This window comes from Pongo pygmaeus, chromosome 8 (genome assembly GCF_028885625.2).
Source record: "Pongo pygmaeus isolate AG05252 chromosome 8, NHGRI_mPonPyg2-v2.0_pri, whole genome shotgun sequence".
Taxonomy (NCBI): Eukaryota; Metazoa; Chordata; class Mammalia; order Primates; family Hominidae; genus Pongo; species Pongo pygmaeus.
Genome location: NC_072381.2, coordinates 130,215,436 through 130,287,524, shown reverse-complemented (window position 1 = coordinate 130,287,524; position 72,089 = coordinate 130,215,436). Strand labels below are relative to the sequence as shown.

The following is a 72,089-nucleotide window of genomic DNA, read 5'->3' as shown; positions in this document are numbered from 1 at the left end:
GTTGTGCCACTGCATTCCAACCTGGGTGACAGAGGGAGACCCTGTCTCAAAAAAAAATAAAAAAGATTGTACTAGATTTGCCGTGTAAGAAGAATCAGGACATTATTTTATTTATTTATTTATTTATTTATTTATTTATTTATTTATTTATTTATTTTGAGATGGAGTCTCGCTCTGTCGCCCAGGCTGGAGTGCAGTGGTGCTAGAGGCTCACTGAACTTCTGCCTCCCGGGTTCACACCATTCTCCTGCCTTAGCCTCCCGAGTAGCTGGGATTAGGGATTACAGGTGTCCGCCACCACACCCAGCTAATTTTTTTTGTATTTTTAGTAGAGACGGGGTTTCACCGTGTTAGCCAGGATGGTCTCGATCTCCTGACCTCATGATCCGCCTGCCTTGGCCTCCCAAAGTGCCGCGCCCAACCTATTTATTTCTGTATTAAGCAAATTAAAAGTAATAGTAGAATTTCTGGGTTGAAATGATGGATTGAACATATCCATCTAACTTCACTTCCTCCTGAAATCCCACTAACCCTACAAGAAACAGATTAATCAACAAACACAATTAGAAACCAACAAAGACAGAGAGAACAAGAGAGGAAAACAACAGCCACATTCTGAAAACTAGAAAGCCAGTGAGCTGAGGGGAACTGGTTTAGAAGACCCAAGAAAGGCAGTTTCTACACCAGCAGAGAGAAGAGCTGAGAGCCAACTTGGTTTATGCTGCAGAACCTCAAAAAAGTACAGGAGCTGGCAATACCAGGGCCTCTGGCACTGGAGGAGAAAGGGAATGGACTAAAATCAGGGCTGCTGGAAGCTATTAGTCATCAACTGGATTCCTAGATGCCCTCCTAGTACATGTGGCTGGGTGACAGCTCCACCCCAGGCCCACCTCTGTAAAACAGAATGTCTGAATTGGGGGATGCCGGGCATGGCTGAATATGCGGCCTCCATACCAAGTGCACATGAATATTTCATTCAAATCCCGCATAGCCTCCTACTGGGCTCCTAGAAGGCTAGCAGCCAGACTGTTACTCTCCAAGAATAAACTGGAAGACTATTTCCTGGGGAATTTGGCTAGCCGTGAGGAAGTATCTGAAGTTATTGACAACAGGAGTTCCCTAATAAGTGGGTAACCTGATCATGCCAAGAAGGAGCACAAAGTCAGCAAGTCCCACTCGTATGCACAGAGCTTCCAATATGTTTTTTTAGCCTCTATGTCTTAATTGGAAATAGATAAACAAGAATTATTGAAAATTTGAGAAAACTGATCTGAGGAAACCAAAAGAAAGAGGATAAAAGTAATTTAGAGGAAACAGAGACTATGTAGAGAAAGAAAACTAAATTTAAAAAACAAAGATTGGCCGGGTGTAGTGGCTCACGCCTGTAATCCCAGCACTTTGGGAGGCTGAGGCAGGTGGATCACCTGAGGTCGGGAGTTCGAGGCCAGCCTGACCAACATGGAGAAACCCCATCTCTACTAAAAATACAAAAAATTAGCCAGGTGTGGTGGTGCATGCCTGTAATCCCAGCTACTAGGGAGTCTGAGGCAGGAAAATTGCTTGAACCTGGGAGGCAGAGGTTGCAGAGAGCCAATATTGTGCCACTATACTCCAGCCTGGGCGACAGAGTGAGACCCTGTCTCAAACAAAATAAAATAAAATAAAATAAATAAAATAAAATAAAATAAACAACAAAGATCAATGATATCAGATTATATCACATCCAGGAAACAAGAATAGGATGCTATAAAAAGTAACATTCAGGGCCGGGCACAGTGGCTCACGCCTGTAATCCCAGCACTTTGGGAGGCCGAGGCGGGTGGATCACGAGGTCAGGAGATCAAGACCATCCTGGCTAACATGGTGAAACCCTGTCTCTACTGAAAATACAAACAAATTAGCCAGGTGTGGCAGCCCTTGCCTGTAGTCAGTCAGCTACTCAGGAGGCTGAGGCAGGAGAATTGCTTGAATCCGGGAGGCAGAGGCTGCAGTGAACCAAGATCGTGCCACTGCACTCCTGCCTGGTGACAGAGCAAGATGCTGTCTCAAAAAAAAAAAAAAGAAAGAAAAGAAAAAAGAAAAAGTCATATTCAGAGAGCAAAATCTCTTGAAAACATGAGTACAGAAAAACAAACAAACAAAAAACCAAGCCTCAACACAATCCTAGAACTGCAATAAGGCAAGAAAAAGAAATAGAAAGCATAAAGATCAGAAAGGGGCCGGGTGCGGTGGCTCATGCCTGTAATCCCAGCACTTTGGGAAGCCGAGGCAGGTGGATCACGAGGTCAGGAGTTCAAGACCACTCTGGCCAAGATGGTGAAACCCCGTCTCTACTAAAAATACAAAAATTAGCTAGGTCTGGTCACGGATGCCTGTAATCCCAGCTACTTGGGAGGCTGAGGCAGAGAATTGCTTGAACCTAGGAGGCAGAGGTTGCAGTGAGCTGAGATCATGTCACTGTACTCCAGCCGGGGTGACAGAGCAAGACTCCATCTAAAAAAACAAAAAAACAAAAAAAAACAGAAAGGACTAAGTAAAACTGTATTTGTGTATGATATAATTATTCACATAGAAAATAATAAGAATCTGCAAAAGCTGACTAGAATAAGTTAAACATGAATAGAGGGCCAGTGTACAAAAATAATTGTATTTCCATACAGTAGCAGCAAATATATTTTTTAAAAGTTAAATACCATAAAAAGGGCAAAAGATCTGAATAAACACCTCATCAAAGACTGTATATGGATAGAAAATAAGCATATGAAAAGGTGCTCAACATCATACATTAGAGAATTACAAATTAGAATAACAATGAGGACCAGGACCGGTGGCTCACACCTGTAGTCCCAGCACTTTGGGAGGCTAAGGTGGATGAATCACTTGAGCTCAGGAGTTCAAGACCAACCTGGACAACATGGTGGAACCCCTTCTCTGCCAAAAATACAAAAAATTATCCAGGCATGGTGGCCCATACCTGTAGTCCCAGCTACTCAGGAGGCTGAGGCGGGAGCATCACCTGAGCCCAGAGAGGTCAAGGCTGCAGTGAGCAATGATCATGCCACTGCACTCCAGCCTGGGTGACAGAATGAGACCGTGTCTCAAAAAGCAAAACAAAACAAAAAACCAATGAGACACCACCACACACTTATTAGAATGGCTAAAATCCAAAACACTGACAGTACCAGATACTGGCAAGGATGTGAAACAAGAACTCTCATTCGGCCTGGCGCGGTGGCTCACGCCTGTAATCCCAGCACTTTGGGAGGCCGAGGCAGGTGGATCATGAGGTCAGGAGATTGAGACCATCCTGGCTAACATGGTGAAACCCCATCTCTACTAAAAACACAAAAAATTAACTGGGTGTGGTGGCAGGCGCCTGTAGTCCCAGTTACTCAGGAGGCTGAGGCAGGAGAATCACTTAAACCTGGGAGGCAGCGGTTGCAGAGGTGCAGTGAGCCGAGATTGCACCACTGCACTCCAGCCTGGGCGACAGAGCAAGTCTCGTCTTCAAAAAATAAAAAAAGAACTCTCATTCATTGTTGGTGAGAATGTAAAATGGTACCACCTCATTGGAAGACAGTTTGGCAGTTTCTTACAAAACTAACCATACTTTTACCATACAATCCAGCAATCACACATTTATCCAAGTAAGTTAAAGATTTATGTCTACACAAAAACCCGCAGATGGATGTTTATATCAGCTTCATTCATAATTGCCACATTGAAAGCAAGCAAGATGACCTTCAACGACTGGATGGATAAGTAAACTATGGTACATCCAGACAATGGAATAGTATTCAGACCTAAAAAGTAAATAAGTTGTCAAGCCATGAAAAGACCTGGAGGAACTTCAATACATATTGCTAAGTGAAAGAAGCCAACTGAAAGGCCATACAATGTATGAGTCCATCTATGCAACATTCTGGAAAAGGCAAAACCATGGACATGAAAAAACCATGGATAAGGTCACTGGTTTCCAGGTGTTGGGGAGAAGGTTGATTCAGGCCAAGTCCCAGCTTTGTTGACAGGGACTGGGCCCCAGACCAGGACCTGTAGCGTCTTCTGGAATCCTGAGGCCTCAGCCTCCCACCTGGGAGAGGGATCCAGGAGTGTATCTGGCTGCGCAGGAGGAGCCTCTTGAGTCAGCGTTAGAAGCCATGAGGCAGCCGGGTCCCTGATGGGCACGCACTAGGGACTGGGCAGGCAGGATTCCAACCTGAGCCCCTCTGCTGTGCATCTTGGGCAAACTCTTAACCTCTCTAAGCCTCATCCATAGAGTGGAGGCTTTTTTTATTGAGGTAAAAATTACAAACAGTAAAATGCATATGCTTTGTAGGACAATTCAATTAGTTTTGACAAAGTATAACCAAGCCCAAATCAAGATCTAGAGCATTCCATCACTGCAGTGAATTCTCTCAGACAAGTCTCTGTCTCTCCATCCACTAGGCACTAATCATCTATTGCCAGAGATTAATTTTGCCTTCTTGGACTTCCTACAAATGAAATCGTATGATATGTATTCTTCTCTGTGTTGCTTCCTTCTATGTAATGTTTCTGAGATTCATGGGTATCACTGCATATATCAGTGCTTCATTCTTTTTTTTACACTTAAAAAATTTTTTTTTTTTAGAAATGAGGTCTTGCTCTGTTGCCCAGACTGGAGTCCAGTGGCACAATCATAGCTCACTGCAGCCTTGAACTCCTGGGCTCCAGTGATCCTCCCACCTCAGCCTCCTGAGTAGCTGGGACTGCAGGCCCATGCCACCATGCCCCACTAATTTTTTAATTTTTTGCAGAAATGGGGTCTCCCTGTGTTGCCCAGGCTGGTCTTGAATTCCTGGGCTCAAATGATCTGCCCATCTTGGCTTCCCATGAAAGGGCAAGCCACCACACATGGCCCTTTCATTCCTTTTAATTCATATCCATCATTGTATGTGCAGTGGCGCCATGTCAGCTCACTGCAACCTCCACCTCCCAGGTTCAAGCAATTCTCCTGTCTCAGCCACCTGAGTAGCTGGGACTACAGGTGCACACCACCACACCCAGCTAATTTTTTTGTATTTTTAGTAGAGACAGGGTTTTGCTCTGTTGGCCAGGCTAGTCTCGAACTCCTGACCTTCAATGATCCACCTGCCTCGGCCTCCAAAAGTGCTGGGATTACAGGCATGAGCCACCGCGCCCAGCCCAATTTCTTTATCGCTTTACCTGTTTATGGGCAGGTGGGTGGTTTCTAGTTGGTGGTGATTATGATAAAGGTGCTAAGAACATTTTTGTATAACTTTTTGTAGACGGGTATTTCCATTTCTGTTGGGTAAATACTTACGCGATGGCCACAGAAACACACCAGTCATGTCTCCCTCAAGAGAACCTGCCACTGGGGTCCCAGGTGGCCAACAGCCAGCACTCACTGCCCCTTGGGATGCACTTCTCTTAGCTCCTCCCCACCCATGACTGGGGAGGGTGGGAGCTAGTTCTGGCCCATTCCTGCAGGACACAGGACTCCCTACTGGGCTCTGGGCTCAGGGCCCCATCAGCCTAGCTGAGACTTTCTCAGAGCTGCACTGAGAACTGAGGCTCGCTCTTTTCTCTTTCTTTTCTCCTTTCTTTTTCTTCCTTTCTCCTTTTTCTTCTTTCCTTTCTTTTCTTTTTCTTCCTTTCTCCTTTTTCTTCTTTCCTTTCTTTTCTCTTTCTTTCCTTTCTCTTTTTGTCTTTTCTTTCTTTCCCACCCACCCTCCTTCTTTTTCTTTCTTTCTTCTTTCCCTTCCTTCCTTCTTTTCTTTTTCTTTCTTTCTTTCTTACCTTCTTTCTTTCTTTTTCTTTTTTCTTTCTTTTTCCTTCCTTCCTTCCTTTCTTTCTTTTTTTCCTCTTTCTTTTTTTGAGTCAGAGTCTTCTCTGTCACCCAGGCTGAAGTGCAGTGTGGCACGATCTCGGCTCACTGCAACTTCCACCTCCCAGGTTCAAGAGATTCTCCTGTCTCAGCCTCCCAAGTAGCTGGGACTGCAGGCGTCCCCCACCATACTTAGCTAATTTTTTGTATTTTTGGTAGAGATGGGGTTTCACCATCTTGGCCAGGCTGATCTCAAACTCCTGACCTCAAGTGATCTGCCTGCCTTGGCCTCCCAAAGTGGTGCTGGGATTACAGCCATGAGCCACCGTGCCCGGTCTTTCTTTTTTTAAAAAACAGAGTCTCCCTCTGTTGTCCAGGCTGGAGTGCGCTGGCATGATCTTGACTCACTGCAACCTCTGCTCCCCAGGTTCAAGTCATCCTTCTGCCTCAGCCACCCAAGAGTAGCTGGGATTACAGGTGTCCACAACCACACCCAGCTAATTTGTGTATTTTTAGTAAAGAAGAGGTTTCACTATGTTGGCCAGGCTGGTCTGCAACTCCTGGGACCTGAGGCTTTTTCTATCCAAACCTCCTTCCTTCCCTGCTCCTTGCACAGAGGTGAGACCTGTATTGCCACCCGAGGGACCTCCCTGCTCCTCCCGCTTCCTCTCCTTATCCTTCACAGGCATTTCCTCCACAGCTGTCTTACGTGTCTAATCCTGTCCTGGTGTCTTCTTGGAAGACTCACACTGACACCACCCAGGGGTGCAATGGTGGGCTCATGCATGGCCCACATTTTGGGGAGGACAAGCCAGTGAGGCGGTGAGCAGGAAGCACCCTGCACGGAGGCAGCCCCCTACGTGGCGTGGTCAGCTGGGATTCTTGTCGGACAGCGGAGGAGGTGGGTCTGCAATGCTGCTTTGCAGGCTGGAGCTGGGGAGGAGATCCTCTCTTGGGCACCCAATGCTTCAGGCAGGAAGGTACAGGAAATCCCTGACACATGGCAGCCCTCAGGTTCTCCTGGCCCCAGAGCAGCAGTTTCAGAGCAGGAAAGGGCCTCAGAGGAGTCTCTGGAACATGGGGAAACTGAGCCCAAGGTGATGGTGCTGTGCTTGAGGTCAGCAGGCACTTGAGCCCATGGGTGCCTCAATGGCTTTGACTGACATAGGGACAGAAATAACACCTCAATGGCATTGCCTGCCTGAGTTTAAGGAGGCCCTGCAGGTGTGTGCACTCTGCTAGCTGCATTCAGCTCCATACCACACCCAACCTGCCTACCCAATGCACCACCCACATTCACCAGTCTGTGGCTTTAAAGACTCAGGTGAGGCCTGGCATGGTGGCTCATGCCTGTAATCCCAGCACTTTGGGAGGCCGAGGTGGGTGAATCACCTGAGGTTAGAAGTTGGAGACCAGCCTGGCCAACATGGTGAAACCCCATCTCTACTAAAAATACAAAAACTGGCCAGGCATGGTGGTAGACCCCTGTACTTCCAGCTACCTGGGAGGCCGAGGCAGAAGAATCACTTGAACCTGGGAGGCGGAGGTCACAGTGAGCCAAGATCATGCCACTGCACTCCAGTCTGGGCAACAGAGTGAGACTCTGTCTCAAGAAAGGAAAGAAAGAATGAAAGAAAGAAAGAGAGAGAGAGAAAAGACTCAGGTGAGCCATTCCCTAACAGGCAGGTGAAGGTGCAGGCCATCATCTGCTGACTGCAAGGCTCTGAGATTCTCTGAGCTGCCGCAGGGGGCAGAAAGGGAAAGTTGAAGGGGCTTCCGGAGGAAAGTTAGGGTCAGAGGCATTTGCTTTCAAGACTGAAGCAATTGCAAGAGTGTGGCAGGCAAAGGGGCAAAGTCTGAGGGGATTCAGTGGGAGAAAGTTCGAGAATCAAAAAAAAAAAAAAAAGGAGGAAAAGAAGGAAGGGAAGAAGAAAGGAAGGAAGGAAAAGGGTGGAAGGAAGTTAAAAATAGACAAATCTCCTTGCTCTTTATAGGTCATAAACACTTTCCCACACACTAGCTTTTTCTTTTTCTTTTTCTTTCTTTTTTTTTTTTTTTTTTTAAGACAGAGTCTCTCTCTGTTGCCCAGGCTGGAGTGCAGTGGTGCCATCTTGGCTCACTGCAACCTCCGCCTCCCAGGTTCAAGCAATTCTCCTGCCTCAGCCTCCCATGTAGCTGGGACTACAGGTGCCTGCCACCATGCATGGCTAATTTTTGTATTTTTAGTAGAGACAGGGTTTCATCATGTTGGTCAGGCTGGTCTCCAACTCCTGACCTCAGGTGATCTGCCCACCTCAGCCTCCCAAAGTGCTAGGATTACAGGCATGAGCCACCTCGCCCAGCTTCTTTTTTTTTTTATTCAAATATTTATTGAGCAGCTAAGGAGATACAAAGGTGATTTAAAACATGGTCAGAGGTGAGGCAAATGCACAAGTAATAGAAAGCAAAGGGCAAGATTCACTGAATCACAGCAGTGAGAGAAAGTGCATTAGGGAACCAAGAGTGAGATTATTTCCAGCCTGAAGAGGCATGGGTGGCAAATCAGAAAAGGGGATTGAGATTAAAATAGAAGACTACGGTCTGGATTGTTGATGACACTCAGTATGGGCTATATTTGTCTCTCCTTTTCCTTTCTCCCTATCTTTGGGCTTAATTTATCAGTAGTGCCCAGGACTGTTCAGTGCTTTTTCTATACTTGCTTGCATTTTTGCTTTGATATCTTCTACAGAACTAGGTCTTTGGTATTTTAGGAGTTTTTTCCTGTTTTTTTGAAGGATTCTTGTCTTTTTGATCTTGGCGTTGATGGTTTTGAGTCTTTTCCATTCTGATTTGACTTTTGTGCATTTTTGGCTGAAGTATCTCATATAGATTTCTTCACTGGTGCGTTTTCTTCAGTTTCCTCATCATCAAAATCATCATGATCTTTTTCATCATCATCATCACCATCTTCATCTTCATCATCATCATCTTCATCTTCATCATCATCTTCATCTTCATCATCATCTTCATCATCATCTTCATCTTCATCATCATCTTCATCATCATCATCTTCATCAGCAGCAAGTTTTACTTGTTTCTGTGGAAACTTGCTACCACCTCCAGGGGCAGATTGCTTTCCAGATATACTTAAGAGTTTCACACCCTCCTCCTCTTCATCTTCTGACTCTGCATCTTCCTCCACAGCTACTAAGTGCTGTCCACTAATATGCACTGGCCCAGAGCCATACTACAACCGTAAGACCACTGGTGGTGTGATTTCAAAGCCCCCAAGGGAAACCGTTGACTAAACAGACATTTTCAAAGTTGCCAGTGTTATTTCAATTGGACCGCCTTCTAATTCACTGCCTCTGCTTCAACAATGTGCAATCATCCTTTGCACCAGCCCATGAACTGACTGTTTTTAAAGATAACTGGTGCTTATTTTCATCATTATCCACCTTAAAGTGATCATCTTTGTTGGCCTTAAGTTCACAACTGAAAAGATAGTTCTGGGGCCTCAGAGGACTCATGTGCATGTCCATCAAATCTTCCATCGGGTGGCGGCATACACTTAGGTGGTAGAGAAGGTGAATGGAGATAAACGACCACTGCTCAAGAGAACAGCTGTGCAGGATGGAATCACACCAGCTTTCTTTCTTTCTTTCTTTTTTTTTTTTTTTGAGACAGGGTCTGGTTCTGTCACCCAGGCTGGAGTGCAGTGACTTGATCTTGGCTTACTGCAAACTCTGCCTCCCAGGTTCAAGCAATTATCATGCCTCAGCCTCCCAATAACTGGAATTATAGGCGTGCACCACCACATCTGGCTAATTCTTGTATTTTTAGTAGAGACAGCATTTTACCAAGTTGGTCAAGCTGGTCTCAAACTCCTAGCCTAAAGTGATCTGCCCACCTCATTAGGCAGGCAGATCAGGTCCTGCTGGCTGGCCTTTGAAGTCCTGCTTTTAACTTAGCCTCATGTCTGGGATGGGGCCAAGTGAGGAGACCTCATGAGGCTAAACTAATCAATGCCCTGAAATGACATTTCTCTTATCAGTGGGTCTTCCCCCTGGCTGCACTTCAGAATCCCTGGGGAGCTTCAGCAAATACCATGGCCAGGGCCCATCCCCAGGGCTTCTGGAGCAGGGCTGGGGCCAGTGGTAGGGTTCAAGAGCTCTGCAGGTGATTTTAATGAGCAGCCAGGGTTGAGATGGCCTCTGTGTGGCTGGCACATGGGAGGAGGTTGGCCAAGCCCACCGGAAGGATTCAGAGCAAGGATGTAGCTGAGTGACAACTACCTGACCAAGAGGCAGAAGATGGCAGCCACATGTCCATGTCCACAGACACGCTGATGTGCCCCGGGTCTTGCCTCTGACGCTTCCCATCCACACAGTGGGCACCTTCCGGAGCAATCTTTTCCAGGGTCATAGGAAGAAGGAAGGCACGCAGGCGACAACCCCATTTTGGAAGGAATGAGATGTTCGGGGTACTTGTGACTGTTGGCCACGATGTCAAAGACTGAACCAGGTCCCTGCACACCTTTCAGAAAGCAGTAAAACGTCCCTATTAGGGGGTACCTGGGCACGAGGACGGGAGAGTGTGCTGCTCTGGGGAAGCAGCCATTTTCCTGCTGGGTTCACCTTGCACCCCCAAGGGTGGCCCCATTACTTTGACTGAGTGATGGAGTGACTATGGCCACAGGCTTCTGGGCCAGGCCCTCCAAGTTCCAGTCCTGGCTCCATGCTTCAAGTCCCAACCTAAATGCATGCTAGATACTTTGTCCGTCAGTTTCTTTAGCCATAAACAAAATCTAATAGCAGTAGTTTTAGATTTAGATTTAGATTTAGATTTAGATTTAGATTTAGATTTAGAACAGTAGGCTGTTCTGGGGAATAAACAAGATACTGGTGTGAGGAAGACTGACCCTTCATAAGGGCTTGACAAATGTTAGCTATGGTTCTAAGCCTGGACGGACCATCCCAGGATAACCAGATCTGTCATCATTACAACATGCCAGGAGTTGAAGTGGGCAAAAAACATCAGGTCAGACATGCTGGCGGGCCAAGGGCTTTGCAGCTTTCCACCAGACACTCAGACCGTCAGAGCTGGGGGCTTGGCAGCCTGCTGGCCAGGAGTTCCCAAACCTGGCTGTGCTTAAAAGAGAGACCAGGAGCTTAAAAGGCAGCAGACCAAAAAGCTCTCCAGGTCATCCTGATGGGTGGCCAGGTTTGTGGACAGCTGAGCTGCTCCAGCTCCCTTACCAAACGGCGGTGGTGGGGAGGTGGAGGCACAGGGAGAAGTGATCTGTCCAAGTTCCTGAAGTCAGTCGGTGGCCATGCTGGGCCCAGCACTTGCCCCGTGACCCTCAAAGCCCCACCGTCTACCCTTCACTCAAGGGCTTCCTACAGCCATGAGGACACAAGAGAACGCCTTGTGTCCTTGGAAGCATTTTTGTAATCTAAAAGGTAGAAGAGTGCATTTCCTGCCTACATAGTTAAACACTTGCCTTTAGAAGAAAGGCTGGGGCCGGGCACAATGGCTGGCTGGGCGCAGTGGCTCATGCCTGTAATTCCAACATTTTAGGAGGCTGAGGCCAGCAGACTACTTGAGGTCAGGAGTTCGAGGCCAGCCTGGCTGACATGGGGAAACCCCATCTCTGCTAAAAATACAAAAATTAGCCAGGCATGGTGGTACGTGCCTGCAATCCCAGCTGCTCGGGAGGCTGAGGCAGGAGAATCACATGAACCTGGGAGGCAGAGGTTGCAGTGAGCCGAGATCAGGCCACTGCACTTCTGGATGACAGAACAATATTCTGTCTCAAAAAATAAAGAAAGAAAAGAAAAGAAAGTCAACTTCATGAAGTGCCATTTTAGCTGAATCTGAATAGAAGCCTTAACCTTGTGGACAGAGAACGCCATGGCTGGGAGGCTGGGTTGAGACCTTTACATTTGGAGGATTGTTTCCTGCAAATCAGGAAGAGGTGAGCTCAGCTGTCCGTTTTAGAATCCACTCTTTTCAGGAGGAGGGTAAATACCAGTCTGCTGTTTGGAAATGGAGCTTGGGTGTCAAATGACAGTCATTTCTCTTTAATGGCAGACATTTGTTAATGATTATATAAGTGTCCAGAGGTGAGGCTGCAACAGCCCGGACATCATTGATTTCCTAGAAATATATTTGTACCAAGGACCAGATGGCATTTGGACTGCAAGAAACACCGAGGCTCAGACAAGCAGGTCTTTGCTCCTGCCTCTCTCTCCTCCTGTTGGCCCAGCTGGCAGTGCCAGGAAGGGGCCCCTGTCTGCTGACTCCTGCACTGGTGGTCTCCTCCCCTGCAAGGGAGGGGTAGAGGAAGGGTTCATGGGACACACACAGGCCTCAGGGTCAGTCAGCTTCGGGATGATTCCTGGCTGGGTCACTTCCTCCCAAGTGGCCTTTGGCCAAGTGGGCCTCACTGTCATCGCCAGAGAGCGTGGATAATGCCACCTAAGTGATGGAAGGAAGGTGTCCGCCCAGAGCCTGGCAGGCAGTGGGTGTGCCCTGAGTGACAGCAGCTATGGTACCAGGCCTGGACTCCTCCCTGGCCTGACCTGTTTTGGGGCTGAGATGCTGGCTCACTGCCACGTTGCGCTCTAAAAAAGGAATGTAGTCTCGGGTCCTAGGCAGGGCAGGAAACAGAGACTGTCATTCCCAGCCCACGGACTCCTTGCAGACCTCAGTCTCCCCGTGTAAGATGAGGACCAGACGGAGGGTCTCTGGAGCTCTTCCAGCCTCAACAGGCTACACATTTGAATGACTAGAGGCTTAGACTAGCCATCTCAACTCTGGCTGCTCGTTAAAATCACCTGCTGAGGCCGGGCTCAGTGGCTCACGCCTGTAATCTCAGCACTTTGGGAGGCCGAGGAGGGCGGATCACCTGAGGTCAGGAGTTTGAGACCAGCCTGGTCAAAATGGCGAAACCCTGTCTCTACTAATAATACAAAAATTATTCGGGCGTGGTGCTGGGCGCTGGTAATCCCAGCCACTCGGGAAGCTAAGGCAGGAGAATCGCTTGAACCCAGGAGGTGGAGGTTGTAGTGAGCCGAGATCGTGCCACTGTACTCCAGCCTGGATGACAGTGAGGCTTCGTCTCAAAAAATAAATAAAATTACCTGCTGAGCTCTTGAACCCCACCAGTGGCCCCAGCTCTGCTCCAGAAGCCCCGGGGATGGGCCCTGGCTGTGGTATTTGCTGAAGCTCCCCCGTGATTCCGAAGTGCAGCCAGGGGGAAGATCCACTGATAAGAGAAATGTCGTTTCAGGGCATTGATTAGTTTAGCCTCATGAGGCCTCCTCACTTGACCCCATCCCAGCTATGGGGCTAAGTTAAAAGCAGGACTTCAAACGCCAGCCAGCAGGACCTGCTTTGCTGCCCTGGCTGGGAAGAAAACAGGTTGGAGGAGGCAGGAGACTTGCCTGGAATCTGTTAGGGGAAGAGGTCAAGCATAACCTGGGCGGTGGGCCTGGTAGGGCTTCCTTGCACATGACCAGAGGGTCCTACTCCCAAGCACACCCACCCTGGCCTGGGAAGGGCAGCTCGCTCCAGGAGGGAATCCACGGTTCTTCCCACCTTTCCCCAGTCCTCTTTTCCAACAGCTGGGCCAGCCAGACGGCAGCCTCTGACCCCTTCTAGGTCTTTGGTAGTCTGCAAAATGCTAAGGATTGAGACCCCAGTGGTCTTTCCTTCTTTTTTTCTTTTTCTTTTTTTTTTTTTTTTTTTGGAGATGAAGTCTCGCTATGTTGCTCAGGCTAGGCTTGAACTCCTAGGCTCAAGTGATCCTCTTGCCTCAGCCTCTCAATTAGGTGGGATTACAGGTGTAAGCCACCAGGCCCAGTGAGGCCCAATTACTTTAACAACATCATTACCATCCGTTTCTTCAGGGCTGGCTCAGTATCCAGCCAGCACTGACTACTCTACATACATTAGCCAAGGCCAGGGGCCGTAGCTCCCACCTGTAATCCCAGCACTTTGGGAGGCCAAGGCGGGAGGATTGCTGGAGCCCAGGTGTCTGAGACCTGCCTGGGCAACATGGTGAATACCCGTCTCTATTTCATAAAGAAATAAGCAGCTGGGTGCAGTGTCTCACACCTGTAATCCCAGGACTTTGGGAGGCTGAGGTGGAAGGATCACTTGAGCCCAGGAGTTTCTGACCAGCCTGGGCAACATGATGCAACCCCATCTCTATAAAACATTTTAAAAGGCTGGGCACAGTGGCTCACACCTGTCATCCCCGCACTTTGGGAAGCCGAGGCAGAAGGATTGCTTGAGCCCAGGTGTCTGAGACCAGCCTGGGCAACATAGTGAGACCTCATCTCTACGAGTAATAAAAAAAATTAGCCCAGCATGGTGGTGCCTGCCTGTAGTTCCAGCTACTCAGGAGGAAGAGGGGAAAATCACTTCAGCCTGGGAGATCAACGCTGCAGTGAGCTGAGATTGCACCACTGCACTCCAGCCTAGGTGACAGAGTGAGACCCTGTCTCTTAAGTAAATAAGTAAAATAAATAAATAAAATCAGCTGGGCATAGTGGTGCGCACCTGTTGTCCCAGCTACTCGGGAGTCTGAGGTGGGAAGATGGCTTGAGCCCAGGAGGTTGAGGTTGCAGTGAGCCATGTTCATACCACTGCACTCCAGCCTGGGTGACAGAACAAGGCCCTATCTCAAAACAAAAAACAACAACAAAAAAAAAACAGTAAAAGAAAGAACTGAAAGAAAGAAAGAAACTTGATAACTAGCTCAAATCTCACCGAGAGTAAATTTGCCAAGCCAGAATTCACTCCTAGTGTCCTAGTGTGACAGGCCCAATTGTCCATGCCCCTTCTGCCAAACCACCCTGCTTCTGCTCCCAGTGTGGGTCTGAGTCTACCACTGCCTAAAAGTGCAACCTTGTTGGTGCACGTGAAGCTGGGGTTCAAGCTCTTCACAGCTAGTTCTTTCAGCTATGACCCACTTGCAGCAAAGCCCCATTCAAGAGCTCATCAAGAATTCTACTTCCAGTTGTGATGCAGTGGCTTTGAGCATGCCAATTTTCCCACTGAAAACAACTAGAAAAACCAGATAAACACACACACACGCACAATCTGTTTGAAAGTATTTAATAACTCCTGAGACAGCTAGAACTTAAAATAATAGTAAATACTTGATTTTTCCAAAGAAGGCAAAAAAAAAAAAAAAGAGAAAAAAGAAATAAAACAGGTAAGATAAATAGAAAATAAATATTATTAAGGCCGGGTGTGGTGGCTCATACCTGTAATCCCAGCACTTTGGGAGGCCAAGGTGGGAGGATCACCTGAGGTCAGGAGTTGAGACCAGCCTGGTCAAAATGGCAAAACCCCGTCTCTACTAAAAATACAAAAATTAGCCAGGTGTGGTGGCACACACCTGTAATCCCAGCTACTCGGGAGGCTGAGGCAGGAGAATCGTTTGAACCTGGGAGGTGGAGGTTGCAGTGAGCCAAAATCACGTGCCATTGCACTCCAGCCTGAGCGACGAGTGAAACTTCATCTCAAAAAAAAAAAAAAAAAAGTAAAAAGTAAGTAAATATTAAAACACTCTATTTAAACACAAACATATCATCATATAAATGTAAATAGGCTAAACACTCCATTAAAATAACTTATGTTTTTAGTGGTTTGAAGTAGAATGGTACATTCTTAGGACTGAAGCCCATAAAATCTTCCATCTAAGACTGTATTGTTGATTTTAAAAAGGGATTGAAAAGTTACTGACTATTCTGAACAATAGTGAAATAACAGGTCGAAAAAGGACATGTAGAGAACGACCTCAAAAAAGGTGAACACAAGGCTGAAAGCTGCCTCACATCCACACCACAGGGACACACTAAAGGCAAGAAGGAGACCATAAAAGCAGCCAGAGAGAATGAATGGATCATGTTACAAATGGTAGACTGGCAGCAGCCTTATGAAGACAGAGGGGAGTAGGCTAATGCCTTCCAGAGGGGAGAAAATCACTCAGAATTGTAAATCCAGAAAAAGTATTTTTCTTTTCTTTTTTTTTTTTGAGACAGAGTTTCACTCTTGTTGCCCAGGCTGGAGTGCAATGGCGTGATCTCAGCTCACCGCAACCTCCGCCTCCCGGGTCCTGGTTCAAGCAGTTCTCCTGCCTCAGCCTCCTGGGTAGCTGGGATTAAAGGCATGCGCCACCACACCCAGCTAATTTTTGTATTTTTAGTAGAGATGGGGTTTCACCATGTTGGCCAGGCTGGTCTCGAACTCCTGACTTCATGATCTGCCCGCCTTGGCCTCCCAAAGTGCTGGGATTACAGGCATGAGCCACTGCGCCCAGCCAGAAGCATTATTTTCCAAGGTGAAAATGAAAATAAAATTATTCAGAGAAACAAACCCGGGAGACATTACCACCAACAGAGATTCACTAGCGAAACTTCTGGGGCCGGGCACGGTGGCTCATAACTGTAATCTCATCACTTTGGGAGGCCAAGGTAGGCAGATCACTCGAGGCCAGCCTGGCCAACATGGCAAAAACCCATCTCTACAAAAAATACAGAAATTAGTATTAGTTGTGGCACATGCCTGTAATCTCAGCTACTTGGGAGGCTAAAGCACGAGAATCACTTGAACCCAAGAGGCGGAGGTTGCAGTGAGCCAAGGTTGTGCCATTGCACTCCAGCCTGGGTGACAGAGTGAGACCCTGTCTCCAAAAAAAGAAAACTTCTGGCTGGGCGCAGTGGCTCTCGTCTATAATCCCAGCACTTTGGGAGGCAGAGGTAAGAAAATTGCTTGAGCCCAGGAGTTCGAGACTTGCCTGGGCAACATAGGGAGACCCCATCTCTACAAAAAATACAAAAATTAGCTGGGCATGGTGGTGTGTGCCCATGGTCCTGGTAACTCCAGAGGCTGGGATGGGAGGATCACTTGAGCCCAAGAGGTTGAGGCTGCAGTGAGCCATGATCTTGCCATTGCACTACAGCCTGGGCGACAGAACGAGACCCTGACTCAAAAAAAAAATGCTTCTAAAGGATGTACATTAGGAAGAGGAATGTGATCACGGCAGAAAGAGCTGAGATGCCATAGCAGGAGGCAGTAAAGAACTGACAGACGTGACCCTCTGCAGCTCCAGGAACTGCCTCTCTAGTGATGGCAGCTTTAGTGCCAACTGTTCAGCCTTGCCTCACCTGTGAGGTTGACTTCCATGAGCAGGTTTTCATTATGAACCAACTGCTCTCATAAGGACACTGCTTTCTAAAGCAATGATTCTTAAAGTGTGGTTCAGAGATTCCTTGGAGTCCCTGAGACATTTTCAGGGGGTTCATGATGTCCAAACTGCTTTAATAATAATATTAAATTGGCTGGGTGCAGTGGCTCACACCTGTAATCCCAGGACTTTGGGAGGCTGAGGCGGTGGATCACCTGAGATCAGGAGTTCAAGACCAGCCTGGCCAACATGGTGAAACCCTGTCTCTACTAAAAATACAAAAATTAGCTGGGCGTGGTGGCACACACCTGTAATCCCAGCTACTCTACTCAGGGACCCAAGATTGCGCCACTGCACTCCAGCCTGGGTGACAGAGCAAGATTCTGTCTCAAAAAAAAAAAAGAAAATAATAATAACATTCTTAAATTGTTACTTACCTCTTTATACTCTTATTCTTTCCTGAGTGTATGGTGGAGTTTTTGAGGGGCTACAGATTGAATGTAGAAGCTAATATGAAAATCTGTCTTCTATTAAGCCATATATTAAGGAGATTTATGAAAGTGTAAAATAATACTACTGTTCTCACTAAGTGTTTTTGTTTTAGAAAATGTAGTTACTTGGCTGGGCGCGGTGGCTCACACTTATAATTCCAGCACTTTGGGAGGCCAAGGTGGGCAGATCCCTGGAGGTCAGGAGTTTGAGACCAGCCTGACCAACATGGTGAAACCCCGTTTCTACTAGAAATACAAAAATTAGTGGATGTGACGGTGGGTACATGTAATCCCTGCTACTCAGGAGGCTGAGGAACAAGAATCACTTGAACCCAGGAGGTGGAGGTTGCAGTGAGCAGAGATCACGCCCAGCACTCCAGCCTGGGCAATGGAGTGAGACTCTGTCTCAAAAAAGGAAAGAAAATGTACTTTTCACTTAAAAAATGTTATTTGTGAGAGAAATTTAGAAGCTCAAAGAAATTTTAAAAATCTGAATACATATTCTTCAAAGCTACCCCCTCAAAACTAGGAAAAGAATATGAAAGTCTGTTAGTTTGATGAATGACTAGGGAAGTTTTGTGTTCTACTGTGGGAAAACTTTTTCACAGTTGCTGGCAGATTATATTAAGTTTTTATTTTTATTGTTCTCGAATAGCAGCTCTCAAATTTTTTGGTCCTAGGACCACTTTAGACTCTTAAAATTTTTGAGGACTCAAAATTTAGGGCTTTTGTTATGTGGATTATATTTATCAATGACTCCTATTAAAAATGAAAATTAAGGACATTTTTATTTTATTTTATTTTATTTTCTTAAAAAAGTAGAGATGGAATCTTGCCATATTGCCCAGGCTGGTCTCAAACTAATTGACTCAAGCACTCTTCCCACGCTGCCTCCCAAAGTGCAGGGTTTTACAGGCGTGAGCCACCGCGCCTGGACACAAAATTGAATAAATTTTAAATTTTCATCAGTTCATTCTAAAATAACAATAAACTCACTAATGTGAATACAAATAACATTTTTTTTTTTTTGAGACGGAGTCTCACTCTGTCGCCTAGGCTGGAGTACAGTGGCACGATCTCGGCTCACTGCAAGCTCTGCCTCCCGGATTCACACCATTCTCCTGCCTCAGCCTCCCGAGTAGCTGGGACTACAGGCACCCGCCACCATGCCCAGCTAATTTTTTTTTTTTTTTTGTATTTTTAGTAGAGATGGGGTCTCACCATGTTAGCCAGGATGGTCTTGATCTCTTGACCTCATGATCCGCCTGCCTCGGCCTCCCAAAGTGCTGGGATTACAGGTGTGAGCCACCGCGCCTGGCCTCAATTTCTCTCTCTTTAAAAATGTTAGACACCATGCCCTGAAAAAGCTTAACAGCCCTCAACTGATCCATCCATAACCTGTCTACCATAACACAGCTCAGCATTCTTTAAAGGAATACAACAGAATACAATACTCAAAAACACAAAATGTACAATGTCCAGTACCTAGTTAGAAACTACCAGGCATGCAGAGAAATAGAAATATGTGGCCCATAACTAGGAGAAAAATCAGTCATCAGAAATAGACCCGGTCAGGCATGGTGGCTCATGTCTGTAATCCCAGCAGTTTGGGAGGCTGATATGGGCAGATCTCTTGAGCTCAGGAGTTCAAGACCAATCTGGGAAACATAGCGAAACCCCATCTCTACAAAAAAAATATAAAAATTAGCTGGGGGTGGTGGTACATGCCTATAGTCCCAACTACTTGGGAGGCTGAGGTGGGAGGATTGCAGGGAGGTTCAAGGCTGCAGTGAGCCGAGATTGCACCACTGCACTCCAGCCTGGATGGCAGAGTGAGACACTGCCCTGTCTCAAAAAAAAAAAAAAAAAAAAAAAGAGGAAGAGAAAAAGACCTAAAAGGACAGATTATTAAATTAGTATGCAAGGATAAACAGCTATTAGAAATGTGTTCAGCCAGGTGCCGTGGCTCACGCCTGTAATCCCAGCACTTTGGGAGGCCGAGGTGGGTGGATCACGAGGTCAGGAGATCAAGACCATCCTGGCTAACACGGTGAAACCCCGTCTCTACTAAAAATACAAAAAATTAGCTGGGCATGGTGGTGGGCGCCTGTAGTCCCAGCTACTCGGGAGGCTGAGGCAGGAGAATGGCATGAACCCGAGAGGCGGAAGTTGCAGTGAGCCGAGATCGTGCCACTGCACTCCAGCCTGGGCGACAGAGTGAGACTCCATCTCAAAAAAAAAAAAAAAAAAAAAAAGAAAGAAAGAAATGTGTTCAATATGCTAAAGTATTTAAAGAAAAGAGGGGCCCAATGGAGAGAGAAATTGAAGATCTGAAAGAAACCCTCATGGAAGTTCTAGAGATGAAAATTACAACATCTGAAATAAAATGTTACTGAATAGGTTTAACAGCAAATAAAATATGACACAGGAAAAGATCAGTAAAGCGGAAGATGTAGCTACTACAAAAACTATCCAAATTGAAACACACAAAGAAAAAAAGACTGAAAGAAAGAGAAGAGAACCTTGTGATTTGTGGGATAAAACTCTATAGCTTAACATTTGTTTAACTGGAGGAGTCTCAGGAAAGGAGGGGAGAGGGCAGAAAAACTATCTGAAGAAATAACGATGGAACATTTTCCAGATTTGATGAAAAATTACCAACCCACAAATCCAGAAAATCTCTACAAGCTTCAAGCAAGATAGAAACAGGGAAAATGACACCAAAGCATATTATAATCCACTTATGAAAACCAGTGGTAAGAAAGGAGGTTCTAGAAACAGCCAGAGTTGGCCAGGCACGGTGGCTCACGCCTGTAATCCTAGCACATTGGGAGGCTGAGGCGGGCAGATTGCCTGAGCTCAGGAGTTCGAGACCAGCCTGGGGAACATGGTGAAACCCCGTCTCTACTAAAAAAAGATACAAAATAATTAGCCAGGTGTGGCGGCGTGTGCCTGTAATCCCAGCTACTTGGGAGGCTGAGGTAGGAGAATTGCTTGAACACGGAGGCGGAGGTGGTAGTGAGCTGAGATGGCGCCACCACACTCCAGCCTGGGCGACAGAGCAAGTCTCCGTCTCCATAAAAAAAATAAATAAATAATAATAATAATAAAAGGAAACAGCCAGAGCTTTTTTTATTTAAAAAGCACATTAGGAATAGAGGAACAAAGATAAGAATGGTGGTAGACTTTCATCAGAAACTTTCTAGGCCAGGAGATAACGGAAAAATATCTCCAAAGTACTGAAACAAAAAAGTCGTCAAACTACATTTCTATGTACAGTGGAAATGTCTTTTTTTTTTTTAATATCTTTTTTTAGGCCGGGTGTGATGGCTCATGCCTGTAATCCCAGCACTTTGGGAGGCTGAGGCAGGCAGATCACCTGAGGTCAGGAGTTCGAGACCAGCCTGGCCAACATGGTGAAACACTGTCTCTACTAAAAATACAAAAATTAGCCAGGTGTGGTGGCGAAACTGTAGTTCCAGCTGAGGCAGGAGAATAGCTTGAACTGAGGAGGTGGAGGTTGCAGTGAGCTGAGATCGCGTCATTGCATTCCAGCCTGGGCAACAAGAGCGAAACTCCATCTCAAAAAAAGAAAGAAACAGCAAGAAAATATCTTTTTTTAAATGAAGGAAACATAAAGGCCCTTCTCAAAGGAAAAAAATAAAAAGCCAGGCAAGGTGGCATGCACCTGTAATCACAGCTACTCAGGAGGCTGAGGCAGGAGGATTGCTTGAGCCCAGGGACATGAATCAACCTGGGCAACATGGTGAGACCTCATCTCTAAAAGAAAAGAAAGAAAGCCAAGGGAATTGATCACTAGCAGAACTGATCTGCAAGAAATGTTAAAAGCAATTTTTCAGGCAGAAAGAAAATGATACACAATGGAAATGCAAATCTACGCAAAAAATAGAAAGTGCCAGAAAGAGTTAATATTTGAGCAAATACAAAATTTGTGGTGTTCAGATAAAGCTGTATTTAGAAAGACATTTATAGTATTAAAGGCATATGTTAGAAAACAATAAAGGCTTTATCCATTACAAGAAACTAGGAAAAGGTTAACAGTAAGTAAAATTCAAGTAAAATAGAAGAAAGAAAATAATAAACATATAAGCAGAAATTAATGAAATAAGAAATGTGGTTGGGGGTGGCGGCTCATCCCTGTAATCCCAGCACCTTGGGGGACTGAGCCGGAAGGATCACTTGAGCTCAGGAGTTCCAGACCAGCCTGGGCAACATAGGGAGACTTCTCTACCAAATGAAAAAAGATTACCTAGGCCAGATGGCACGAGCCTGTAGTTCCAGCTAGTGGGGAGGCTGAGGTGGGAGGCTCGCTTGAGCCCAGGAGGCTGAGGCTGCAGCGAGCCACGATCACCCCACTGCACTCCAGCCTGGGCAACAGCATGAAAACCTGTCTCAAAAAAGAAAAGTGTGCAGTTGAGGGCTGGGCATGGTTGTTCACACCTGTAATCCTAGCACTTTGGGAGGAAAATCACTTAGGCCCAAGAGTTGGAGACCAGCCTGGGCAACATAGCTAGACCCCATCTCTACCAACAAAAAAAAAAAAAAGAAAGAAAAGAAAGGAAAACAACTTAGCCAGATGTGGTGGTGAGTCCCTATGGTCCTAGCTACTCGCAAGGCTATGGCAGGAGGATTGCTTGATCCTAGAAGTTTGAGGTTGCAGTGAGCCATGATCAGGTCTCTCTCTCTCTCTCTCTCTCTCACACACACACACACACACACACAACACACACACACACACACCAGGTACATATGGCTTTACCAGATAATTATTTCAAACAGTTTAAGAAAAAATAACCCCAACGTTACACAAACTCTTCCAGAGAATGGTAATAGATGGAACACTGGCCAGCTGATTTTACAAAGCCAATATAACCTTGATTTTAAAATCTGATAAGGATGTTATAAAAAAGGAAAATTACAGGTGAATCTTTCATGAACATGGATGTAAAGTCCCTTAACAAAATATTAGCAAATGAAATCCAGTGAAATATGAAAAGGTGAATACCTCTAACAAGAAACTTAGTTTATTCTATAAATGAAAGATTATTTTAACATTTAAAAATCAATATAATTTACCACATTTAACTCAAAAAGGGGGAAACATTATATGTGTTTGATAACATTTCATATTCATTTATAGTAATAAAAAGAAACTTACCAGAAAACAAGGAATAAGGCTGGGTGCAGTGGTTCACGCCTGTAATCCCAGCACTTTGGGAGGTTGAGGTGGGTGGATGGCTTAAGCCCAGGAGTTAGAGACAAGCCTGGGCAACATGGCAAGACCCATCTCTACACAAAATACAAAAATTAGCCGGGCATGGTGTCACGTGCCTGTAGTCCCAGCTACTCAGGAGGCTGAGATGGGAAGATGGCTTGAGCCTGGGAGATGGAGGCTGCAGCGATTGCACCACTGCACTCCAGCCTGAGCGACAAGAGTGAGACCCTACCTTAAAAAAAAATGGAAAAAGGAAGAGAGAAAGGAAAGCAAAAGGAATAAAAGATTATAGAAAGTTAAGGAAACATCCTCAGTCTGATAGAATATCTGCCAAAAAAGAAATCTAGAGGAAATATCTTTGTATGTATGTATGTATGTATGTATGTATTTATGTATTTATTTGAGACAGTCTTGTTCTGTTGCCCAGGCTGGACGGTAGTGGCAGGATCTTGGCTCACTGCAACATCTGCCTCCAAGGTTCAAGCGATTCTCATGCCTCAGCCTCCTGAGTAAACTGGGATTACAGGCATGCGCCACCATACCCGGCTAATTTTTGTGTGTGTGTATTTTGTAGAGATGGGGTTTCACCACATTGCCCAGGCTGGTCTCAAACTCCTGAGCTCAAGCAATCCACCTGCCTCGGCCTCCGGAAGTGCTGGGATTACAGGTGTGAGCCACCGCACCTGGTCAGGAATCATCTTCTTGAATGTGAAATATTGAAAGCTTTCTCTGAGATCAAGTTTGAGACTAATACTTTTGTTTGTTTGTTTGTCTGTTTTTTGAGATGGAGTTTCACTCTTGTTGCCCAGGCTGGAGTGCAACGGCATCTCTACTAAAAATACAAAATTAACTGGGCGTGGTGGCAGGCGCCTGTAATTCCAGCTACTTTGGAGGCTGAGGCAGGAGAATCGCTTGAACCCGGCAGGCGGAGGTTGCAGTGAGCCGAGATCGCACCACTGCACTCCAGCCTGGGGAACAAGAGCAAGACTTCGTCTCAAAACACACACATGCACACACACACACATGGACAGCTAGTTCATGGATTAGAAGACTCAATATGGTAAAGATGTCAATTCTTCCCGAGTATATAGATCCAATGCAATATTTAAAAAATCTCAGCAAGATTATTTGGGGGCATGCAGAAGTTAACAAGCTAATTCTGACACATATATAGAAATGCAAACAGCCAAGAGTGACCAAGAGCAAAGCTCCAGGATTCATACTACCAGACATTAATGTTATTGCTAGCCTACATTAAGATAAATAGGCCTCGGCTAGGCGCGGTGGCTCACAACTGTAATCCCAGCACTTTGGGAGGCTGAGGCAGGCGGATCACCTGAGGTCAGCAGTTTGAGACCAGCCTGGCCAACATGGCAAAACCCCGACTCTACTAAAAATACAAACATTAGCTGGGCGTGGTAGCAGGCGCCTGTAATCCCAGCTACTCGAGAGGCTGAGGCATGAGAATAGCTTGAACCCAGGAGGTGGAGGTTGCAGTGAACCGGATCGGGCCACTGCACTCCAGCCTGGGAGATAGAGGAAGACTCTGTCTCAAAAAGAAAAAACAAACAAACAAACAAAACAAAACAAAACAAAGCTCAGAAACAGATCTGTGTTTGATTTGATTTATGACAAATGTAATAATTCAGGGCAGTGGGAAAGGATAATTTTTAACAACTGAGACTGAATCATCCAGACATGCTTTTTTTTTGAGAGAGGGTCTCACTCTGTCACCTAGGCTGGAGTGCAGTGGCTATTCATAGGCACAATGAGAGCACACTGCAGCCTCGTCCTCCTGGGCTCAAGCATTCCTCCCGCTTCCACCTCCCAAGTAGCTGGGACTAGAGGTGCATGCCACCATGCCTGGCTAATTATTTTTTTATTTGTAGGGATGGGGTTTCCCCATGTTGCCCAGACTGTCCGAATATTCATAGGGAAAAAGTAAATGTTGGCCTTTAGATTACAAAACGTATAAAAAATTTGGCCATTCCTTCATACCATATACAACAATAAAAATGTGAAAAGTTAAAACAATAAATCTTGAAAAAAAAACAAAACAAACTCAAAGTTTCATGGCCTTGGATAGGTAAAGATTTATTAAACAAGATACAAAAAGAGCCATAAAGGAAAACAATTGGTAAATTATGTTAGATTGTAATTGTGAATTTCTGTTCAGCAAAAATCATCTTTAAGAGAGTAAAACTGCCTGGAGAGGTGGCTCACACATGTAATTTCAACACTTCAGGACGCTGAGGTAGAAGGATTGCTTGAGTCCAGGAATTTGAGACCAGCCTGGGCAACATAGCACAACCTTGCCTCTATTGAGAATTTTAAAAAATTAGCCGGGAGTGGTGGTGTGAGCCTGCGGTCCCAGCTGCATGAGACAATCACTTGAGCCTGGGAGGTGGAGGCTGCAGTAAGCTATGATTGCACCACTGCACTCCAGCCTGGGTGACAGAGCAAGACCCTCTGTTTCAAAAAAAAAAAAAAAAGAGTAAAAAGACAAGCTATTAAATGGGAGGAAGAAGATAGTTGGTATATATACATATGTATGTATACCAACACATATATATACATTCACATGCATATATATCTTAAACCTCGTATCTGGAATATATATGAAGTCTGAAAATCAATAAGAAAAAGTCAGACAACATGACAAAAAAACAGGTGCAGGACCAAATAAGCTCATCAGTCTCTGGGGCAATGCAACTGCAAATCACAGTGATCTGCAGGCTGAGCAGAATGGCTAAAATGTTTCAAACTGGCAATACCAAATGTGGTTGAAGATGGGGTTCCTGGAATGCCCATACTTTGATGTGGGAGTGTGACTTGGTGGGACAACTTTGGGAAACTGTTGGCTTCTACTAAAGCTGAACACTGGCAGCCTTTCTGACCAGCAATTCACTCTTAGCTATCTATATACCCCAAATAAATGCAGACATCTGACATACATTTACCAAAACACACGATGGGAATGTTCACACCTGCATTATTTGCACCCTCCTTTCAAAAGTCTCAAATGTCCATCAGCAGTTGACCATTGGGTACTCAACAACCTGAATGAATCATACGAGCATCATGTTGGGTGAAAGAAGCAGGAAAGTCTATAACCAGACAAAATCAATTTTTTTTTTTTTGAGACGGAGTTTTGCTCTTGTTGCCCAGGCTGGAGTGCAATGGCGTGATCTCAGCTCACCACAACCTCCGCCTCCCGGGTTAAAGCGATTCCCCTGCCTCGGCCTCCCAAGTAGCTGGGACTACAGGCATGCACCACCATGCCTGGCTAATTTTATTTTTTTTGTATTTTAGTAGAGATGGTGTTTCACCATGTTGGCCAGGATGGTCTCGATCTCCTGACCTCAGGTGATCCACCTACCTCGGCCTCCCAAAGTGCTGGGATTACTGGCATGAACCACCATGCCTGGCCTGTATTTTATTTTTATTTTTTTTTGAGAGTTGGAGTGGCACTCTGTCTCCCAGGCTGGAGTGCAAGGGCGCGATCTTGACTCACTGCAACCTCCACCTCCAGGTTCAAGCAATTCTCATGCCTCAGCCTCCCAAGCAGCTGGGATTACAGGCACGCACCACCACACCCAGCTAATTTTTGTATTTTTAGTAGAGACGGGGTTTCGCCATGTTGGTCAGGCTGGTCTCGAACTCCTGACCTCAGGTGATCCACCCGCCTTAGCCTCCCAAAGTGTTGGGCTTACAGGAATGAGCCACCACGCCCGGCCAATGTTTTGTTTCTTAATGTTCATGCCAGTTACATAGGTATGTTCACTTTGTGAAAATCTGACAAGCTATACATTTACTGGTTTGTGTCCTTTTTTGTATATATTTTACACCTTAATAAAAATTTACTCGAACAAAAGAGAAGGGCAGTGAAGGGGTGGGAAGAGAGGGAGGGTTGGAGAACAGAGAGAAAGAGTGAAGGAGGGAGAGAAGATGCTAACAAAACGGGGCTGCACATGAGTCCCACCTGGTCTCCAGGTGCCTGGAGCACCTTCTCCCAGCGTCTGCTCAGGCACAGTGCACTCAGGCCGGGTCGGCAGCAGATGGCTAGAGCAAGGTGCCAGGGTCTCTCTCGCCATCCTCTTTCTCCTGAGGGCTTGGATGTCACTCAGCCTCGCCCATAACTCTGTTCCCACTCTCCCTGGGTGGGTGGAGTTTTGAATGCCAGCCTCCGGATGAAGAAGGGGATTAATTTGATCCTCCACCTGGGTACCTCTGAGCAGGCAGGCCGAGGAATGAGCAGGTGGAAGGTGTGGATCAGCTGCAGAAATGAGGTTGACTTCTGCTTGATGCAGCCTTCCCTGTCACGGCCTGAGCAGGGGGAGGAGTGTGCTTGTCAGGACAAGGGTCACCGAGATTGCAGCTGCCCCAGGCGAGGTCCCCTTATGCTTCCCGCTCTGGCCTGCCTGCATCCAAGGTGCCAGGACACTGTGAAGAGCGTCCCAGGCTGGGCTGAGGACAGCCACGCTTCCTGAGCAGGATGCCAAGCCCCGTGGGGCCCAGAGCAAATGCTCCAGCCTGTCCTTTGTTTATTTCAATCTGGGACAAATGTTGCCGGAGAGGATCTCTACTATCCTTTCCTGTGCTGACATTCTCCAAGCCCGTCATGGTCTGGAGCAGACACAGCTGTAAGAGGAGGCAGGAGGCCTGGGCTCTGGGTCTTTCAGCGGCCTTGTGACCTTGGGCCCATCACCATGCTACTCTTGCCTCAGTTGTTCCCTCTTTGTGAAATGAGGGGTCAGCATCCTATGTCATCCAATTTGGTAACCATTAGCCATATGGCATGCAGCTTCTTAAATCTAGATTTAAATGAATTAAAATTGAATGAAATTTAAAACTTAAGCCAGGTGCAGTGACTCACATCTGTAATGCCAGAACTTTGAGAGGTGGCGGTAGATCGGAAGGGGGGGGTGGATCGCTTGAGGCCAGGAGTTCAAGGGCAACCTGGGCAACAAAGTGAGACCTTGTTTTTTCTTTGTTTGTTTTTGAGACGGAGTCTTGCTCTGTCGCCCAGGTTGGAGTGCAATGGCTCGATCTTGGCTCACCACAACCTCTGCCTCCCGGGTTCAAGCCATTCTCCTCCTGAGTAGTTGGGATTGCAGGCGCACGCCACCACACCTTGCCAATTTTTCTGTTTTTAGTAGAGACGGGGTTTTACCATGTTGGTCAGGCTGGTCTCGAATTCCCGATCTCATGATCCACCCGCCTCGGCCTCCCAAAGTGCTGGGATAACAGGCGTGAACCACTGCGCCTGGCCCCAAGACCCCCGTTTTTACAAAACAGGGTCTCTCCCCCAGGCTGAAGTGCAGTGGCACCATCTCAGCTCACTGCAACCTCCACCTCCTGGGTTCAAGCAATTCTCCCTGACTCAGCCTCCCAAGTAGCTGGGATTACAGGCGTCCGCCAGCATGCCTGGCTAACTTTTGTAGTTTTAGTAGAGACGAGGTTTCACCATGTTGGCCAGGCTGGTCTCGAACTCCTAACCTCAGGCAGTCCACCCACCTTGGCCTCCCAAAGTGCTGGGATTACAGGCGTGAGCCACCACACCCGGCCAAAATTTTTTTTTTTTAAATTAGCCACTCATGGTGGCACATGCCTGTAGTTCCAGCTGCATAGGAGGCTAAGGTGGGAGGATCATTTGAACCCAGGAGGTCGAGGCTGCATGGAGCCATGATTGCACTATTGTACTCCAACCTGAGTGACAGCAAGATGCTGCCTCAAAAAAACCTCAATTCTTTCACCTTGCTAGCTGCATTTCAAGTGCTCAGTAGCAACGTGTGACTGACTAGTGGCTCCTGTACTAAATAGTGCAGTTCCTCTTTTTTTTTTTTTTTGAGACAGAATCTCCCTTTGTCACCCAGGCTGGAATGCTGTGGTGTGATCTCTGCTTACTGCAACCTCCGCCTCCCAGATTCAAGCAATTCTCCTGCCCCAGCCTCCTGAGTAGCTGGGATTACAGGCGCTTGCCACCACGCCCAGCTAATTTTTTATATTTTTGGTAGAGATGGGGTTTCACCATGTTGGCCAGGTTGGTCTCGAACTCCTGACCACAAGTATTCCGCCCGCCTCGGCATCCCAAAGTGCTGGGATTACAGGCATGAGCCACCACACCCGACCATGTGGTTATATGACCTTTTAAAATTTTTCTGGGCTGGGCACAGTGGCTCATGCCTGTAGTCCTAGCAGTTTGGGAGGCCGAGGCGGGTGGATCACCTGAGGTCAGGAGTTCGAGACCAGTCTGGCCAACATGGCGAAACCCCGTCTCTATCAAAAATACAAAAATTAGCTGGGTGTGGTGGCAGGTGCCTGTAGTCCCAGCTACTCAGGAGGCTGAGGCAGGAGAATCACTTGAACCCAGGGGGCGGAGGTTGCAGTGAGCCAAGATCACGCCACTTCACTCCAGCCTGGGTGAAAGAGCGAAACTCCGTTGCAAAAAAATAAAATAAAATTTTTCTGAGCAAAGTTTGCCCAAAGCCCAATCTAATCAACAGATAAAATGAGGAAGAGGTGGCCTGATCCCCCCGTGTTTCCCACAATGATCCCCAGGCTCCTTCATGGGGCCCCACCTGAAAAGAAGGTCTGAGCATAGCAGTCCTAAGCTTACACCACCAGTTGACCTCTGGTCTACAAAACGACGCCTCTTGGAAGAAGACTTAGTTCAAGACAACAGTAGCCACAACTTATCAGAGTTTATTGTCTTCCAGGCTTGTTTTAAAGCTTCTACACTCTAACTCACATAATCCTCCAATACCCTAGGAAAAATGTGTTACCATCCATCCATATTTACTGTACCTATAGATGAGGCTCAGAAAGGTTGAGTAACTTGCCCAGGGCACACAGTTATGGAAATGGCAGGGCTGGAATTCAAGCCCCAGGTGAGTCTGACTCCAAAGCCCACTGTTGTAAGCTACTTCCCAGGCCTGGGATGGGGGGCCAGGAATCTCCTGAGGTCACCACACCAGAATGCGGGTCTCCATCACCACTGGACAGAGAGTGAGTGTGTACAGACAGTCTTGGTGTTTCCCTGGGACAGAGGTGTGCTTGGGGAAAGGGGGCTCAGGAGAGAAGCCAGGGCTGAATGGGCAGGGAATCAATTCTTCCAGCTGGACCAAAGCTGATGGCCTGGGGAAGTGGTGGGGAGCAGAGATAGTCCCTCTGCTCTGAAAGCAAAGAGGATGGGAAGGCCGCTCTTACAGAACACTCCGTGGCAGGAGGGATGGCCCCCATTACTTGGAGGACACACTGGCTTAAGGCATTTTGAGGAGGCCAGCTCTGGTTTCCTCGCCTCCTGCCACACCCTCCCAGTGGATTTCTCCCCTGTGGTTCTTCTTTAAGCCACAGTTGCTGTTCATCCAGGAGTGTTCATTTCTTCTCATCTATAAAGCCTGTAAGTGATTACATTCAACATAGAGTTTTACTGGCCTGGATGGCCCAGGATGTTACAAGGCTTTGCCAATGTCTCCTGGGGGAAAAGCAAGCTATTATAGCAGGCTGGGCGGCGTCCTACAAAACCACCATTCCCTAAATACCATTTGATTTGGATCCTTGGATTCAGTTTACACAGAGGTCAGGTGACCAACCATCTAGAGGAGTTTCCAGGACCTGGAGATGTCAATGTTAAAACCAGGAGGATCCTGGCAAACCAAGACAGTTGGTCACCCTCATGAGTGGCTACTGTCCAAGAAACTCATCCTTACTTTCAAAATGCTGCTGGTCCCATGCACTTCATCACTGGAGGGCATTTTTAGAAATGTAAAATTATGTAAAATTCCAAACATACAAAATGGTTGAAAAACTAGGACACAGACATTCACGTCCCCATGAGCTACATTCAACAATCTAACCTGTGCCATGATTGTCCTTCTCTGTACCTGTGTGTTTTTTGAGCCATTTGAATGTGAGCTTTGGACATCATGACTCTTCACCCTTAAACACACAGCCTGTGTTTCTTAAAAATCAGGAGATTTTCGGCTGGGTGTGGTGCCTCACACCTGTAATCCCAACAATTTGGGAGGCCGAGGCAGGTGGATCATGAAGTCAGGAGGTTGAGACCATCCTGGCCAACATAGTGAAACCCTGTCTCTACCAATAATACAAAAATTAGCAGGGCATGGTGGTGTGTGCCTGTAATCCCAGCTACTCAGGAGGCTGAGGCAGGAGAACCACTTGAACCAGGGAGTCAGAGGTTGCAGTGAGCCAAGATGGTGCCATTGCACTCCAGCCTGTCGCGAGACTCTGTCTAAAAAAAAAAAAAAAAAAAATCAAGAGAATCTCTCACATATCCATACCACTATTATGCCTAAGAAAACTCACAATCATTTCCCCAAAGGTCCCATGTTTTTTCCAGTTTTTTCGAAGTTGATGCCAATTCAGGGCGCTGTTTCTTTCTTTTTATTTAAAAAAAAATTTTTTTTTTGAGATGGAGTTTTGCTCTTGTTGCCCAGGCTGGGGTGCAGGGGCGCGATCTCAGCTCACTGCAACCTCCGCTGCCTGGGTTCAAGTGATTCTCCTGCCTCAGCCTCCACAGTAGCTGGGGTTACAGGCACCCGCCACCATGCCCAGCTAATTTTTTTTTTTTGTATTTTTAGTAGAGATGGGGTTTCACCGTGTTGGCCAGGCTGGTCTCGAACTCCTGACTTCAAATGATCCACCCATCTCGGCCTCCCAAAATGCTGGGATTACAGGCACGAGCCACCGTGCCTCGCCCAAGCTTGCTTTAAAAGAAGATAGCAGGCCAGGCACAGTGGCTCAAGCCTGTAATTCCAACACTTTGGGAGGCTGAGACGGGAGGATCACTTGAGGCTATGAGTTCAAGACCAGTGTGGGCAACATAATGAGTCCCCATCTCTTCAAAAAAACTTAGCTGGGCATGGTGGCACATGCCTGTGGTTCTCAGGAGGCTGAAACAGGAGGATTGCTTGAGCCCAGGAATTTGAGACTGCAGTGAGCTATGACGGCACTACTGCACTGTAGCCTGGGTAATAGAGCAAAACCCTGTCTCAAAAACAAAATAAAACAAAACAAATAAATAAATTAAAAATTAAAAGAGGATAGCAATAACTTTTTAACAGAAAGGGGGTTGATTAAATAAGGGTGTCAAATAGTTGATAATCCTTGAAAGTGAGGAAGGAAAAAAATTGTGGTTCTTTTACTATCTCACTTTTGTATGTCTTAAAACTTTCGTATACAAAATTTAAAAATGGGCATGTGGCTGGGCATGATGGCTTATGCCTGTAATCCCAGCACTTTGGGAGGCCAAGGCGGGTGGATCACCTGAGGTCAGGAGTTCGAGACTAGCCTGACCAACATGGTGAAACCCCGTCTCTACTAAAAATACAAAAATCAGCTGGGCATGGTGGCGGGCGCCTGTAATCCCAGCTACTCGGGAGGAGGCTGAGGCAGGAGAATTGCTTGACTCCGGGCAGCGGAGGTTGTTGCAGTGAGCAGAGATCACGCCACTGCACTCCAGCCTGAGCAACATAGTGAGACTCCGTCTCAAAACAACAACAACACCACCACCACCAAAAAAACAGGATCATGACAGATTGAGAAGATGAAGAACTCTTTAAGGAGTCAAGTTGTACAAAATGCATCTCCTAACTTCCCATCTTATGTGTATGCCAGGGATTTACCCTGTGCTTAGTATTTCCAGAAAGCAGTTACTTACTGTTCCCCAATTCCACTCACATAGACATACCTTGAAACTATGGACAAAGTCTTTTTTGTTTGTTTTTAAGATGGAGTCTTGCTCTGTCACCCAGGCTGGAGTGCAGTGGCGCAATCTCAGCTCATTGCAACCTCCACCTCTCGGACTCAAGTGATTCTCCTGCCTCAGCCTCCTGAGTAGCTGGGATTACAGGCGAGCACCACCACGCCCGGCTAATTTTTTGTATTGTTAGTAGAGACAGGGTTTCACCATGTTGGCCAGGCTGGTCTTGAACTCCTGACCTCAGGTGATCCACCCACCTCAGCCTCCCAAAGTGCTGGGATTACAGGAGTGAGCCACGTTGCCTGGCCCCGGACAAGGTCTTTTGGATGATACACATTCTAGCACAGATAAATCATGCTTCAAATCAGTTGAGACCGAATGGCCCCCACCCCTACTAAGCAGAGCCCACAATTGATTGGCCACAATGAATGTCCCAAACAAGTACAGATTTACTTTGCAATAAAACACCTCCCAGACTTGTTTGTATGTGGACTGGACTAACAAGGGTCTACATCTCCTAATACTTAATACAACCTAAGTAAACACCTGGCAGGAAAGGCATTGTCCAGCATTACAGCAAGCATGACACAAGAATCTTTCAAACAGGCCGGGTGCGGTGGCTCATGCCTGTAATCCTGGCACTCTGGGAGGCCGAGGCGGGCAGATCACCTGAGGTCAGGAGTTCAAGACCAGCCTGGCCAATATGGTGAAACACCGTCTCTACTAAAAATACAAAAATTAGCTGGGTGTGGTGGCACACACCTGTAGTCCCAGCTACTCAGGAGGCTGAGGCAGGGGAATCTCTTGAACCTGGGAGGTGGACATTGCAGTGAGCTGAGATTACAGCACTGCCCTCCAGCCTGGGCGATGGAGCAAAACTCCATCTCAAAAAAAAAAAAAAAAAAAAAAAAAACTTCCAAAGAGAGTATCTGCGAGATCAAGGAAAGCTGCCTTACATTTTAAGACTCAAAACATCCACGTTATAGTAGACACACTTTTGCCTTAAGAAAAATATAAATAATTGCTCCAGTTTTGAATTACCTTCAGTCTCTGAAGTTATTTCTTAAGTGCTTCTTGGAAATTTAGGAAATGGATTCTGAACTAAGTAAAGTCGAACAGGCTCCAGATTTATTAGAAAAAAAAATCAGTGTCAAGGCAAAACAAAATGTGATTTTTATCTGGAAATGAGATAAAGGTTGACTGAAGGGAAGAGACGAGCATCAACAAGGTTGATCTTATACTGGCCACAGATCTGAAAAATTCAAGCGTGGTAAAGAAACCCAGAGAATCGAGAATGTTTCTAGAATCCCCTCTAAGGTGGTGTGCATGAAATAACTCATGTAGTCAGTGACCACCATTTCTGAAGTCTTTTATTATACAAACACTTACTGCAGAAAAATTATAAAATGCAAACAAATCAAAGAGAGAAAAATTATCCATCTTGCCATATCCTGGTACAACATTGTTAACATTTACGTGAATATCCTTCCAGATTGTTTTCTATCAAGAACAATACTAATATTTTTCCCCCATAAAAATCAGATCAAACATACTGTTTGGACACCTGGGTTTCTTCATTTGGTATCTTCCATGTCAAGAAATCTTTTTTTTTTTTTTTTTTGAGACAGTCTCGCTCCGTCAACCAGGCTGGAGGGCAGTGGTGCGATCTCAGCTCACTGCAACCTCTGCCTCCTAGGTTCAAACAATTCTCGTGCCTCAGCCTCCCCGGTAGCTGGGATTACAGGCGTGCATCACCACACCTGGCTAATTTTTGTATTTTTAGTAGAGATGAGGTTTCACCATGTTGACCAAGCTGGTCTCGAACTCCCTACCTCAGGTGATCCACCCGCCTTGGCCACCCAAAGTGCTGTGATTATAGGCGTGAGCCACCCCAAGTGGCCTTGCTTTGTTTGAATAGAGACAGGGTTTCACCATGTTTTCCAGGCTGGTTTTGAACTCCTGAGCTCAAGCGATCCACCTGCCTCAGCCTCCCAAAGTGCTGGGATTACAAGTCTGAGCCACTGGCCAACCCATCTTTTTTATTTCCACCTTAATATTGTTAATGGCTGCAAACACTATTTCTTCTGGAGTGTATCAAAATTTAACCATTCCCCTACATTAGCATTAATGTCACTTCCAGGTTTTTGCTATTAGAAATATGCTGCAATGAGCTTTCTTTTGTTAAGCACTACATTCTGGACCACATGTCACATCTGGCATCCAGAGGGACATTTGCTTGCAGATGTTACAAAGCCTCACTGCTAGAAGGTAGTCCTCCTCCCACCTCTAGGGATCAGAAGAACCCCAGAGTAACCCAGTTTGGAGGTACTCTATGTCCTGACTCGCCTTATTTAGGACATTACAAAAATCGCTGTATAAAAGTAAGACAGCTGAGCTAACTCCCAGAACTTTTCCAAAATCTGTTTGTCATAAAGTTGAAAAGTAAACATTTTCCATTATTTATCGGCACCACATTTACGAATCCATTTGCCTTCAGGCTTCCTGCCTGTCTCGTGGAATTCAGGTTTGTTATGGGAAACGATGAAGCAGAGCCTAATGAAAAAAGGAAGATCTTTCAGTAACTGAAATGAAACCTACAGCCAAGCCAAGTCAGATTCAGAACACAGTTAATAACCATTAGTTAGTTCCACTGTATTCTTATTTTACATCATCCCAGATTATTTTTATCTCCTTAAAACATAGGCTTGTAAGACAATTTAAATATTTTTGTTAAAGCAGTTATGGTCAATGCCCCACTGTGTCTGCAATTAAAAAAAAATGTATCCTGAATATTTGGGGATGAGATTTCTGCTTTGATTTTACTCCAGAAAAACCAATTACAACATGTAATCGGGCATTTCCAGACTTTGAAGTAAGTAAAAAGAATCCAGTCTCCTTTTCTCCAAATTCTTAGAGATGTTGAGTAGGATCCTAAAAGGCTGTAATTCACACGTTAAAACCCTGCTGAAAACACTCTCCCCTTGCATTTTGGAAGAGAGACGTCACTCAGCGGGAATGGCTCCCTCAGAATCCAGAATACACCTATTAGCCAGCCGACCCTTGTTCTAAAGTGATCCCACAATTCCTAAGATGCTCTCAGGCAGCAAGTTCTACAGCATCTCGACTGTTAGGGAATCCAGGCTGAGGAGTCACTTTAAATAAGATCAGTTCCTCTGTGGAAGATGCCTTTTGGGGACCTTTCCAAGATTCAATTTTATACGCAGTTGATACTTAGTTCTGTAGGTAACATGAAATCAACAGAAACATTTTGGAAACAGAAACTCCTGAAAATCACAGAAACATTTTAGCAAGTTGTGTTCCTGGATGTCTCCTGAAACCAGCTTGACAAAAACTTTGTACGAAGATGAGTTTTAATGCCCTTTAAAAAGCTCTTTTCAGTCCATGATGAACTGCCAGAATGAGTACACTGAGGCAGGGCCTTGTCCGGTGCTGAGACAGACATTAAAACAATGGTACCATGATTAAATAAGTTTTTTATTGTCACATTTAACTGCTTTGTCAGATATACATTGTAGATTTCAGTATGGCATCAAAATAAAAATATTTTCCTGAATGTCAAAATCTGAACAGAGGAGATGGTAACGGCACTTAAAAAAAAATTAATTCACACTGGCGCTGAAGCTGCGTAGTAGGTAGCTGACAACAACTGGAACACATTTGCAGATAAAGTGGTCTGCAGCGTTTTAAATCAAATGGCAGTGGTGTAAGGCCAATGAAACCAGGAGAGTAGTTAAAAGACAGACCCCCATAGAGTGGCGATCCAAAGAACGGCAGTTCTAGCATTTCATTTTCGGTCTATATGATACTGTCTAATTTAGTATTGGAACTGGAGCTCAGTGAGTAAATGTGTATCCTATAAACTGAAACTACTTTTTCAGAACCCAGATTTTAAGCCTCTCCAACAACTTCCTTATTCTTACAGGTTTTAACTAGTTCAAAGGAAAGGCAGTTAAACTCCAAGTATTAACCTCATGGCTGTCCTTGTCATAAATGGTGGGTCTTGCTGTTTCCAAACCAGAAGCCCAACATGCTCCTGAATGTCTTAGTGGTTTCACACATTGTGGGCAAAACTAGAAAACAAGTAGTCATTAAATAAAAATGTAAGTGCATCCCAAGAGAGTCTCCACACATACTGCAATTATTCCCCAAATGGCAACTCAAAATAAAATAAGTATGGTTATTCAGCTTGACAATGAATCTTTATTCACCAAGATTCCCAAACAGTTTACTATTAAATGTCTTTCCTCCACAAATAAAACTAACACTAGATTTGTCAGAAGATCTAAATGAGTTATATCTCCTCTGTATGAACTCAGCTAAACCTACCGTGTCTGGAATCTGTTCATTATAAAACTCACTCCTGTTCTCCACTGCTGTGTGTCCTCTAAGATTCCAGAACAGAGACCATAAATGTGCCAGTGCAACACAGTAGTCACTGTAATCCATCAAGAAAAAAATAATTAATTTCTTTTATGACGTATTTATTTGGATGATTACTTACTGGTAATTAGTATCTCTACTTTTTTTTTTAAAGGCAACCATTTTAAGTGATAATACATATCAAGCTAGTAGAAAAAAGTTGGAAGCCCTCTCTTTTATCTCACAAAGTCATGCAGACAAGAGAAGGTATATCTGATTTGTTCCAATCAGGCTTCTTGGAATTATCAAAATTTCTTTTCTGGCAAAGATGAATTTGGCTCATCATAGAAAGAAGTTCTTTGAAGGCTGCTGCTAAACTTGTTTCCCTTTGAAAAAGTAAATTTCAAGGCATGATAGTGCAAGAGGTAAGTTTTTGATTTATAGAACATTTATAGACTAATTGTGCTTAGTCTCTAATTTCCAATTTATTTTAAAGAACAGAAACTACGCTGATAAGTTTCACTGTGCCTAAATTTACCAGTACATCCATGAATCGCACCAGAATTAGGACAATTTGATTATCTTAATGATTCTGTCATGAAACTTGCACACTGTATCCAAAGGTAAAGAGCAGCGGATGGAGGCTCCCACAAGTTCTGTGCACAAGGACTCTCTTCTCGGGAGTCAAGGTATCTGAGAAAGCAGTTCTCCCCTCCAGATTAAGTTCTCAAAAACCCTCTCCGTAAGCAATGAAGAAAAACAGTGCTAGGTGGAGAGTTTCTTTTATTTAGTTAAATCTGGGAGGTCTGAGTGTTCCTGGGGTCCTCGTCGGGATGTGTCATGGGTCGAGAATCCTTCGAATGTGAGTATTCACTATTAGAAGGCTCTGTAGGGTCAATCAAATTTTCATAATCACTGTCGTCTGAATCCTCACCACTGTCTCCAGCTGCTCTTTGGGGAGGAGGAAGGTCAGCCCCACTTCCAGGATACTTCAGTCCGGCACTGGTGGAAGCATAATTGGAAGAGCCCACAGCTTGAGGTCGAGGCATAAAGACACTCCTTTCCATGCGAGAGTGGCTCAAAGTACTTTCTTGATTGTTTGGGTGAAAATCAGAATAGGGGGGAGGAGGATCCGAGGCCTCTACATCTCCAAGTGTACTTCTACCTTCAGCTGCAAACCCAGAAGACGGCATCCGAGGACTGAACACTGGGTCCAAGCTTTCAGACGGCATCTGTCTGCTTAACACTGCCTGCTGCAATCCTGGATGAAAACAAAGAATATTCTAACACTTTCTAGATTCTCACAGCTTTTCATCTCAATGTATAACATGGCCAACCTGAATGTTCTGGAAAATAGCAGTGAGGCAATGAAGTTGACTGTCACTATTAATTATTTTACAATTGCATAGTACTTGATAATTTACAAGATATTTCCCTACACATTAATTCATTTAAGGCCATGACAAATTTCTGAAGTGTTATCATTATCGTTATTATTACTGTTTCCATTACAGATGCAAAGAAACTAGAGTTCTGAAAGGTGAGGTGATGTGACTAAGGGGACAGCTGGAAGTGGGCCTGAGACTCAGAATGCAGGCTCTGTCGCTCCACATCCTGTGCTGGTTCCCTGGCGTGGGGCTTGCTGTGTCACACTGTGGGGCCCAAAGGTTGAAATGGAAACGTCGTATACATGGAATGGAAATGTGAGATTCTTTCTTTGGCAGCCTCCTATCAAAAAACCGATTTCTTTATAGCTACCTGTCATAATACACCTCTTTCATAATACACTTATACACCTTAAATAATAATACACTTATACACCTTTATAGCTACCTGTCATAATGCACTTATACACCTCTTTCATAATACACTTATACACCTTAAATAATAATACACTTACACACCTTTATAGTTACCTGTCATAATACACTTATACACCTTAAAACTTTAAAAACCGTATGTTAAGCAGATACTGAACCACAGCTTTACTCTATTTTTATTAACGTTGTGAAAGAACCCACATAATCCATATAGCCTTGAAAGTTTTTGTAGGTAACATTTCAATTTTTAAAAAATATTATAAAACTGATACACACTTGTACAATATTTAGAATATTTAGAGAGGAAAAAAGAAAATAAAAGCTGCCCACAATTCCATCATCCCAATAACACTGTCAGGATGAAAAGGGCACAGGCTTTCAAGCGGAGAGACCTAAATTGTAAGTATCAGATCCTCACTTCCTTGCTGTGTTACAGAAGTCACTAATCCTTGCTGAACTCCAGTTTTATTATCCAGCTTTGGGTGTCTGTCTGTACATGTATATAAAACATGGCTGACATTACCTGGTTTATACTGTTTTATATCCTAGTTTTTTGTTTGTTGAGACAGGGTCTCACTCTGTCACCCAGGCTGGAGTGCAGTGACACAATCACGGCTCACTGCAGCCTTGACCTCTCAGAGTCAGGTGATTCTCCCACCTCAGCCTCCCAAGAAGCTGGGACTAGAGGTGCACGCCACCATGCCTGGCTTTTTTTTTTAAAGTAGAGATGGGGTTTTGCCATGTTGCCCAGGCTGGTCTTGAACTCCTGGGCACCAGTGATCCACCTGCCTCGGCCTCCCAAAGTGCTGGAATTACAGGCGTGAGCCACCATGGTTGGTCTAGTTTTTCTTTCTTTTTGTTTTTTTTTTTTGGGGGGGGACAGAGTCTCGCTCTGTCGCCCAGGCTGCAGTGCAGTGGTGTGATCTCGGCTCACTGCAACCTCCGCCTCCTGGGTTCAAACGATTCTCCTGCCTCAGCCTCCCGAGTAGCTGGGATTACAGGTGCCTGCCACCACGCCCAGCTAATTTTTGTATTTTTAGTAGAGACAGGATTTCACCATGCTGGCCAGGCTGGTCTTGAACTCCTGTCCTCGTGATCCACTCGCTTTGGTCTCCCAAAGTGCTGGGATTACACGTGTGAGCCAGCACGCCTGGCCTCTTTATTGTATTTATTTATTTATTTATTTTTTTGAGACAGTCTCACTCTGTTGCTCAGGCTGGAGTGCAGTGGTATGATCTTGGCTCACTGCAACCTCCATCTCCCAGGTTCAAGAATTCTCCTGCCTTGGCCTCCCTAGTAGCTGGGATTACAGGTGCACACCACTATGACCGGCTAATTTTTGTATTTTTAGTACAGACGAGGTATCACCACTTTGGCCAGGCTAGTCTTGAACTCCTGACCTCGGGTTATCTGCCCGCCTCAGCCTCCCAAAGTGCTGGGATTACAGGCGTGAGCCACCGCGCCCAGCTCTATCTATATTTCTGATTATTTCTAGAAAAATGTAACAGTAAATCAGACTGTTATATTTGCCTGGAAACGTAAGTTACATTTTAACTGGATTATATATATTCTTATGAAATTAGAACAATTTAGCCTAACCTTATCTTTTACACTTGATATTATCTGCCATACATTTATAAATTTTACACACAGGTATTAATCCTGGTGGTGTTACAGCGAACATGGCTGTTATGCTGGAATTATTAGGTTTATGGGCCTAATTCTCATTCAATCAAGTTTGTTCCTTAGCCTAATGGTGTCTGTTCATCCATGCCTACCAAAACTAGACATTTAAAACCTTTACTAAGACCAGACATAGAGCTAAAAGAATATTTGGTAGCTCCTCTATGAGGCTATATTAAAACAGGACACAGGCTGGGTGTGGTGACTCACGCCTGTAATCCCAGCACTTTGGGAGGCCGAGGCGGGTGGATCACCTGAGGCCGAGACCAGCCTGGTCAACATGGTGAAACTCCATCTCTACTAAAAAACAAAAAAAAAACAACAAAAAAACCCAAAAATTAGCTGGGCATGGTGGCAGACACCTATAGTCCTAGCTACTCGGGAGACTGAGGCAGGAGAATCGTTTGAACCCAGGAGGTGGAGGTTGCAGTGAGCCAAGATCACGCCACTAACTCCAGCCTGGGTGACAGAGGGAGATTCCGTCTAAAAAAAAAAAGACAGGACACAGTGCCTACCTGCTGGACATGCCAGGGGTAACTTAGTAACAACCACCACATTCACTGTAACTAGATCCAATGGTCAATATATACACAAATCTGTATCAGTAACTTCTTGGGATTTATTCTAATTTCCACTTCAGCTTTTCTACCTTTCGTCTTTTCCTTCAAGTGTCAGAGAATTGAGGGGGCTACTATGAAAAACAGCACTTGCCCTCCAGAGAAGCTGAACAAGAGACTGCTCTGCCCTAGCTACGCTAATCTGAGACTTGATGAGCGTAGAAAGAGGCACATAATTTATTTTATAGTATAATCTGATGTTTAAAACAACATTTCCCTGATACTGAATGGTAAAATTAACAAGAAACTTACTTCTTTCTTGTTCCTTTTCATTTTTCCTCTGAGTGATTTGTCTTCTTAATTTGTTCACTTCCGCCTGACAAGATTCAACAACTCGCTCACTCTTTTCAACATCTGCACACACTGCCTGAGGAAAAAAATGACAACAAGGTTAGCTTCAAGTTCAAGCACAAGGCATTCCATAAATTCAGCGCTGATTACAACTCTAGGAAAAGTCCAGATGGTTTATTGAGTTAAAAAGCAGCCACATAAGGTAGAACAAAATCATGAAAGCCCAAAAGACTAGAATTGTTATTATTCACTGATTTGCTTTAATTTTAAGATGATTATGCTATTTCGCTTATAAATTCTTGACCAATAAGGGTAAGATAGGAAAGATCTACTCTTTCCTTTGATTAATCATTTTTATTGAAATGAAAAGGGAACTCTTGGTACCAGTTTAGTATACAAAGGAAGAACAAAAGATAAGACAGGAATAAGATGCTTTCAACTTTTATTTATTACCAACATTCAAAAAATCAGATAAGACAATTTAACAGAAAATATTTTTAAAGACAAGTTGAAAAAAGTTTCAAAGTCAAGGTTTAATAAAAGATAGCTATCTGAGACTACATCTGTGTAATTTAGCTATTTATAATCCCGAGAACACTCAATGTGATTTGGTATTTTCAAAGCAGGCCTTATTCAATCAACAATGAAATATAACAGCCACTTTTGGCCAGTGCTGATATTCTGAAAAGGGCATGGTCATGAATTCAGGACAAAAAGCTATTTTCCACTGCAAGTTCCTTCCATAGCAGAAATACCAGAAGCTTCCAGAAAGTAGGCTGGTGACCAGTGAGTCTGTATGAAGTTCCCTATACTGGCAGGTGCACAGTGACCCTAATTTGGAACACTAGACTGGAAATGGTTCTTGTATGCTTCTCCTTTTGCCCCGGGCTGAACTCAGCCTGTTTTCCTCTTTTTCAGTATCTGCCTTCATTCCTCTTTTTACTCATTGAGGCCTTCATCCTTTTTATTTTTATATTTTAGAGATGGGGTCTCACTCTGTCACCTGGGCTGGAGTGCAGTGGCACAATTGTAGCTCACTGCAGCCTTGACCTCCTGGACTCAAGCAATCCTCCTTCCTCAGCTTCCCAAGTAGCTGAGGACTACAGGTGCATGCTGCCACACCTGGCTAATTTTTAACTATTTTGTAGAAATGGGGTCTCATTATGTTGCCCAGGCTGATCTCAAACTCCTTGGCTCAAGCGATCCTCTTACCTAGGCCTTCCAAAGTGCTGGGATGACAGGTGTGAGCCACCATGCTGGGCCAAAGCCTTTTTCCTTAAAGTCAGGCTTTCTCCAGGTCTGGGAGAGCTTCATCAACTTTACCACTTTCTTTGCTGCACTCAAAGGCCAGTTCAAAGGCTCTTTTGTTCTTAGGTTTTAGAGCAAACTACTCCTAAGAACACAGCGGGGATGATGAAAAGAATGTGGGAAAGTATCGTTAGCACCGAGCTCAGTATTTGGCTCACAGGAGATGTTTCCATTGATGTCTGTTGCATAAATGACTAGGAACGAACAGGCTCTGCCGAGATCCTCCCACTCGATGGAGGCAGCTGGGGCAAAGTGATTGAACTAGGATGAAGCAGCAGAGATGCAACCAGTTATGGCTGCCTTTTGATATTGTCTCTACTTAGAATATAACTGATGGAGACAGCTATGTTCTTAGCAAGCCTTTCTACATTTTCCTAGACAAACTACTATCACAAATGGGGCCATAAGTATTTGAAACAGTAGTATTAACCATCTACTTCAGGCACAGAGTGAGTGAGCCAGGCTTCTGCAAGACGGCACGAATCATTATTCCACAGCTTGACTCTGTTCTGGGAAAGCAGATTCTGACTTTCGGATCCTAACTCTATTTGTCAGTTGGAAGATAATTCAAAATTAAAGTAGAATTAAAAGCTTTTGGGCAAGACAAATAAGATGAAAACTAATAAATAAATCAGTTACCTGAACTTTCTCCTGAAGTGCATTATAAACCTGATAAATCGCCCTGATGTCCTTCATCACTCCATCCTTGTCAAAAAAGTCAGTACTAGAAGACAAACAGAAAAAAGATGCCTCAAGGTTATCATAACTGCTGTGAAATGGAAAGGCATTTTTCCTGTCTCTTCCACTTTATTGTCTAAATGCTGTGACTCCAAGGTGACAGTGTTTAAGGAATAATGCCCATACCACAAGAATTACAGAAGAGAAATTTAAAAAACCCATGTTACCAAGATCATTTAAAAAATAATAAAAAGCTATGTATTTTTCAGTGACTATGTTTAGCTTTTGGAACCTCAGAAATAATACTCTATCCAAAACTTTTGTATCAATTACAAAAAATATTGTGGCAAATTATTTAAAAAATTCATAAAAATAAACTATCTTTCCAACAAGAACAAAATTTTGATATATGCTGGTGGTATCTAGACAATTACCTTACTGTATTCTTCAATTTTAATCATATCAAACTTTGTTTTACATTTTTCCATACACCTTTTAAATGTTATTAACAAAAGAAATATTGCTAACAAAAGAAAAAACTAGCACTTTACCTTTCAACTTACCCATGTTCTTTAATCACTTTGGCATAACTCTGAGAAGTATTTGGCACTGAAGACACTTTGTACTCTTGCTGGCTAGTATTTCCTAGATTGGGAATAGCGAGTGATATCCTTTGATTATACCTATGGGAAAAATTCAGAAACAGATCATGTTAAATGTACCATTCTATCATATTCAAGTGAGATTGACAGTTTTAAAAAAAAAAAAGGGCTGGGTGTGGTGGCTCACACCTCTAATCTCAGCACTTTGGGAGGCCCAGGCAGGCAGATCACCTGAGGTCAGGAGTTCGAGACCAAGACCAGCCCGGCCAACATGGTGAAACCCTGTCTCTACTAAAAATGAAAAAAAAATTAGCCAGGCATGGTGGTGCACACCTGTAGTCCCAGCTACTCGGGAGGCTGAGGCAGGAGAATCACTTGAACCCAGGAGGTGGAGATTGCAATGAGCCAAGATTGTGCCACTGCACTCCAGCCTGGGCAACAGCGAGACTATATCTCTAAATAAATAAATAAATAAATAAATAAATAAATAACTTTTAAAAAAGGGCATGCGTGGTGGCATGTGCCTATAGTCTCAGCTACTTAAGAGGCTGAGGTAACAGGATCAGGAGTTCAAGGTTGCAGTGAAATATGATAGTGCCACTGTACTCCAGCCTGGTGACAGGGTAAGACCCTGTCTCTAAAATAATAGTAATAATAAAATTAAAATAAATAAAATTAATTAACTAAAAAAAGAATGGGGCTTGGTGACAGGAGTCTTAGTTGCTGACATTGTTAAACTAACAGGAAGGTCTCACAGAGTACCTCCTTCTACAGACAACCCAAGGATACATGAATTAGTAATGTTTTCCCTTCCTGTAAAGTAAAACCTTGCTTATCAACTCCTTGAGAGCAGAGGTCATGCCTTACACATCTTTTGTATACCCACAGTGACTGACACAATGCTGAGCCTGTTGTAAGTGCTCAAGAAATACCCACAGATTACATAATGAAATCTTATAAAAACCTTTTTAATAATTAACAATTATTTTCACTGATGTCAATTTAATTTATTCTACAACAAATAAACTTCCAGAGGGAAACCATTTTGCTGTTTACAAACAGACAACATGATCATATAATCATAGGGGTGTTTTTTTTTTTTTTTTTTGGTTTAACAAGTTCACAATGCAAAACCCCTATTAACCAGCAGGTGGATCAATTTCACAATTTTGTATTTGAAATTTATGTTTCAAAATTATAATCAGACTTCCACAGCAATAAAACTGCATTTCCACGTAGTGGATTATAGAGAAGCAAATGATGATTTCCAGCTATTTATTCCTTATAAGAATTTATGCATAATAAACATGTCTTGTTAATGCTTCTTGATCCAAAAACAATTTTATGTAAATAACTGACAAGAAAAATACCTTCTGTAACCACAAAAATAGCTAAAGGAAATAATACAAGTTTTTATTTAAAGATGCATGAAGTTTTGGGAGGCCGAGGCAGGTGTATCACCTGAGGTCAGGAGTTCAAAACCAGCCTGGCCAACGTGGGCAAAACCCTGTCTCTACTAAAAATACAAAAAAATTAGCCAGCATGGTGGTGTGTGCCTGTAATCCCAGCTACTCGAGAGGCTGAGGCAAGAGAATCGCTTGAACCCGGGAAGCAGAGGTTGTAGTGAGCTGAGATTGCGCCACTGCACTCCAACCTGAGTGACAGAGCTGGACTCCGTCTCAAAAAAAAAAAAAAAAGCATAAAATGCACTATAATGCATATTTTTGAAGTCATGAATCTCAATGACTTGTACCAACATCCTTTTTTTTTTTTTTTTTTTTGAGATGGATTCTTGCTCTGTTGCCAGGCAGGAGTGCAGTGGCACAATCTCGGCTCACTGCAACCTCCACCTCCAGGTTCAAGCGATTCTTCTGCCTCAGCCTCCCGAGTAGCTGGGAATACAGGCACGTGCCACCACACCCAGTTAATTTTTGAATTTCACCATGTTGGCCAGGATGGTCTCGATTTCTTGAACCTCATGATCCACCCGCCTCGGCCTCCCAAAGTGCTAGGATTACAGGCGTGAGCCATTGCGCCTGGTCCCAACGTCCTTCTTATACGTGAGGCAGATGGAAAAGCAAGCTTTACCTTCTGTTTGGTCTAAAGAGTACATATTCTAAAGCATGAGTGGAATTGTTGGCAGTGGAGATGAAGCTGAAGAGAAGAAAGACGAGGTCGGGCACGCCCAGGATGCGGGTGAGCTGCTTGTGAAGAACCTGCTCTCTGTAGGACATCTGCTGCTGCGTATTGCGCCGGAATCTGTACCACCCAATGACTTTCTGAAAGAAAAGTGTGAAAAGTTGCATGAAATCTTACAAACTTAATTCTGAATGTATCCATACAAACACACGTGCACAAATGTCCATAGCAGCTTTATGTGCAAAAGCCCCACCCTGGAACAACCCAAGCGTCCATGAGCAGGAGCATGGATAAACAGACTGTGCTTCAGGCATACACTGGAATCCTACTTAGTGATAAAAAGGAACATGAATGAGTCCCAAAATAACTATCCTGAGTGAAAGAGGCTAGACACCTCCTCACTAAAAGAAGTATAGGTTATAGGATTCTATTTATACAAAATTCTAGAAAATGAAAACTAATCTAGTGACATAAAGAAGATCAGTGGTTAACAGGAATGGGGGGAGAAGGCAGGACTGGAAAGGCACAAGGAAGCTTTTGTAGGTGAAAGAGACGCTCGTTATCTTAATATGGTGATGGTTTCACAAGTTTATACATACATCAAACTTCTAAGAGCATACATTTGAAATATGTATTATATGTCAATTTTACCTCAATAAATCTATTTTAAAAGTTTAGCTTTTTCAGCTCTAACTATAGCATAACTAAACTGGCTAACGAAACTGTTATGCTCTCTGGAAGAATACTTCTCATAATGGGATTTGTTAGTCATCAGGAAGACAGATGACTTCAGAGATATCTGAAAGACTGCTAAAGTGCAGATTCCTGGACCCTATCCCTAAAGTGCAGATTCCTGGACCCCACCCAAATCTGCAGAATCAGAACCTCTCAAAATAGACCCAGGAATCTGAATTTAAGTAAGTTTCTGAATTTTTCTTTTGCATATTGAAATTTAAAAACATCTGTTTTCAAAACATTTAATTCTTTATTAGAAGATCAATCTTCATACAGCTTCCTTCTTTGAAACCAGCTCTGAGTTAAAATCTTGTTTTAAGAAGCAAAGGTAGTTTAAATCTATTAGTGTCATATTAAAATTAAAATTAACAGTAAATTGAGATTGTTTTGACATTTTCATGTAGAAAGTAAGCCAACTTACTTTTCTGAGGCTAGCATTGTCACAAATATTTTCACTAATTATTACACCACTCTAAGTGAATAATGTTTTCTCCATTGAGTTAATATCACATGCAAAGAACTATAGAGAGCAAAGAAATAAGCAATAGTTCCTGACTCAAGGAGTACTACTGAACATAAAACATACCTTCCCATAGATTAAAGCAATTAATTCTGATATCCCTTAAATAAAAAGAAAACCCAAGCCTTTCTCTCAGGGTATAATCTTTTTTTTTTTTTTTTTTTTTTTGAGACAGTCTTGCTTTGTCACTCAGGCTAGAGTGCAGTGGCATGATCTTGGCTCATGGCAACCTCCACCTCCTGGGTTCAAGCGATTCTCCTGCTTCAGCCTCCCGAGCAGCTGGTATTACAGGCATGTGCCACCGCGCCCGGCTAATTTATTTTTAGTAGAGATGAGGTTTCACCATGTTGGCTAGGTGGGTCTCGAACTCCTGTCCTCAAGTGATCCACCTGCCTCAGCCTCCTAAAGTGCTGGGATTACAGGCATTGAGCCACTGTGCCTGGCCTCAGTATATAATCTGACAGAAGAGATGTTTTGTCCGAAGTTACAGAGCTCATGAGTAACAGCCAAGATGTGGAATCAAGATGCCTGCCTCTTTCCACTGGGCAACACTAACTTTCACATTCGACACTAGACATGATGGTGGCCATAAAAAAGGTAAAAGTAGTTTTCCTTTCAAGAAAACTTGGATACAATTAGATAGAGCTATTGATGTATGTGAACACGGCACATTTCATTCTAAGATTCAATACTCTGTAACCAACTCCTACTTGGAATGTTGGAATTACCTACTTAGCAGACCTCAGGCATGCCCCACACTTCCCCTGCCTTCCTGCAAAGACCTGAACAGTGCTCAGCACACTGGCTGTTTTCATGAAATACTCATTGACTAGCAGAATCTTGCAAGTGGCTATCGGATGACTAATAGTGCTTTTCAGTTATGCCAATTCGAACTATTTTATTTCATTTTTTTTCCCAGCTGCCTTTTTTTTTTTTTTTTTTTTTTTTGGTTTTTGAGATGGAGTCTTGCTCTGTGGCCCAGGCTGGAGAGCAGTGGCACGATCTTGGCTCAAGCAACCTCCACCTCATAGGTTCAAGCAATTCTCACGCCTCAGCCTCCTAAGTAGCTGGGATTACAGGAGTGTATTGACACAACCAGCTGCATTTTTAGTAGAGATGGGATTTCACCATGTTGGCCAGGCTGGTCTTGAACTGCTGACCTCCAGTGATCTGCCAGCCTTGGCCTCCCAAAGTGCTGGGATTACAGGCCTGAGCCACAGTGCCTGGCATATAATAGCTTATTGATTTGATAGATGCCAACAGTTTTAAATAGATTCTCCTGGCTGGGTGTGGTGACTCACTACTGTAATCCAAGCACTTTGGGAGGCCAAGGCAGGAGGATCACTTGAGCCCAGGAGTTTGAGCCCGGCCTGAGCAAGACAGCAAGACCCCATCTCTACAAAAAATTTAAAAAGCACATGCCTGTGGTCCCAGCTACCCAGGAGGCTGAGGCAGGAGGATCATTCGAGCCCAGGAGGGCCAGGCTACAGTGAGCTGTGATCATGCCATTGTACCAGGGTGGCTAACAGAGCGAGACCCTGTCTCAAAAAACAAAACAAAACAAAACAAAACAAAACAAAACAAAACAGATTCTCCTGTCATTCTCATCAATGAAGGATGAGATGCCAAATTAATGTGTATTGGTGATATCTTTGATTCTACCTTTTAGAGCTAACGAACAAACTAGTTGCAAAGCTGAGAAACTAAGTCACTGATGTTGAAAAGCACATTTTGCATAGCTATATTTGGGACACGATGAAGAATTATGGATATCTTTCCCTAAAACCTTGTCTCTGCTTATGTTTCTCAGCCAATTTTTCATACAGACTATTCTATCCACAGACCATAGACTATTCTCTACTCTAGACATTTGCTTACATTTTCATCCCAATATGGGCATGTTTATTGTCTTTAGCTTGTGTTCTTTTGGCCTTATGATGATACAAGGATGGCTGTTTCAGTTACTGTTAACAATTTCAGAGCTTCCGGAAAGCACGAATCCTCCTTACTTGCTTTGTTTGGCCTTAGCCTAAAAGCCGAGGCTTGTGCAAACATTGTAAGCACATATGGATTCTGCCAGAATAGTAATTCAGCCTGTGACCAAACTGTACCTACTGGGGGATTTTCTTATCAAAAACGTTAGCCTCTATCTTAAGCCTAACATTTTACATGTACCTTGTGGGTCATATAACCACCCTTTTGAGGTAATGATACAATTTTGTACTTATCCTAGGGGAAAAAATCCAAACAAGAATTATAAAGCTTTTTTTTGAAATCTAAGGTATATATATCATCTCTGTCTTTGTGCTGGAAATTCAGATTTTTGAAAAAAATCCTTACAGAGTTCATACTTTCTATAAGGTACCAAAGGAAATATATAGCTCCCACTCTCAACAAATATCATGGAAATGAAACATATTTTCCAAGTAAAGTGAAGCAACAAACTCGTATCACTAATTGCAAAGGAGAACACAAACATTTGTTTTAGCACAAAATTCTAAAAAATCAAAACTAGAGACCAACTTTTAACTGTTTTGAGACTCTTGGCCGCAGAAAAAGCAGTCAACTTTAGATAGCAACCAACGAGTGGCCTTCTGTGTCTCAAACAGCAAACCTTCTTAAAAATGCCAAAATTAATTTACAAATGTGTCCCTACCTACTATTGAAAAGATTACATAGTAGAGTCTTCCTTTTTTTTTTGAGTTGGAGTCTTGCTCTGTCGCCCAAGTTGGAGTGCAATGATGCGATCTCAGCTCACTGCAACCTCCACCTCCTGGGTTCAAGCCATTCTCCTGCCTCAGGCTTCCGAGTAGCTGGGATTACAGGCACCCGCCATCATGCCCAGCTAATTCTTGTATTTTTGTAGAGACAGGGTTTTGCCATGTCGGCCAGGCAGGTCTTGAACTCCTGACCTCAGGTGATCCGTCTGCCTCAGCCTCCCAAAGTGCTGGGATTACAGGCATGAGCCACCGCGCCTGGCTGTAGAGTCTTTGTTTTCAATTTATTTTCAATTATAAAATACATAGTCATTAAAAGAAAAAAAAACCTTATCAAATAAATTCTTCCTTCATCAATAGATACCCGCACCCTTTATTCACTCCCTTTCCCAAGTCTGACTAGCATCCTTTCAGATCGTTTCCTGTGTATTTGAACACCCACTCAGGCTTTTGTTGTTATATAAAATGGGCTCAAACTACAATACTGCTTTTTTTCATGTAACATAACTTAGAGATCTTTCTATGTCATTACATGAAAACGTCTCTCCTTCTTTTTAAGGACTGCTTCATCTCCCATAGTATGGAAGCACCAACAGAACTGACTTCACTGCTCCCCACTGCTGGACATTTAGGTTGCTTTCAAAATCCCCCCTACAAAATAACCAAACAACAAACATCCTTGTGCACTGGATTGAGGCCGGACGGCTTGGTTTAAACCATGGCTCCATCATGAATTGCTGATGACCTTAAGCAAATGATTTAACCTTAGTTTCCTCAACTATAAAATGAGCAATTTGCCTCGCGGGTCTGGTGCAAGGATTAAATGTATCAATACATGTGAAGTGTGCAGAACATGGCCCCGCACAGAGTTCAAGTGTTCAGTTATTCCAGGTTTTTGTATTGTTGTGCCCATGTAAAATTATTTTCTTGAGCCAGATTCCTAGAGGTGAAACGGCATATTCAAAATTCTTTCGGTGACTGCAAAACTGTCCTCCCAAATCTCTGTATTCATTTAGATTCCACCAACTACTGCTTCCCCGTTACCCGCAGCCTTGCCAACACTGGATATTACTAACCTTTTTACTCTTTTCCCAATCTTATGGGCAAAAAATAGTATCTCGTTTCAATTTGTGTTTCCTGATTGAGATAGAGTATCTTTTCAGTTGTTTCTTGGCCATTTGTGGATTTCTTCTTTTTTTTTTCCAAGACAGGGTCTCGCTCTGTCACCCAGGTGGGAGTGTGCAGTGCAGTGTGCAGTTGCTTACTGCAACCTCCGCCTCCCGGGTTCAAGTGATTCTCCTGCCTCAGCCTCCTGAGTACCTGGGACAAGAGGCGCGTGCCACCACTCCTGGCTAATTTTTTGTATTTTTAGTAGAGACAGGGTTTCACCATGTTAGCCAGGATGGTCTCAATCTCCTGACCTTGTGACCCACCTGCCTCGGCCTCCCCAAGTGCTGGGATTACAGGCATGAGCCACCGCATCCAGCCGATTTCTTCTTTCTCTTGTGAATTTCCTGTTCATGGTCCTTACTCATTTTTCTCACTTAAAATTTTGAAATCTGCCAGGTGCAGTGGCTCACACCTGTAATCCCAGCACTTGGGGAGGCCGAGGTGGGCAGATCACTTGAGCCCAGGACTTTGAGACCAGCCTGAGCGACATGGCAAAATCCCGTTTGTACTAAGAACAAAAAATTAGCCAGGTGTGGTGGTGCATACCTGTAGTTCCAGCTACTTGGGGGGCTGAGGTGGGAGGATCACCTGAGCCTGGGAGGTCGAGGCTGCAGTGAGCCATGACCATGCCACTGCACTCCAGCCTGGGGGACAGCATGAGACCCCCATCTCAAAATAAATAAATACAAATAAAATAAAAATTTGAAATCTGTTTTTAAAAAATACTTCCTGGTACTTCTAATATGTAGTTAGTGCTCTAGAAAATTGTGCTCCAAAAAGAATCTTTATAGAACAAATTTTAGTTTTAGAAAGTATAATTAAGATTCATGGCTGGCTGTGGTGGCTCATGCCTATAATCCCAACACTTTGGGAGGCCGAGGCAGGTGGATCACCTGAGTTAGAGATCAGCCTGGGCAACATGGTGAAACCCCATCTCTACTAAAAATGTAAAAATTAGCCAGGTGTGGTGGCGCACCCCTGTAGTCCCAGCTACTCAGGAGGCTGAGGCAGAAGAATTGCTTGAACCTGGGACGTGGAGTTTGTAGTGAGCCGAGATCGTGCCACTGCACCGCAGCCTGAGTGACAGAGCCAGACTCCATCTCAAAAAAATAAAAAACTTAAAAAAAAAGTATAATAAAGATTCATAATTTAAAATATGAAAAATGAGGAGGTAAGGCAGCATCTGAGAGATGAGGGACAGGCTGCTAAGAGATGCCAGAATGTCTGCTCCCAGGCAAATCACTAGTATGAGATGCCTGTGGCTGCTTTAACACCCCTTCCTGGTTGGGCAGGCAGCTTGGTTAGACTACAGGATGGGGCACCTCTTGAGTTTACCATCATGCATAAAGCCATTTGCCTTTCTTCTGACCTATCCTTCCACACTTCCTGTCCTTCCTTTTATCCTTACCTGCTCCTGTACATTAGAAAGGCTGTTGTTTTAATATAACTGCACTTACTCCTGACACTGTTAAACAATGGCATTTTGATTCCTGTTTGACAAGTTGAAAACTTTTATTGGTACTTTCTTCCTCAAGAGATGGTTAGTAACGGATCTATTTTTATAGAATTAATATCCCAAGGTAAAAAAAGTAAAACCCATACATAGTATAACACAGTAAATTACAAATGGCATTATTAGACACTACTGCAACAATAAAACTTTGGTTTATTTTCAGTTGTATTCAGACTTGCTTACCTAGTCTATACATAACTAGAACATCATATGCAAATGTTGATAGAAATAATAAATACATGACCTTTTGGAAAAACACCTGTGTTCAACTTTTTTTTTTTCTTTTTTTTTTAAGTTGAGATGGAGTCTCGCACTGTCTCCCAGGCTGGAGCGCAGTGGTGCGATCCCGGCTCACTGCAACCTCTGCCGCCCGGGTTCTAGCAATCCTCATGCCTCAGCCTCCTGAGTAGCTGGTATTACAGGCATGTAATAATAATGGTATCATGCTATAAATATCTAAATATTTTTCTATTGATATATCAAAAAATCTATGTAAGTTAACAAAACTCTTACATATTAACATGAAATCTTATTGTTCCATTTTACATTCCTGTCTGGTTTTAGCTTTTGGGTGATAAGGAACGATTTCAGAATCATACTGGGCAACAAACAGAACATACCTTTCTCCGATCTTTAAGAATCCTGTCCAAACTCTCCTCATTCACTTTGCTTGCGTAGTCATAAAAACTGTTTAAGAGAAAAAAATCTTTTACTAAAACCACATAGTATTGTGACATAGACGTGCTTAGCTGCAAGTGCTTGTGGTAACCCTAATGAAGACCTAATTTCTCACCTTACACAGGTTTACACAGGTAAAGAGAAATCAGTCCAAATGCTTTTCTGAAATGAGGTACCTTTTGCATTGAAGAATACCCAAGAGATTGCTACATTCAAAAGATATTACTTCCACATGTGGGAGGTGCTGATAGCAACTAATTATAAAATGTGGGGTTTCAAATGGCTGTGACATCTTTTCTTTGTTTCTAGGTATCAACTACTTATGAAAAAAAGATAACGTAGCAGCTCATTTTCTGAGCAACGAAGAAGGGAAATAAACATTTGTGGGATGTGGAAGAAGACACTGGGCTGCCTACTTTCTCAGGTTGTTTCATTCCATTCTTGCCTCAGTGCTGGGAGGTATTAGTTTGACCCAACAATTCCACAAGTTTTATTCCCAGTTTCATAGATAAACACACCAAGGCCAAGTGACTTCCTCTAAATCATAGGGCTAGTAGACAGAAGGGCTGGAATTTGAAGCCAGGTCTGGCTAGCTTCAAACCTAATACAATCACCCCCAAAAGAGACCAACGTGACCAGGATCCCGTGGTGTGCATCCAGGTATAATGATGCGTGGGCCTCCTCTACCACTGGACGTAGGCTTGGGAAAGCCACACCTCTACCTCTTTCCTACCACCATAAACCCAGGCCTTATAAGCCAGAAAGGAGTTCAAGATATGGTTAAAAACAAACAAAAAAACAAAAAAAGCCACTGACTTGGAAGGCAAGAGACACAAGCTCCAGCTTCAGCTCCAGTTCTGTTTCTCACTATGATCTGGGGCAAGTCACTTCACCTGGTTTCCATTCCATTTTTTGCAAAATAAGGAGTTTGGAATAGACAGATGTTATCTAAGATTTCTTTTGGCTCTAATAACTGAGTCTATTCTTTTTTTTTTTTTGAGATGGAGTCTCGCTCTGTCACCCAGGCTGGGGTGCAGTGGCACGATCTTGGCTCACTCCAAGCTCCACATCCCAGGTTCATGCCATTCTCCTGCCTCAGCCTCCCAAGTAGCTGGGACTACAGGCGCCCGCCACCGCACCTGGCTAATTTTTTGTATTTTTAGTAGAGATGGGGTTTCACTGTGTTAACCAGGATGGTCTGGATCTCCTGACCTCATATCCGCCTGCCTTGGCCTCCCAAAGTGCTGGGATTACAGGTGTGAGCCACCACACCCAGCCAACTGAGTCTATTCTTTAAACTCAAGTCCTTGTTCTGGTACTACTTTGCTGACAGTATTTTAATGAATCCCTGAGAAGGCTGAGGCAGGGTACACCTAGTGAAGCTTTGGACAGTCAAGACCAAATCAGACACCTTCGTAGACCAGACAGAAGCAATGTGTGAACCAGAGCCAAACAATTTCACTTGCTCTGAGATTCCTCTCAAACGAACTGCTGGCTGCTCGTCTTGCTTCCCCATTCCTGTTTTGCTTATGTGTAAATCCAAAAGAGGCGAGGTTCTCAGCAACTGATGGCTTCATTTATAGGTAGCCATCTTGCATGGTGACAATTCTCTGAAGCAATCAAATAGGTGGGGGTGGATGTGCGAGAGTGAATATGACACAAGTCCCCAGGGATTTTTGGGTGCAAGGGGGCCAGGTGTTTGGGCCAGCTGACAGTGGGAGAGTGGTCAGGGTGAAAACTGCAGGGAACAGCAGGAAGAGGCAGGCAGAAAGGGCTGGCTGGCGTTACGGAAGGAAGTGCTGATCAAGAACGCTGATTGTATTCGTGTGGGCAGTGCTAGAAGGGAAGTAGTGGCCTGGCTTTTGGAAAGGGGTAAGAAGTTTGGTCTCAGGGAGTTTTTTGAAACACAGAGTTGAAATCATGATCCCAGCCATTAGGTGGAAGGGTTTGGGGCTGAGAAAGAAGGCACAGGCCTGGTGGTGGTTTGGGGGGAAGTCCAGTGAGTAAGAGACCCTGGACTTTCTCTTCCTCACTCTTTTCCCTCCAGGTGTCTCTCTGTTGTACGCGTTCTCCTTTCTGAACGTTTCTCCCTTCATTTCTTTTTCGTTCTGTCCTTTAGTTGGTCATACTATGGCATTGGTGTATACAGTAGTCCCCCTCTTATCTGTGGTTTCACTTTCCAGTTTCAGTTACCCTTGGTCAATCTCTCAAACATGTTTGAGAGTGAGTGGACACATTCACATAACTTCAATCATCTCCTACTGTGCCTCATTCACAAGTGAAACTTCATGAGGTATGTACATATAGGAAAAACCATAGTACATATAGATAGGGTTCAGTACTAGCCATGATTTCTGGAGTCTTGCCACATATTGCCCGAGGGACTACTGTATTCACTTCAATAAACACAAAAAGAACGTTTTATGCTCCTTTTTCTTACATTTTTAAAGTTGAACACTAAACATTTTTTATTCCTCATTAAGAACATCCATTGAATTATTTTATGTTGATTAACTTTGTTCTCTATAATTGAAGAGCCCTTGATAGGCTAAGAGGAAATACTTCCATTCTAAATCACTAAGCCCACAATTGACACTCTCCCCTTCCCTTTTCCTAACCTAACACAGTGCCGTGTACACAGCACTCAATAAATACATGGATTTGGGTACCCTCATGATTTTACAGCCACAATCAGCTACAGGCCAAAATTCACTAGTTTTTTTTATCAATCAATCCTTTTAATAAGGACTAAAAGCTTACACGTGGCTTACCTAAAAAGTTTTGAACAAGGCTGATGGTTATGGATTTCTGTAATTAGAAAGAGGAAATACATCTTAGTTAATCATGTAAGACATAGGCAACTATAAAATAGCTCAGGACTTTTTTTTTTAAATCAAAATCTCGGACAACAAAGACAGCTTTTTCCTCTGCCAAACAGTTGCTACATGTACACCAGTCTGAACACTCACCCTCAGTGACACACTCTCAGAATAAAGGAGACTACAGAATGAAAGTTCTATTTCTATTTGTCCATGTATGATGAGCACACATCTGAAAGATATTATTCAGGAATATGCAGCGATTGTGTGCCTTATTCAATCTTATCTATTTAAAAAAGCATCACGGGAAAAAGCAACCACTGACTGGAAGCATTTAATCAAGTGGGATAAAAGCTGTGAGGACAGGTGGGGCACGGTGGCTTACGCCTGTAATCCCAGCACTTTGGGAAGCTGAGGCGGATGGATCACTAGGTCAAGAGTTCAAGACCAGTCTGGTCAACATGGTGAAACCCCGTCTCTACTAAAAATACAAAAATTAGCTGGGAGTGGTGGCGGGTGCCTGTAATCCCAGCTACTCGGGAGGCTGAGGCAGGAGAATCGCTTGAACCCAGAAGGCTGAGGCTGCAGTGAATAGAGATCGCACCACTGCGCTCCAGCCTGGGCAACAGAGCAAAACTCTGTCTCATATTAAAAAAAAAAAACAAAAAAAACCTGCGAGGACAGCCTGGGGACAGAGGGCCTTAACCACCCTCACCCTACCATTAATAACCGGTAATAACTCATGACAACTTGGGCCAGGTGTTTTGAAGAAGAAGGAATGCTGTAAGTCTATTAACCCTTTCAAAGATGGTCAGTACCGAGGGAAATAATCATTACAGCGTAGATCGTAACAGCTTCTGAAAAGTTGCTGTGATTAAGCAGAGTGAACAATTTCTTTGAGCTCATCCGGGGACTTAGGGTCTGGGTTTCTTTATAAGACCATGAAACTAACTGACCATTCAGTTATATTAATCACATTCTCCTAGAGAGCAGCTCATCACCCGTTATTTAAAAAACCACAGCCTCAGAGTTCCAGGCTGTAATTTTAACTCAATTAAAAGGAAACCACAGGCCGGGCGCAGTGGCTCACGTCTGTAGTCCCAGCACTTTGGGAGGCCCAGGTGGGTGGATCACGAGGTCAGGAGATTGAGACCATCCTGGCTAACACGGTGAAACCTCGTCTCCACCAAAAATACAAAAAATTAGCCAGGCATGTTGGTGGGCGCCTGTAGTCCCAGCTACTCGGGAGGTTGAGGCAAAAGAATGGCATGAACCCGGGAAGTGGAGCTTGCAGTGAACCAAGATCGCGCCACTGCACTCCAGCGTGGGCGACAGTGCAAGACTCCGTCTCAATATAAATAAAAAAAAAAAAAAAAAAAAGGAACCACAGCCTTCAAGGACATGGGACTAGGCCCTGTAGCTTCTGTACTTGTGTCAATGTTGTCAGAATGAAGTATTTCCACAGGAAAGAAAAGTTCATTTGCCCAGCTATGCAGTAAGATAAACCTTACCTTGGTTGGTCTGAAGGTAGAGTTATCTCAGTTGATTGTTTATGGTTACAGGCTGAACCCTTGTTCTACTCTCTCCCCCTTCTCACTACTGCACTTGACTAGTCTTATAAAAATAAATTAAAGCCGGGCACAGTCGTGCACACCTGTAATCCCAGCACTTTGGGAGGCCGAGGTGGGCGGATCACGAGGTCAGGAGTTTGAGACCAGCCTGGCTAACATGGTGAAACCCCATCTCTACTAAAAATACAAAAATTAGCTGGGTGTGGTGGCACGCGCCTGTAATCCCAGCTACTCGGGAGGCTGAGGCAGGAGACCTGCTTGAACCCAGGAGGCACAGGTTGCAGTGAGCCAAGATCATGTCACTACACCCCAGCCTGAATGACAGAGCAAGACTCTATCTCAAAAATATAAATAAATAAATAAATAAATAAATAAATAAATAAAGGCCAGGTGCGGTAGCTCACACCTGTAATCCCAGCACTTCGGGAGGCCGAGGTGGGTGGATCACCTGAGGTTAGGGGTTCAAGACCAGCCTGGCCAATATGGTGAAAACCTGTCTCTACAAAAATACAAAAATGAGTCGGGCATGATGGTGGGTACCTGTAATCCCAGCTGCTTGGGAGGCTGAGGTGTGGGAGAATCACTTGAACCCAGGAGGCGGAGGTTGCAGTGAGCCGAGATCGCACCATTGCACTCTAGCCTGGGCAACAGAGTGAGACTCGGTCTCAAAAACAAAAACAAAAAAAAGTACAAATAAAACCTCACCTAGTAATATTTCCTTCTTTTTATCACTAAAAATGATAGAGGCCGGGCGTGGTGGCTCACGCCTGTAATCCCAGCACTTTGGGAGGCTGAGGAGGTTGGATCACCTGAGGTCAGGAGTTTGAGACCAGCCTGACCAGAAGGTGAAACCCCGTCTCTACTAAAAATACAAAATTAGCCAGGCATGGTGGCGCATGCCTGTAATCCCAGCTACTTGGGGGACTGAGGCAGGAGAATCGCTTGAAACCGGGAAGCAGGGGTTGCAGTGAGCCAAGATTGCGCCATTGCACTCCAGCCTGGGCAACAAAAGCGAAACTTCACCTCAAAATAAATAAATAAATAAAAATGATAAAGTATACCATCATAAGTTATTCCAGAGATACTGTTAGTAATTAGGATGCAGAATCTTTGTTGCAAAAATATTACCTAGAGTTCAGGGAAAATAAAAACTCATCTTCTACTTTAAAGAACTGTCATTTAATGAAATTCCTGGAGTAAGTTCTGAACTCTGAATGCGCACTGTTACCAAAGCAGTTTCTTTCAAATTTACAAACTGGATTAGAAGCACGCTAAAGACATTCTATAGATACTGTGTGGTACTTTTTGAAGGAAGTTAAAGCTTTCTAAGATGTTTTGCAATACTAAGCACTCATGGAAAAACAGGGTGATGATCTCAAACATGAAAAAGCTGCAGATCGAAGTGAAGTTGGAGGACACCCTAACCGACAGGTAAAACTCTGGAAGCAGGCAGGGGCTGGGCAGCCTCACCTGGAATTTCCAGAGTTTCTTGTGCCTCAACAACACAGTAGACACCTGTTCATGTACATATCACCTCTCGGCACACGTTTCTTTACAAATCCCTGCTGTGTGGTACTGTTGTTCTTGCTTCTCTTTCTGTTGGGTGAGTTGAACATTTCTTCTCCTTCCTCCTTTCATTCTTTCCAGTAATTGTTACTGCATCACCTCATTAACTAAGGACACTTCTGTTGCTGCCTTCTCCCTGCCACTCCTAGAACTAAGGGTGGACAGCTCTGCTTCAAGTGAGTTAGCACAGCTTTTTCAATTCATACATATTCCAAACAAGATGCAGACATTTCATGTTCAAAATGTGATATTCTTTTTTGTTGTTGTTGAGACGGAGTCTCGCTTTGTTGCCCAGGCTGGAGTGCAGTGGCACGATCTCGACTCACTGCAACTTCCGCCTCCCACGTTCAAGCGATTCTTGTACTTCAGCCTCCCAAGTAGCCGGGATTACAGGCGTGCACCACCTCGCCTGGCTAATTTTGTACTTTAGTAGAGATGGCGTTTCACCATGTTGGCCAGGCTGGTCTTGAACTCCTGACCTCATGTGATCCGCCTGCCTTGGCCTCCCAAAGTGCTGGGATTACAGGCATGAGCCACCACGCCCGGCCCAAAATGTGATATTCTATATTGAGTCTTCATTATTGCAAAGAGTAATGGAAAGGCGTCTGTGCATGGAGTGAGACATTTTCAACAAATAATAAATGTGGTCAATTTATTGTATTTAAAACATTGTTATTTTGGAGGGTAAGCTATGCCAGAAAATCTCTTTATACAACTGGTAGTGAATACTACTCAATGCACTTTTCCTAATGTTTGACTTTTCAACCCAGGTTTTCCAGAGTTCCCAGTTTATGCTTTCAAATGTGTATTTATTTATTTATTTTTGAGACAAGGTCTTGCTCTATCACCTAGGCTGGAGTGCAGTGGCATGGTCACAGTTCAGGGTAGCCTCAATCTCCTAGGCTCAAGTGATCCTCCCACCACAGCCTCCCAAGTAGCTGAGACTACAGGTGTGTGCCACCATGCCTAGCTAATTTTTTTATTTTGTAGAGACAGGGTCTTCCTATATTGTCCAAGCCGGTCTTGAACTCCTGGCCTCAAGCAATCCTCCCACCACGGCCTTTGAAAGCATTACAGGTGTGAGCCACCTCACTCAGCTATATTTATTTTTAAAAGAAAAATGTTACAATGGGAACAACACATTTAAGATAATACTAGTAAACATTTTGTCCATGAGATCCATAATTGTTTCAATGAACTGAACATCGCTAATAAGTTAAAGATTGTACAGCAAAAGATAGTTGTCATGGCCCTGTACTAACAGGGTCTCCCCACTGATTGTTACTTCTCCATATCTACAAAACCATGAAAACAGGTATTTACTGCAAGAGGCAGATGGTTTATGAATCAAAGAATCAGTAATTTATGCTATATAGAATTTTAATTATTTGGGCTGGGCGTGGTGGCTTACGTCTGTAATCCCAGCACTTTGGGAGGCCAAGGTGGGCGGATCACCCAAGGTCGGGAGTTCAAGACCAGCCTAACCAACATGGAGAAACCCCGTCTCTCCTAAAAATACAAAATTAGCTGGTCATGGTGGTGTATGCCTGTAATCCCAGCTACTTGGGAGGCTGAAGCAGGAGAATCACTTGAACCTGGGAAGCGGAGGTTGCGGTAAGCCAAGATTGTGCGCCATTGCATTCCAGCCTGGGCAACAAAAGTGAAACTCCATCTCAAACAAAACAAAACAAAACAAAATTAATTATGTTTTATTATATTTCTTTTTTTTTTTGAGATGGAGTCTCGCTCTCTCGCCCAGGCTGGAGTGCAGTGGCACAATCTCTGCTCACTGCAAGCTCCGCCTCCCAGGTTCACGCCATTCTCCTGCCTCAGCCTCCTGAGTAGCTGGGATTATAGTCACGTGTCACCATACCCAGCTAATTTTTTATATCTTTTAGTAGAGACGGAGTTTCACCGTGTTAGCTAGGATGGTCTCGATCTCCTGACCTCTCCTGACCTCGTGATCTGCCCACCTCGGCCTCCCAAAGTGCTGGGATTACAGGCTTAAGCCACCATGCCCGGCCCTATTTCTTTAAAAATAAACAGCCAGAGTATTAATCAGATGTGCTATTTTTGTGATCATGCTAGGTAAGAGAGGTCTTTCTTTCATGGTTTGCTGTCCGTTAACTGCAGGTGGCAATTTAACCCTCATCTTCCAGATTATGCTTGAAAACTCAGGTGCATACAATAAATAACTGCACAGATGTTCTATGAAACAAAATTCTGTTTAAGGATTTTTTTTTTTTTTTTTTTTTGAGATGGAGTCTCGCTCTGTCGCCCAGGCTGGAGTGCAGTGGCGCAGATCTCAGTTCACTGCAACCTCCGCCTCCCAGGTTCACGTCCTTCTCCTGCCTCAGCCTCCTGCATAGCTGGGACTACAGGCGCCCGTCCGGCTAATTTTTTGTATTTTTAGTAGAGACGAGGTTTCACCATGTTAGCCAGGATGGTCTCGACCTCCTGACCTCATGATCCACCCACCTTGGCCTCCCAAAGTGCTGGGATTACAGGCGTGAGCCACCACGCATGGCTGTTTTAGGGTTTTAAAGAATTAAGCAAAACGAAAAGAAAAATAAAAACACCCTAGATGGGCCAGCGTGGTCGCTCACGCCTGTAATCCCAGCACTTTGGGAGACCAAGGCGGACGAATCACAAGGTCAAGAGATCGAGACCATCCTGGCCAACATGGTGAAACCTCATCTCTACTAAAAATACAAAAATTAGCTGGGAGTGGTGGCGTGCACCTGTAGTTCCAGCTACTCGGGAGGCTGAAGCAGGACAATCACTCGAACCCAGGAGGTGGAGGTTGCAGTGAGCTGAGATTACACCACTGCACTCCAGCCTGGTGACAGAGCGAGACTCCATCTCAAAAAAAAAAAAAAAAAAAAAAAAGTCCTCGATGAAAGACTAACTATACCGTCTCACACATCGCAAGTCTTTTTTCTTTTAAGCTGAGATCTTGCTCTGTTGCTCAGGCTGGAGTGAACTGGTATGATCACGGTTCACTGTAGCCTCAAACTTTCGGGCTCAAACAATCCTCCATCTGGCTTTCTGAGTAGCTAGGACTACAAGAGCACAACACCACACCTGGCTAATTATAAAAATTTCTTGTAGAGACAGGGTCTCGCCACCTTGCTCAGGCTGGTCTTGAACTCCTGGCCTCAAGCCATCCTCCTGCCTCGGCCTCCCAAAGTGTTGGGATTACAGGTATGAGCCACTGCACCCAGCTTCAAACTTTTACTTAGTAAATAAGTCAATAATGTGGCGAGTGGGTTTTATAGTTTTGATCCACTAGGGGCAGGAGTATCCAATCTTTTGGCTTCCCTGGGCCACACTGGAAGAAGAATTGTCTTGGTCCACACATAAAATATACTAACACTAGCTGATGAGCTTAAAAAAATTGCAAAAAAATATCATAATGGCTGGGTGTGGTGACTCATGCCTGCAATCCCAGCACTTTGGGAGGCCAAGGCGGGCGGATCACCTGAGGTCGGGAGTTCGAGACCAGCCTGACCAACATGGAGAAACCCCATCTCTACTAAAAATACAAAAACTAGTCGGGCATGGTGGCACATGCCTGTATTCACAGCTACTCGGGAGGCTGAGGCAGGAGAATTGCTTGAATCCGGGAGGTGGAGGTTGTGGTGAGCCAAGATTGCGCCATTGCACTCCAGCCTGGGAAACAAGAGTGAAACTCGGTCTCAAAAAAAAAAAAAAAAAAAAATCTCATAATGTTTGCAGAAAGTTTACAAATTTGTGTTGGGCCTCATTCAAAGCTGTCGTGGGCTGCATGCACCCTACAGGCCGTGGGTTGGACAAGCCTGCATTAGGAGGTAGTTCAGCCTCTTGATTCCCCTTAATCCTGACCTAACTTCAATACACACCCTTGGGGCCAGGCGTGGTGACTCACACCTGTAATCCCAGCACTTCGGGAGGCCAAAGCAGGTAGATCACCTGAGGCCAGGAGTTCGAGACCAGCCTGACCAACATGGAGAAACCCCGTCTCTACTAAAAATACAAAAATTAGCCGGGCATGGTGGCATGCACCTGTAATCCCAGCTACTCGGGAGGCTGAGGCAGGAGAATCGCTTGAACCCAGGAGGCGGAGGTTGCAGTGAGCTGAGATGACGCCACTGCCCTCCAGCCTGGGCGACAGAGCCAGACTACGTCTCAAAAATAAATGAATAAATAAATAAATAAAACACCCTTGTCCCCTACCCCACATACTAGAAGCCTATCAGAACAGGCTTGAAATTAATTATTTGCTCCCAACATGACCAAACTTGCCACTTGCCAACAGTATTTCTTTATTTTTCTTTTTTTTTTTTTGAGACAGAGTTTCGCTCTTGTTGCCCAGGCTGGAGTGGAATGGCACAATCTCAGCTCACCACAACCTCCGCCTCCCAGGTTCAAGCGATTCTCCTGCCTCAGCCTCCCGAGTAGCTGGGATTACAGGCATGTGCCACCACACCTGGCTAATTTTTGTATTTTTAGTAGAGACGAGGTTTCCCCATGTTGGTCAGGCTGGTCTTGAACTCCCAACCTCGGGCAATCCGCCCAACTTGGCCTCCCAAAGTGCTGGGATTACAGGCATGAGCCACTGCACCCAGCTAGTCAACAGTATTTCAAACCACAAACCACTAATCTCCACATATTCTGTATTTTAGTCATATGAACAGGCCAGATTCACTATGTGTTTTATACAGACCTTGTTCTGTGCTCCCCTGAATGTACTGCCCATTAAGTTTACCTCCTGACACACATCTTTACTGATTTCCCCACTAGCAGTTTTCCTCTCAACTTTGGGCAGTTCGGGGATTTTCTCTGTTACTTTCTTATAGCATTCTTCTCGCACTGTCTGGTATTTCTTCCTGCCTGTCTAATCCTCCCCACAGCTCTAGGAGGCAGGGATGATTCTGGGTATTTCCTTCACTGCCCAGCACACGCCTCACATATGAAAGTTCTTCAATATATGTTTGCCGCATTGCCGGGCGCGGTGGCTCACGCCTGTAATCCCAGCACTTTGGGAGGCTGAGGCGGACGGATCACGAGGTCAGGAGATCGAGACCGTCCTGGCTAACACGGTGAAACCCCGTCTCTACTAAAAACACAAAAAAATTAGCCGGGCGTGGTTGCAGGCGCCTGTAGTCCCAGCTACTCGGGAGGCTGAGGCAGGAGAATGGCCTGAACCTGGGAGGCGGAGCTTGCAGTGAGCGGAGATCACACCACTGCACTCCAGCCTGGGCGACAGAGCAAGACTCTGTCTCAAAAAAAAAAAAAAAAAAAGTTTGCTGCATAAATAAATGAAAAGTTCCTTGCTTTGTTCAGAGTATTAGGATATGCAGTTTGGTGATCTGCCTGAAGTGTACCTGAAAGGACTATGACCTCTATTTATCAAAAGGAGGCTGATCCAAAGACAGTGGGCGCGTCTATAGCTATAAAGACTCCTTCATCTTCCCCAGATATCTCCTCCGAAGTGGGTATTTGGCTTATCCCTCAGAAGGCTGTATAGGTTTAGTAAATATCCCATGTAAACAAATGTAAATATCCTTGCTGGATCCCTTTAGGAAGGACCAGCACAATATATGAATTCGTTATGGTATGAGGTGATACCGGCAATGGGGAGAGCCTGATTTGCAAACTTGAGGTTCATGGTGGTTTTGAAGAGACTATCAATCAAGTGGTCACACAGCAATTCAGTGACAGTCACCCCCATTGGTGGGTAAGGAATACTTTATAGAAGACCCATATTTATAGCTAGACATTCTGTTTTCTCTGACTTTATACTGACACAAAAACATTTCATATCATTTATTAGTGCAAATAATTTTAGTTTTTTTCTTTCTTTTTGAGACAACATCTTGGCTCACTGCAACCTCCGCCTCCTGAGTTCAAGCGATTCTCCTGCCTCAGCATTCTGAGTAGCTGGGATTACAGGCACCCGCCACCACGCCCGGCTAATTTTTGTATTTTTAGTAGAGACAGGGTTTCACCATGTGGGCCAGGCTGGTCTCGAACTCCTGACCTCAGGTGATCCACCTACTTCAGCCTCCCAAAGTGCTGAGATTACAGGCATGAGCCACCATGGCCGGCCTTATTTTCGTTTTTTTTCTACATACTCTTTGATTTTTTTTTTTTTTTTTTTTGAGACAGAGTCTTGCTCTGTCCCCCAGGCTGGAGTGCAGTGGCACGATCTCGGCTCACTGCAAGCTCCGCCTCCCAGGTTCACGCCATTCTCCAGCCTCAGCCTCCTGAGTAGCTGGGACTACAGGCGCCCACCACCATACCCGGCTAATTTTTTTGTATTTTTAGTAGAGACAGGGTTTCACCGTGTTAGCCAGGATGGTCTCGATCTCCTGACCTCGTGATCCACCCACCTCGGCCTCCCAAAGTGCTGGGATTACAGGCGTAAGCCACCGCGCCCGGCATACTCTTTGAATTCTTTAGGATAAAATCAGTTAAGGGCAAAACAACAAAACAAACATTAAGTAAATATACAAAAAAGATATTTCTAAGGTCATTGAGAAATTTACTTACCAATTACTTGCAGAAATTCTGTGTTGCTGATTTGTGAGTCACTGATGCTAAACGTTTCCTCTTGTCTTACCTCTCCCAGTAAAAATCCTTCCTAAAAGTAATTAAAGAAAATAGTTGCAGACTAAAAATAAAAATGACTTTTACTGAAATTAAGAGGAATTGAGGACATATAAATTTATAATTTTCACAATAATCCAAACAAGCTTCCCATGTAAACCACTATTCTATAAACCAACAGACTAAAGCAATCTGAGGTATATCTATTAATTGGATTGTTCCAAAAAAGGATAACAAGATAAAATATTATTTTAATCCCTTCAACTCTTCCCTGTTTTTGGAAGAGTGAATTTCATCACCTAAATCTTAAGTATCATAACCAATGTCAAAAAACTCAGGAAGTAGAAATATTTCAAAGTTGTTTTCTTGAAATCACATACAATTTATTTCGTTGTTGTAAAAACATCGCTGATGATGAAAAGATAAAGTTAACACAATGACAACTAAATGCGTTTATACAGGCTGGCATAGAAAATTAGGATTTTAGCAAAACAATTAAATTTCCCATCATCCACATGAACCTTTTTCTTGTCTTTTTTTTTCTTTTTTTTTTTTTGAGATGGAATCTTGCTCTGTCACCCAGGCTGGAGTGCAGTGGCACGATCTCTGCTCACTGCAAGCTCCGCTTTCCGGGTTCGTGCCATTCTCCTGTCTCAGCCTCCTGAGTAGCTGGGACTACAGGCGCCTGCCACCACGCCCAGCTAATTTTTTGTATTTTTAGTAGAGACGGGGTTTCACCGTGTTAGCCGGGATGGTCTCGATCTCCTAACCTCATGATCCGCCTGCCTTGGCCTCCCAAAGTGCTGGGATTACAGGCTTGAGCCACTGCGCCCAGCCTAACCTTTTTCTTTAATAAATGCAGAGGTTAACTTATTTACACTTTTGGAGGGCATTTACCACCACAGTTGATTGTAGATTACTTGGCTTATTACCTACTCTTTGTGTACTTGCTGCCATGTTCTGCACAAGCACAGCTGGGAGAAGACATACTCTAAATCCTAAAGTAACTTTCCTATACAGAGGGTTGAACTGAGAAGCTGTCCTGGAATCTCTCTCCCCAGATATCACACGGCTTACTCCTTTCCTTCATTCAGGTCTTTACTCAAATGGCACCTTATCAGAGAGGCCTTGCCTGACCAACTTAATGGAAATAGCATCTGCCAGGCACTCTGCCCCCTTTACCTTACATTCTCTTTCTTCTTGGTCTTCTCACTATCCATCATATTACATATTTATAAATAAATACATTTATTATCCCTTGCCAGAATGTAAACTCCACGAGAGCAGGAACTGTGTGCTTATTCACTGCTCTATCTCAGCACCCACCACAATGCCTAACACTTAGTAGGTGCCTCACTAACACTGGTTGAATAAATTTGTTGAAACAATGCCCTTGTACGATATATCCTTCTATTCTAAGTTGATCCTTCAAATCAATTAATGAAGTTTCCTAGTTTAAAAACATTTCCAGTTTAAAGTGAGAATCTATGGGAGTGGGGAAAGACAGATACTTTACAGTCTAGTTTTTGTATTTGATTTGAGGAGGGGGAGCGTCCTAAAATACCAAATCAGCACAGAGCATTTCTCAAACTTAGGAAATATATAGGCCGGGCACGGTGGCTCTTGCTTGTAATCCCAGCACTTTGGGAGGCCGAGGTGGGTGGACTGCCTGAGGTCAGGAGTTTGAGACCAGCCTGGCCAAAACGGAGAAACCCTGTCTCTACTAAAAATACAAAAACTAGCTGGGTGTGGTGGTGCGCACCTGTAATCCCAGCTACTAGAGCGGCTGAGGCAGAAGAATCGCTTGAACCCAGGAGACGGAGGTTGCAGTGAGCCGAGATTGTGCCACTGCACTCAAGCCTGGATGACAGAGCAAGACTCCGTCTCAAAAAAAAAAAAAAGAAGAAAAAAAGAAATATATATATTCCCTTTAAAAAAAAAACTCTCTGAGATCCAAAGGAGTGTCCATGACTACTAATTTCAGAAACACTGCCTAAATAAGCTTGTTTTACCCTATGAAAATCTTTCAGTTATGAATTCTCACCACAAACGCGGTTTTGTCTTGTCACAAGCAAAAGACAAACAAAACAAATACCCACTTTCAAAAAATCAAAGTGAAAAAATAATTTCATATTCACACAGAACTTTAGACCTTAAGAACATAGCTAGATCCCTAGTATTCTACAGTATTGGGTTGCTGGATTTAGCAAAAAAGATATAAGACACACAATAAAATTTTAATTTTAGATAATAAATAATTCTTTTGTAAGTTTTGGGATATACTTATACTATAAATTGCTATTTATCTAAAATTCAAATTAACTGAGTGTGCTGTATTTCATCTGGTAACCCTACAACAGTCTTCCATTTGTGGAACAACGATATAACTCAACAGTGACATCAAGAAATTCTAGGTCAGATGCGGTGGGTCACGCCTGTAATCTCAACACTTTAAGAGGTCAAAAATGGAAGATCGCTTAAGGCCAGGAGTTTGAGATCAGTCTGGGCCACATAGCAAGACCTCGTCTGTAATTTTTTTTTTTAAAGGACATTCTAAAGCCAAGTACAAGAGGAATGTGTATACGTCTACTGGTCTGGATTATCTGAGCCACTGTTACTTTATAGTAGGAGTTGGCAAACTACGGCATGGGGACTGATTCCAGCCTAATGCTTATTAATGTATGGCCTGTAAGCTAAAAATGGTTTCTATGTTTTTATTTTATTTTATTATTATTTTTGTTGCCCAGGCTGGAGTGCAATGGCGTGATCTCGACTCACCACAACCTCTGCCTCCCGGGTTCAAGCGATTTTCCTGCCTCAGCCTCCCTAGTAGCTGGGATTACAGGCATGCACCACCACGCCCAGCTAATTTTATATTTTCAGTAGAGACGGAGTTTCTCCTTGTTGGTCAGGCTGGTCTTGAACTCCTGATCTCAGGTGATCTGCCCGCCTCAGCCTCCCAAAGTGCTGGGATTACAGGCATGAGCTACCGTGTCCAGCTAATAACAGTCACTTGAATCTTTTATTGTCTATAGATGCTTTCTCCCAATAATAGCAGAGTTGAATAGTTGCTATAGAGACCATATGGCTTGCAAAGCCTACAAAGTTTACTGTCTGGCCCTGTACAGAAAAGTATGCTAGCCCCAGGTCTACAGATGAGTGGTTTTAAATTAATTTCTTGACTGGACAAAATAAGTATGTACTACAAAAGTAAATTGTTGGTTCTTCAACCTTAAAATTGAAATTATTTTCAAGGATTCCACATCTATAATTGTGGCAAAGTTAATATAAACAGGCATGGTCATATAAAACACAGTTGCAAACTATTGGCATTGGTGAAAATTTCTATGAAGTCTAGCACCACGCCTTGCAGAGTAGATATTAAGGGATATATTTTGAATTAATTTTTTTCAACAGGTAGCTGCTTGTTCTTACAATAATCTTGCCATGTACATAAACTGTGATATTAGTAGGCACTCAAGAAATAGAGTAAAGGACCCACTTTTAATAGTCCATGGACACTAGGGGTATCACAAACTCTTACATATGGAACTATATTACATTATTAAATAGCTGGTTGTAGTACCCTAGGCCATAGTCTTCAAAGCTGCCTCTGGAAAAACCCATGATGTATATATTTCTATTCCTATCATTAAGTTCTACCATCAACACTGAAGAGATGAAAAGGTACAATAATTTAATTGCATTCAATTTACTAATGGAATCACCTCCCTGTGAAATCAGTTTTTATTAATGGAAGCTAAGATTGCTGACATCAAACCAAATGCAGTTCCTCCTTCTGCAGTGTACCATTTTGCTTTGTAATGACAACCAAAAACCCCACGCATAGGTTTAATGAGTTTGAATCATTCACTATTAACATCACTTAAAATAATCCCCCAATTTGGTGGCCAAATTATATACCTCCTTTAAGAGAGAAGTGATCTAGTTTCACAAAGCATTTCCAATCAGAGGCCAATGACGTTAAAAGACAATCTGTAAAATAAAGACACTGAAACAGACAGGATCTGCTCCTCCTGTGGGCTCCACAGCCTATGCATTTCCCATCACTCAGTAGTGGGCCTGTCACTTCCCTATTTCACTGTGACTAGTGAAAGAACTAGTCACAAAGAACTAAACACGCAACTTCAAGGAAATACAAAATAGACCCTGCACCGAACGCTCCTGTTTACATTCTCCATTTTGCATCAGGGCGAAGAAAACACACAACCGTGTCTAGCAAGTATCAATAATGACAGTCACGGTTTCACTCGTAGCACCCCCACGACAACCTGTGAGACCGGCGGGCGGGGCTGAGTATCTCGCCTCCTGGACTAAACGCCGGGCCTCTAGATTCCTTCCCGACCCCGTGCGTCCCTCTTAAGTCTAGAAGCCCGACTTTCAGGGACGGGCAGGCGCTCGGTTTCCACCGAGCGACTCCTGACACTGCAGGAGGCCAGGTGAGACAGCTTTGCTGCACGGGAGACGGCTGTGCCGGGACGGCGGAGCGGCTGAGAGAGCGAAGCCAGGGGGCCTGTCCCGGGGCGAAGGAGCCCCCAGAGGCAAGAGCTCACCGGGGGCGGGAGCCGCCCGGGTCACCAGCTCCTCCGGCCGGCCCTGGTGCCCAGGGGGCGAGCCGCATGAGGTCCCGGCTTGGCCGCGAGCGCCGGCCTGAGACAGAGGCTGAAAGCCCCCAGCGGGCGCGGCAGGGGGCCCGGCACCTACGTGGTCCGCGTTGCTGTTGGCGCTGTGGAAACACACAGCACTGAAGGTGTAGCCCGAAATGGACGCCGCCATGATGGAAATCTCCAGCTCCCCCATCATGCCCCGCGGAGGGCACACGGCCTTCCGGACGGCCCGACCCCTTGGCATCATGGGAAGTGGAGTCTGCGGCTGGCAGCGGCCGAGGGCCCTGAACGCTCCTAGTCTTGAAGGCTGAGGAACGCCGGTGTTCGCGATCGGAAGGACCCCGACACCGGCACCGTATCCTCCGCAGGGGTGTCGCTTCCGACACGCCTCAGACAGCGGTTGATAGTTCCGCAAACAGTTCTTTCCCTTTGCAAGTGAAACCTTAGTATTAAAAGACAACATTCTAGCCGGGCGCAGTGGCTCACGCCTGTAATCCCAGCACTTTGGAAGGCCGAGGCGGGCGGATCACCTGAGGTCAGGAGTCCGAGACCAGCCTGACCAACATGGAGAAACCCTGTCTATATTGAAAATACAAAAATTAGCCGGGCGTGGTGGCACATGCCTGTAATCCCAGCTACTCGGGAGGCTGAGGGAGGAGAATGGCTTGAACCCGGGAGGCGGAGGTTGCGGTGAGTCGAGATCGTGCCATTGCACTCCAGCCTGGGCAGCAAGAGCGAAGTTTCGTCTCAAAAAAAAAAAAAAAAAAAAAAAAAAAAAAAAAAAAAAAACAAAGGCCAACATTTAGGCTGAGCGCGGTGGCTCACGCCTGTAATCCCAGCACTTTGGGAGGCCGAGGTGGGCGGATCACGAGGTCAGGAGATCGAGACCATCCTGGCTTACACGGTGGAACCCCGTCTATACTAAAAATACAAAAAATTAGCCGGGTGTGGTGGCGGGTGCCTGTAGTCCCAGCTACTCAGGAGGCTGAGGCAGGAGAATGGCGTGAACCTGGGAGGCAGGAGAATGGCGTGAACCTGGGAGGCGGAGCTTGCAGTGAGCCGAGATCGCGCCACTGCACTCCAGCCTGGGTGACAGAGTGCGACTCCGTCTCAAAAACAAAACAAAACAAAACAAAAAGCCAACATTTAAGGCCGGGCGCGGTGGCTCATGCCTGTAATCCCAGCACTTTGGGAGGGGGGGCCTGTGTGGGGGGTGTTAACCTGAGGTCAGGAGTGTCATGCGCGTTCGTGTGAAGAGACCACCAAACGGGCTTTGTGTGAGCAGCAAAGCTGTTTATTTCAACTGGGTGCAGGCGGGCTGAGTCCGAAAAGAGAGTCAGCAAGGGAGACAGGGGTGGGGCCGATTTATAGGATTTGGGTAGGTAGTGAAAAATTACAGTTAAAGGGGGTTGTTCTCTGGTGGGAAGGGGCGGGGGTTACAAGGTGCTCAGTGGGGGAGCTTCTGAGCCAGGAGAAGGAATTTCACAAGGTAATGTCATCAGTTAAGGCAGGAACCGGTCATTTTTACTTCTTTTGTGATTCTTCAGTTACTTCAGGCCATCTGGATGTATACGTGCAGGTCACAGGGGATATGATGGCTTAG

General features: G+C 44.5%; 1 protein-coding gene and 1 pseudogene across 1 annotated transcript; both read right to left on the bottom strand.

The window, feature by feature from the left end:
* Window positions 1-8,484: 8,484 nt before the first annotated feature.
* Window positions 8,485-9,360, bottom strand: LOC129045096 (nucleophosmin-like; annotated as a pseudogene).
* A 26,576-nt stretch (window positions 9,361-35,936) lies between these two features.
* Window positions 35,937-70,981, bottom strand: ABRAXAS2 (abraxas 2, BRISC complex subunit). Its single transcript, XM_054437170.2, has 9 exons — window positions 70,584-70,981; window positions 65,802-65,892; window positions 56,083-56,119; window positions 53,254-53,320; window positions 45,928-46,118; window positions 43,801-43,920; window positions 43,199-43,283; window positions 41,213-41,327; window positions 35,937-38,101 (listed from the first exon to the last, which is right to left on the bottom strand). Exons 1-9 carry the CDS (start codon window positions 70,947-70,949, stop codon window positions 37,632-37,634), a joined length of 1,542 nt encoding a protein of 513 aa, XP_054293145.1. The 5' UTR covers window positions 70,950-70,981; the 3' UTR covers window positions 35,937-37,631.
* Window positions 70,982-72,089: the final 1,108 nt, after the last annotated feature.

Excerpts from the sequence above, each read along its gene's own strand:
- ABRAXAS2 (XM_054437170.2), bottom strand. The coding sequence starts at position 70,949 with ATGTTGTCTTTTAATACTAAGGTTTCACTTGCAAAGGGAAAGAACTGT. Across the intron at positions 46,119-53,253 it reads TTCTTAAAGATCGGAGAAAG|AAAGTCATTGGGTGGTACAG; the intron begins GTATGTTCTGTT and ends CTTTTCTTTCAG. Across the intron at positions 43,921-45,927 it reads CTCTTTAGACCAAACAGAAG|GTATAATCAAAGGATATCAC; the intron begins GTAAAGCTTGCT and ends TTTTTCCCATAG.